Below are 72089 nucleotides of genomic sequence, written 5' to 3'. Positions count from 1 at the left end.
CTAACTTCTTGCAAATTTATGACATTGTTAAGACAAATGACGTCCCAGCTGAGGTTTATCGATTGTTGCTCTTTCTTTTTGCTGTAAGAGATCGGGCGCAGCAATGGCTGGATAATCAGCGCAAGGAGAGTATAGCCACATGGGAGGACTTGGTCACTAAGTTCCTAAATAATTTTTTTTTTGCCTCTGAGGTTGACTAAGCTCAAAATCGATATTCAGACTTTCAGATAGCATGAAGGATAGTCCCTTTATGAGACTTGGGAGAGGTACAAAGAGATGCTCAGAAAGTGCCCTCCGAACATGTTTGCTGACTAAGTCTATCTTCAGATATTTTATGACAGGATCACCCCCACCTCACGGGTTTCATTAGATAATTCGGCTGGAGGATCCTTGCATATGAAGAAGACCACTGATAAAGCATTGGAATTGATTGAAATGGTGGCCAACAATTAGTACCTCTAATCCTTTGAAAGATCAATGAAAAAATGAGTTATGAAATTAGATGTCTTGGACACGTTGTTGGCTCAGAATAAAATCATGTCACAATAAATTAATGCAATTACTCAACAATTAGGAGGCATGCAAGTTTCAGTGAGCACCCAAAGGAATTCCTATGACATGAGTAGTGGACTACATCAAAGTGAAGGTTTGGAGTATGGACATTCTTCTTTGGAGCAAGTATATTATATAGATAACCCTCCAAAACCACCTCACAATGATCCCTTCTCCTAAACCTATAATCTTGGATGAAAAAAAATCCAAATTTTAGGTGAAAAAATCAAGGTCAGAAGTCCCATAATTTTAATAACAACCATCCACAAAACCACTTCCAACCTCAACATAATTCCTTCAACTTCATCATCAACAACAACCACCCCTCACTTAACCATCTCAAAACTTTCAAAGACGTTCTTCTCTTGAATTGACCATGGAAAAACTCTCCCAGAGTACACTCATATTCATGCAAGAAATTAGGTAGCGTTTGTTTTCGGGGGCAGGACACGGAGACATGGACAACACTTGTTTAAAAAGTGTTTGGAAGCAGAGACATGAACAGTGGACATGTTGTCTCCGAGACAGTTTTTTATACTTTTGTGTCCACTCTTTCACGAAGGACAATGATGGACACGGGATTTGGAAGAGTGGACAAGGACAATTTTATAAATTTTGTTTTCCTTTTTTTCCACTACTACCCCTTCTTATTTTTCCTATTGCGTTGTTCAGAGATACTTTTTTCTTCCTGTTCTTCCTCTATCTCTTTCTTTTCCAGGTACTCTCTCCTTTCTGTAGAATTTTTTATTGGGGGTAGATAATTCTTTTTTTTTTTTTATCGTTTTACTTCAATACCATTTTAATCTTATATTATATTATTTGATTTGTAATAAAAATAATAACAAAAATAATTAATCTTAAAACTTTTGAAAGATAAATATTAGCAAAAGTAAAATTGATCTTTTAAAATGCTAAAAAATAATTTATAAATTGTAATTGATTTTATATAATTTAAAGAAAAATCAGTTTTTTATAAAGAAAAATCAGTTTTTAGATAAAAAAATTAGTTTTTTTTAAATAAAAATAAATTTTTATATGCATAAACTAATTATTTTTTCATGTAAAAATGGATTTTTTTTAAAATTAATTTTTTATTTAAAATTAATTTGGCTTATTAACTTAAACAAATTTTTTTATTAATCAAATTCAAATTTATTTTTTTGTTAATCTTAACCATATGTATTCCTACATATTAATAATAAATTTTAAAATAAAATAATTATATTTATAAATTTTATTTTAATATAAATACTAATATATTTTTTTATTAAAATTTTTTGCCTCTTCAAATATTTTTTTCAAGTTCCGTACTTCTACGTACTCTCATTTTTTATTAAATTAATTTGTATTGATGTAGAAAATTTGGAATCATATGGCTATTTTAGTCATTTCATATAATATTTTCGTCTTGTCCATGTGTATCCAAACATAATACTAGACATTACGTTAGTGTCTTGTCCATCGTATCCAAACACAATACATAAAAGATAATTTTTAGTGTCTCCGTCCTATTGTCTCCATTTCAGTGTCATGTTCTGTCCTATCTCTAAAAACAAACGCAGCCTTAGAGACTTTATTGAAGAAAGAAGGTCCAACTTCTAAAATAAAGGTGCTTCAATTAGAAAGTTGGAAGAACAAATAGACCAAATTATTCAATAAGTAGCAAAATTCACAAATGGTCTTTCCAATAGATTATTTTATAAAGTGATCCTATTAAATTTTAAAAAATTTAAAAAATAAGAATAAAAGATAGATAAATATTATTAAAAAATATTTTTATAAATTACATATATTCCAAGTACAATACCAAAAATTTTATTATAGCTGTATTTTAAGTATAGTGCACCTGACTTATGTACAAATATTTAAATTGCATGTATTCCGGGCACAGAGTATTCGAATTGTGTTTTTTCTGATTTTGATGGCTCTATATAAAAAATGTATAAGGTTTATGCAAATATATAAATACGCTATAGATTATATATTTCAATAAATATTATATTTAAATAATTTAAATAAAAAATTTATATTTTTGATGCAGGATTTAGCCGTTTTTTAATTTACAGGTGATAGTAACGTCAGCATAATAACAATAATTTGTTACCATTAATTAAATTTTTTTTAGTTACCATTAATTAATTTTTTTTAAATTTTAAAAATTCTCATCGTTTCAAAGATTTAAAATTTAAGATGTAAAATTTAATTATAAATTTATAATTTAGAATTTATAATTAAAATAAATAAAATAATTTTAAAAAATTAACTGATATTAATTAAAAATAATTGTGTTAAATTTTTTTTTTGGTCTGAAATGCTTAAGATTTTGAAATGATCATATAGTTTTTGTCATATTAGAAGAGATTTCAGTCACAAAAAAAAATATTAGAAGAGATTTGAACCCAAAATTTAAGAGCGACAAACAGTCCGAAATTCGCGAACTTACGCGAGGCGGGGCGAGCATGCTCGACAGACCCGCCATTTTTATTTTTTATTTTTTATTTTAAGCCTGAAAAAAAATTTCAGACGCATAGGCGCATAGCATAACTGGACCCGACTTAACCCTAAACCTTACCCATAACACAGAAGCTCACCAGCCTCCATCCACACTTACCAACTCAGTCTCACCCACCGACCCACATCCCCGACTCAACCAGCTCCCTCTCTCCCTCCCCTGCATCCATCGGCGGCGCCCGCGCCTCTCCTCTCCGTCGCAGGTTCGCTCGCCGCCGTCGAGCTGCTGCTCCTCCTGTGTCAGATCCACTGTGTTCTGTATTTCTTTCGATAGTTCAGGTAATATTTTGCAATGGATTCTATGATTTTAATTCCTGTACAATAAATCATAAATTAAGCACCATTAGGTTTCTGAATATTCATTAGGTAATATTTTGCAAGACAATGAATATCATTTTGTTTGTTTTTTTCTCCCCTTATTTTTTGGTGTGCAAATGGGATTTTCATTCTCTGAATTGATTGTGGTGGTTCATGGATTCCGACCTATTTCTTGTTTTGTGAAAAGGGGTTGTTTGCTTTTGGGTCGGTTAGGTGTTTGTGTGGTGTTTTGCTCTGTTTTATCTTTGTCTGAAGGTGAATCTTGGGTGCTGCTATTCTTTGATTGCTTCTATGTACACTTTTTCTTTTCATATTATTTGGTTTAATACTTTAATTGACTCTTTGGGTTGTTTTGTTGTTTCTAAAGTTTTAGTTTTTATTGGAATTTACATGCCAATCATAGTAATCTGTAACTGGGATGAGGATTGAAGCTGTTGGTTAAGGAATTTGTATCTCTTGCAACTCTGTGATGATGTGTATACATATGCATGAATAGCTTCTATGGAAGTCCTCTGAATGGTTTAAGTGCCCACAGCTGTAAAATTGATGTCTGTTATTGTGATTCTTTGTTTTTAGTTTTTTAATTTTTCCTTTTTTTTTTAAAAAATCCCTGGAGATCCGGATATCCGGTGGATATTGGTTCCGTTCCCTGGTACAGGGAGTGTTTCTAGGGACGAGGGGTGGGGCATGTCCCCGTCCCCATGGGGACCCCTTTTGACTTTTTCATTCATCCCTAGGACCCTAACTAACCCAGTGACCTCCCTGACCTAAACAAGTAAACCTGAAAGTCTGAAACTATAGTAGCCTCTCTCTCTCTCTCTCTCTCTCTCTGTCTCTCTCTGCACCTCCATTCCCTTCCCGCCGCATCAGGTGCTTCTCTTCTCATCTCTTTTACTGTTATCTTTCATTATTTTGCTGTTACTGTCATTTGTTTTCTTTTTTTTTAACTTCAAAGCACTAAGGTTTAGGTGCCAATTTCCCTCTTCCATTTTCTTATCATCTATAGGTTCAATTTCGTAACAAGCTTTCCCATTATTAGTGATGAAATTTTGAGTTTCACATAGGTTTCAGTAACTAGGCTTTCCCACCTTAAACCCTAATGGAAACTAATTTCAGTTCCGTGACCCAGGGGAAGAAGATGAGGAAGAAGAAGCAACAATCTGTTGCGGAGGCTGATGCAGTTCAAGATTTAGACTCTGTGATTCATGACCATACTCTTTTCTTTGACAAGTTGATTGAACTCATCCCTGCCAAGTTTTACCTTCCAACCGACGATAAGGATAAGCCGTGGTTTCAGGGTCTCAGCAAGGCTAAGAAAGCTGAGGCGAAGAGGGAAACTAAGGAGAATATTAAGAAGTCCCGAAGGGAACGGTTGGATCCTGAAAATCCCCCTGCCACTACTCTTGACTTGTTGAAGCAGAACTTGGGTAAGGAGAAAGCCAATGAGAGTAGCGATGAGGAGGACGGTGAGGCTAAGCCCATTGCCCTTGAAGGGGACAATCGGTCTGTGACTTATGAAGAGCTTCGGCAAAGGCTTCATCGTAAGCTTGAGGAGTTTCGTTCAAGTCGCGAGAATTCGGGAAGGGCAAAGAAGAGGGAGGATAGAAATGCGAAGAGAGGGTTTGAGGACAGGAAACGCAAGAGGGGTAGTGAAAATGAAGAAAATAAAGTTGCAAAGAAAGAGTCTACAGAGAAAGTGAAGAAGGATGCTGCCGAGACCTCGAAAGAGCTTATGTTTGGTCATATCAAACTTACAGATGGTGAGATGCAAGGTAAGAAGAGGAAACTTTCGAGGCATAAGGAACTTGAAAGGGCAAAGAAGTTGGAGGAAGCGAAGAATGATCCTGAGAAAGGTGAGGCTGTTGCAAAGAAGCAATCGTGGAAAGCAGCATTGGATAGAGCATCGGGGATTAAGGTTCATGATGATCCCAAGCTGTTAGAAAAAAGCATTCGTAAAGAGAAGAAGAAGCAACAGAAGAATGCAGAGAAATGGAAAGAGAGAATTCAAACAAGGGACCAGTTGAAGGCAGAGAAGCAGCAAAAGAGATCAGATAATATTTCTGAGAGGATTCATCAGAAGAAGATGCGTAAAATTGCAAAGAGAGAGAAAAAGCTTTTGCGGCCTGGCTTTGAAGGTCGCAAGGAAGGTTTTATCACTGAAGGTTCCAGTTAACTTAATTCAATGTTGGTTGGTTCTTTCCTTCATAGAATCGTAGTATTTTGAGTGTTAGAATATGACAAATAGAACACATCAATTTCTATGTCTGGTTTAGTATATCTCTTAAAATTGAACAATTTTTCTTTCTATGACGGGTATTCATACGACATTTTGGCAATTCAGCAGTCCATATGATCAGTTTCTGGTTATAGTGGATTACCGGCATTTTATTGAATTTCAACTATCACAGGCTGTTTGATTACATTATATCATCATAGACTGACATACATTGGTTGTTGTGTTTCTTTCCTGAGTTGCTTGCAAACTTGCCTGCAGTATCGAACTGTTGCTTCTTCACTAAATCTTCGGGTATGTTACAGTCCATGTCTTGATCGAAGTACAGTTGCAGAATTTCAGCCTGTGTCTAACATGAATCCTACAATTAAGTTAGTTAGATTCCAATTGTGTTTATTCTGAAATATAGTAAACTTTGATGCTATGCTATGTTAGTATATTGCATTTTATTATCCCTTTTCAGTGATCATCTACAATAAATTTTCCTGTATTTTATTGCATTTAGATTGTAGTATACCTATTTACTATCATAATTGGTTTCACAACAATTATATTGGTGGTTTGTAGAGTGTGGACCATTTACAGGCATGGATGTTTTTTTGGAGAATGTATAATCAACTGAATCTGTTCCAAATGTTTGGAAAGATCAATTTATAGTTTTGTGGTATTTCAGTGAATCTCTTGTCTGCTGCTAATGAATGTCACCAATGAAATGACAGTCAAAGCACTTTGCCTCCATATATAACCATCATTCTAGCAAACTTTGATATAGGTTGATGTTAGAGAATGGCGAATTCTTGGAGGGTAAACATCACCAATTGATTTCTATCTCTGGTTTGGTATAATTCTAATAGAGTAAGTTCGTTCTTTCTGTTGTCAATCATGTGATGTATTTTGCCAATTCAGCGATCCATAAGATCGGTTTAGATGCTTGGATACGGAGATATATCGGGTCATAATTCATAACTATCACGAGCTCTTTGCTTGATTCATGTCGTCATAGACTAATGCACTGTTCATTGAATCATTTTTGTGTGTAATATGCTGAGAATGTTTATCTTGCTGTTATTATTTTCTTGGGGCACTTAAACCTGCAATGTTTTCTTTTGTATCATCTTTGCATTACTTCATTCATAATGGTTACTTCATTGTTGAACTGTTACTTCATTCACTAAAATCTTGTAGTATGTTACATACTGAGTTTGTGATCTTGTATGAATACGTTTGGTCATACTTGTTGTGTGTTTGAATCACAGAAAATATTGATTCTATCCTGTGCTGTACTGTACTGTATTTTAGTTATGTACCATGGTAAAACATGGTAATTAGTTTTGCACTGATTATATTTAACCTGAACATAGACTCTCTAGATTGTAGACTGTTAGTTAACCATAGTTGTCTCAGATTTCATGTCAAATTGTTTTCTCCCTTTCCATATAGCTAGAAAGTGTTGCCTCAATCAAAGATCAGGTGTGGCAATTCAAGAAGTCCAGAGGTAGCTTTTAGTTCCTATAAGCCTTTGGAATCCCTCATGTTGCCATGCTCGCTATGGCTGGGTTTTGCACCTTGGATTTGGGATCTGAAAGGAGAGAGAGAGGGAGAGAGCCTAACTCACAAAACACATCTTTAGTCTAAAAAGAGTGAGCCTATCATCATTTCAATATTTAGCATTCTCCAAAGCATAAATAACGTCCAAGCCTCTCTATTCCTAAACAACGTTCAGTCTAGAATTAACTACCTCTACTAACACTCCCTCAAACTTAGGTGGGGACTCGGTCTCAAACACCCTAAGTTTGCTTCTAAACTTATGAAACAAAGCTGAAGACAAGGATTTATCTCTCGTTCGGTATCTTCTATTATTTGTGCCAATGGTACGAATTTTTGGATACTATTTTGGGAAATAAAAGAAAAGAAAAAATAAGGTAGCTGAGAACGCGCGGCATGTATGTTGTATGTATACTCGTTGAAGCCATAAATTGCGTGTCTTTTCTTAATCATGTAATTTATACATATATCACGATGCAAGTTGTAATAATACTTTCGTTTATGAAACTTTCAATATCATGATGTTAATTATTGGTTGCTATTGCACGGAAGACATAATCATCAATCAGACAGTGATTGACTGAAAATTATTAGATAAATTAATTTGTTAAAGTTTGAATAGTTATGTTTCACTTGATTTTTGGTAATTTTGATAGGATGTTGAATTAAGTTTGTATCAAGATTTCAGTTTGGGAAGCAAATACGACTCTTTCAAAAAAGAGTGAACTCGATTCGAAAATTACTTAGTGTAGGTATCGAAATTGTGTATGTCAAAATATTTGTGATAAATTACAAAATAAGAAAATAAATAAAGCAAAGTAAAACAAAATAATGGGAAGGAAAAGAATCAAAATAAACAAAAACGGTAATTGAAATAATAAATAAATTAAAGTTTAAAATAAATGAACAAAATAAATTAAAATATCTGAAAAAAAATGAAAAGTAATAAAATAAAATAAAAGAAAAAATTAAAATAATAAAAATAAAATGAATAAAAAAATTGACTTTAGACAAACACTCACATGCACTTATACTTTATAGATTTTTTTGGCGTCAGCATAGACTTTGGATTGGGTAGAGTTTTGTGATGTAGTGTTTAAATTGAACTCCTTTTTTACTTTTGTATTTCTTTTATTTATAAACCACGAGAACAAATTTACAGTGTTTTTTTATCTTTCCATGATCTAATTTTTTTTTATTTCTCAGGCCACGACACTATTTTGACCATGAAAAATCTTAACTCCCAAGTTTGACATTCCACGTCTTTTTTACCTTGATCTTCAAGCCCGACGTCCCATCAAGTGCTTCTGGATAAAGTCTTCGTATAATTATCTCATTTCGATTTTTAGAAGTTATCGACTCAACTCTTTCTATGGTAAGTCAAACCCTTTTGCTAACGCTCTTATAGAACAATTCATGTGTTGTGATACTTTGACCTACATTTCCATAGAACAACACACTTGCTATGACATTTTGACTTACATATTATCGACTTACCTTTAAGTCATAACGATCATGGTTGAGCTATCTGTAATGTCAAATTTTTGTGCTAACAAATTACAAAAAGAATTACTTTTAATTTATTGTCAAATACAGAATATATATCTATATATAATTGTTTTGTGATAAAAAATAATCATCTGTCATATCTATTGCGTAAATAATCATAGGAAAAAAATGTAATTAAACGATAATATAAAAAGTTATTAACACAATAAAATTAAACTATTAAAAGTATATATTTTAGTAATCTATCAACTATACAAGTTATAGATTAACTAGATCCCATAGACCATAATCCTTTTCTTGTGCATGTAAATATTTTTTTGTTTAAAAAATATTATTTACATATATTAAGCACTAGATATTATGTGGATCACACATTTTCAGTCATTATTAAATAAAAAATAAAAATATATTTTTTCTCTTTAAAATTCATTAAAAATATTTTTAAGTTTTATTTAGTTTTAATTTTGTTCCAGAAATTTTTAATTTGCATTAAATATATTATTAACGGTTAAACTTTTAAAAAATTTAGGATCAATTCAGTAACAATTTCATAAGAATAATTTTCAACACAAGTAAATCAGATGTGGTTATTATGCATTATTGTTGAATTGGTCCTAAATTTTTTAAAAATTTAGCTGTTAGGGATATATTTAACGTAAACCAAAAACTTTAGAGATAAAATTAAAGTAAAATAAAATTTAAAAATATTTTTAAAATTTGTGACAAATTTCAATAACAAAAAATATACTTTAATTCACTCTTAAATGAAATATAAAGGTAGGTCAGATTAAGTTTATAGTACTATGTCTAGTACAATAAAAAAGTCTCTTTTATAATGCCTAACATTACTTTAATTTAAAAATAAAGGCGTGAATCCAATCTTATTCCATCTTTATTTTTAGACAAATTAAGCAAAAAATTTGTAATCACCAAATAATCTCCTTAATAAAAAATGCAAATTATTTTTTATATTAGAGTGAAAATAGTATTTTTTAGGTTCATAAATTGTAAGAGTATTAATCTCAAATATGATACTATTTAATCGGTGAAATCCGTTGAAGATTAATTGATTTGCAGCGAACCACTGAAAACTGACCGGTTCGTAAAGAACCGCATCCAAAAAGGCAAAAACCAATGAATGAATTCGAACCTGGGTGTGCATAGTGAAATACCAGACTAATTTATTTGTTATCATTTAGCATGTTAATTAATTCATATAATGAACTTGTTTTATATAAATACAATTTAATTTTATTTTCGTACTATTTTTCTCAAATTAAAAAATATTTTTGTATACCGAAAGATTAATCTTATTTTTTAAATTATATATAATTCTTAAAATATATATTAACTTTTATTAAATATTTATAAATTAAAAAATATGACAAAAATACTCTTTATTAATTGCAAAATATGTTTTTTATGATCATATGATAATTTTTAATAAATATTTAAAGTCTATCATAAATACAAAAATAATTAATGAATTATCAAAATTAAAAATAATAGTTAATTTAATACAAAGATAAAATTTAAAAAAAAAATACTTACTATGAAAAGAATAAAGTAAACCTTTATATAATTATAATTGAATTAATCGATTCAATCAATAATCTAACATTTGAACCAATAATCTATTAATTTAATATTCTAACCGGATCGATTACCAATTTGCTTCTGGTAACTATATTAAAAAGTTTTATTATTCAAAAGTCAATATTATTTCAGAGTCCAAACGTAGGTGTGATTATTAATTAAGAGAAAGATAAAACGATTACTGATTAAAAGAAAAATAAAACAAAATTTTGGTGTACAACGTAGAATGAATTTAAAATACTAAAATAAAGCATTATTTGGTACAGGATGGCTATGTACTTATAATTAATTTATATATTTAGGTGTTTTCTGTTAATATATAGACTTAAAATTTAGTAGATCAGAGATATTGGCACATTGAAAATTTGAATTAATATATTACTGTTTGGAACAATAATATGACTATAATTCAATTTATCATCTACTAAATAGTTTATCGTTATTATCATATATATTATTTAAATAAAAAATAATACAATAAAGTTTTTTATTAGCATTAACAATTTATCACTATAATAAAAATCATAATATTTTGAAATATAGTTTTTTAATTTAATTTAGATTGTTGTTCTTGGTTGTAATATTATTAAGAAAGATATTAATTATACACACTCACACACACATATATATTAGAAATTAAAAATATAAATTTGATTTGAAAAATTAAAAGACTCTTTCATAATCAAGATTGTTTAATCATATTAAAAGTTAAAAAATTTGACTTTACTTTTTAAATGATTAGAATCCATGTCTTCTAGAACGTCCGTACCTTCCTAATAAAAGATTATTTACGGCGTCATACGTATACGTACGATGTACATGCATGTCATAAAGTGTAATTTCATCATAAATAATAATTAAAGAAGATTAGAAGATCAATAAAAATTATTATTTTTAATTAATAAAGTGTAGATCAAAATTATATTATTTGATTATAAAATTAAAAAATTAGACTAATAATTAAAAATGTTGGTTAAAAAAATAAATTTTGCTAATTTTTAATTTTTTCCGTAATAATCTTCTATCAAATGATATAAAAACGATATATATATATATATATATATAATTGATAACTGAATAGATGAGGACTCTATAAAAAATAACATAAGTGACTCAGCAGACTCAAAAGGATATTCGCTACCAACTCTGCATAAAACGATAAAAACAAGCCATATACGACATATACGGTTTCTAGTTATACAAGAAAATAAAAAATAAGAGCAAGAAAAAGAAAGGAAAAATATATAAACATTGAAGGAGGTCATCTACGGCTTCTGAATGGCGCAGGTGTTTGACTTTTGATTCTGCATGTGATCTGTTTGTTGATCGAAGTTCATGACAACAGATCTATGTGTTTTAGTAAAAAACAAGCTCCTATTTATTGTATTTTTCTTTCAACTTGATTAGAATAATACTTATACTCGCCGCCATATATGGTGCAATAATCATCATGAATTCATGACCCTGTTTTTAAAAGGAATTTTAGCCTATTGAACACACAGGATGTAATTAGGTTAAATGAAGAATCAAAGTATAGCAATGATTCGGCTAATATAAGGAATCAATTAAAAAGAAAAGAGAAATTTAAATTAGGTAAATAATAATTTTACTATAATTCCCTTTAAATATAATTGTTTTCATTATGTGTTTTCGTAGATTTATAGGATGATAAACTATTAAATTGGTATTTGAAAATTTATATCACTCACGAAAATAGTTCTAAAAAATAGAAACGACAAATAAATTCTTAAAAAATTTAAAAATGTGACCAAAATAATTAGATATTAAATATATATTCTAATAAAAGACTTTAAATATTATATTTTTTATTCAATTTTTTATAAACATTATTAAAAAAATATTTCTTAATTTTAAAATTTGATAATTTTATGTCAAGTGAAAATTTTTTATTATGAATGGCTATTTTTTTTAAATAAAAAATTATAGAGATCAAATTTTGTTTTGATTTTTGTGTGAACTTTTTAAATAATTATTCAAATATTACCTAAAAAATTTAAACCAAATAAATAAATTATTTATTTAATAAATATTTTTTTTTGCTATTTTTAAAATATAATATTTATTAATTTTTTTGTTATGATTTTAAATTATTTAAAAATTTAGTTATCGCTATTATTTTTAAGGGTTATTTTTGTTAACAGCATAAACTTTTGAGTACTATTTTAATAATTTATTCTTTATAAAAAAAGAGAAACATTATCAAAGTAAGAGTAATAATATTTATTGTCCCTTAAATTATACTAGGATATTTGAGATTAAAAGTAGAATTTAAGGGTATTACAATTAGTAAGAGAGATTCCATATGTGGTGGTTCCATTGAGGTATCACAACACCTATTTGGACAAATTTTCACTTGAAATCGTAGCGATGCGGCAATATTGGATTCAATCATATATGCAAGCGTTTTGTAAAACATCGCACCTTGACATAAATGAATCATACCTTGAGTGTGACAATTAGCTAACGAGATTGAAATATTCCTAAATTGTATGTTGAGGGAGAAGACAATGTGGAATTGTTTGATTAAAAATGAAATTTTAGTAGGACTCTCATATGTAATAATAAGAAGGATAATGTTAGGTAGACAAAAAAAAAGTCAGAACTTGCCGTATTTGATATTAATTAATTGTTGCAACAATTAATAAATGTTAAATAAGGTAAATTATGGCTGTTTTTGGTTAATTTTCTTTAGTTACCAAACATTTCTGTAATAAGAATATCATCCACATAACACAAAATCAAAAGCTTTTATGTAGAATACAATTTTATTAAAAGAGAGGGGTCAAATTTGGAGTTATTAAACCCAAATTGTTTAAAAAGTATTAACCTACTCTTTTACATTAGGCCATGATAATAATAAAGAAGTCTCACACTAACCCATAAATTCAACTCAATAGAATATATAAATTTCATCACAATTTTAATTTTTATTATTTTTATTTATTCTTATCTTATTTTTATTTGTTTTTGTCTTTTATAAATTTTATTTGTTCTTATCTTATCTTTATTGGTTCTTTTATATATATATATATATATAGTTTTATCTTTATAATTTTTTAATCAAGAAATAAAAAACACAACATTCTTCATCTTTGTTTTTTTTATTCTTTTAGAATTTTATTATGGTATCAGAGCTCTTTATGAGCTCTGCTGGTATCCATGACTAAAACTGTCAATTCTAATCGTCAAAGCTATGCCCGTATTGTGACCGCGACGGCCACATCATTGATGTGTGTTACGCCAAGCATGGCTACCTGCCGGGCCACCCCCACCGTCCAGGTAGGCCGAAATTCCATGACAAAGTTCATTCATCCATTAACGTTATGTTGTTGCTGTCCCCTTGCCTCCTAACACTTTTTTGTTGTACAAATCTGTCCTAGGTCAAGGAGAAATGGCACACCAACAACCTTATCAGGAGTCTCTTTGAGCCTCTCAACAGCCTATCACTCTTCTCTCATGGCACTTCAAAAAAAAGGTTCAAACCCATTCTCTAGATTGAAAAATAGAAACAACCGCTCTTCTAATAAAAAAATCAATCTTTCAAACCAACTTGGACTTTTGCCAAGTCCAAGTACTCATTGTTTTTTTCTTTGAGTAATTTTTATATTGTTAATAATGTTTTAAATCAAAATTTATTTTTGAATACTTGGATCATTAATTATGGTGTTACATATCACATTGAATCAAATTTGTCTTGGTTAATCTCTTATACACAAATTTCTCCTATTATTGTTCATTTACTAAATGGCTCTCAAATTACTGCATTTTATAAAGATATTGTTCAATTTTTACAATCCTTAATTCTTCATGCTGTTCTTTATTACCTTATTTTAATTTTAATATTATCTCCATCTCAAAAATCACTTCCATACTCAAATATACTCTCACCTTTTCATATTCTTTTTGCACTTTACAAGCCAACAATTTGAGAACGATTGGTTTGAGTAGAACGAAAGAGGGATTATATGTCCTTGAACGCAACTTCACTAATAATGCATCCACTATACATTTCATAAATTTCATCCAATCATCACCCATTACGCCTTTAAATATATGACATTTTCATTTAGGGCATCTTTCTTGACAAAGACTCAAACATTTGCATAAACATTTTCCTTTTATTTCTATGAATCATGATGAGACTCATGACATTTGTCATCTTTCTATGCAAAAGAAACTTTCATTTTCTCAAAGCTTTAATAAAGCTAATGCAAGTTTTGATTTATTACATTTTGATATTTGAGGTCCATTTTGACAAAATTCTATTCATAACCATAAATATTTTTTAACTATTATTGATTATTTTATTAAATCAAAAGGAGAAGGGCATGTAAAGAATTTTATTAATTTAGTTGAAACACAATTCAACGCTAAAGTCAAAACTGTCCATTCCGATAATGGACCAGAATTTATTTTACATGATTTTTATGCTTCAAAAGGCATTATTCATCAATGTAGTTGTGTTGAAATTCCTCAATAAAATAGAAGGATAGAACGCAAGCATCAACATATTTTGAATATAGCTCGTGCTCTTATGTTTCAATCTAATTTACCATAATCTATTTGGTCTTATGTCATTAATTATGCTATTTATTTGCTTAATAGAGTTTAATCATCTGCAGTTAATTTTAAAACACGATTTGAGGTTTTATTTAATCACCCATCAAATTATCATAAATTTAAAGTTTTAGATGCTTATGTTTTGTTTCTACCCTAATAACAAATATGTCAAAATTTGATCCAAGATTCAACAGGGTTGTGTTTATTGGTTTTCAACATGGTTTTAAACGATATATTGTTATGTTTTAGAAGATAAAATGATTGGGATTTTCAGAAATATGATTTTTTATGAAATGATCTTGTCTTTAGTCACAAAAATGTCCAATTTCATACACTCATCCCAACATTACCAAACAAACCTTCTCAAAAACAAGATTCAATTGGTCTTTCTATTGGGTTAGAACCTATTTCTATTGACCCACACCTCATTTTCATTAATTCACCCATTAACCCACCCATTCTTTCATCTTCACTTACACTATCAACGTCTCCCATTCTTCCTTTAGTCTCCACTGAAGCCTCACCAAACCAAAATACATCTCAATCCTCTACATCCAACACAATAGCATCATCTTCCTTCAGATCTTTTTCTCCATCAGGCACATCATCACTGTCTCCTTCACTAGAGGAGCTCCTTATTTCCCATCACAGCCACTGAGCTCGCCGACCACCAACCTACCTTTTTTATTATGTTTGTAATTTCTCTCTCACCTGCGCAAATTTCTCTTCCTCAATGTATCTTTATCCAATCTCTTCTGTTATGTATTTTTTTTTTCTATTTTTCCTACTTATAAAATCTATCTTCTGTCTCTACAATCCAAGGTTGAGCCAAAATCTTTTAAGGACGCCAACAACTATTCTATTTGGCGTAGTGCCTTGAAAGATGAACTGGATGCTCTTTAGTTGAACAAAATTTGGTGCCTTGTTGATTGTCCTGAAGGTGTCAAGCCGATTGACTGTAAGTGGGTTTACCGAATCAAACGTAAGCCAGATGGTTCCATTGATAGATATAAAGTGTGTCTTATGTCTAAGAGATTCACTCAGACTGAAGGTATTGATTTTTTGGAGATATTTTCTCCTGTTGTCAAGCCTATCACTATTAGATTAGTCCTGACTTTGGCATCTATGAAGCACTGGCCCATACACAAACTAGATGTCAATAATGCTTTCTTGCACGGTGACCTTTCGGAAGATGTTTATATGTCTCTACCCCTTGAAATTGTGCCAACTCACCCGAATCAATGTTGCAAATTGTTGAAATCTCTATACGGTTTATGTAACACCCTTACTATCAGAATGTCACGCTTTCGGTTGCACCACTTTGATAGCGAAGAATATTATGATGACTCTCATATATTAAATAATAAGATATGAGCCTTTAACTTGAAACCGTATCGCTATTTTCTTTGAAAAATCATAAATACTTTTTAATTTTAATCAAACATACATATATAACCAAAATCAATCACAATCGTCATATATATATATATATATATATATATATATATATATATATATATCAGACTTCGTATATAAGTAACTTACAAATATTATAAACATACACATCATTACAACTCCTATCCCTCTTACAAGGATATAATAATAAAGGCGAGAGAAAACTACAATATATATATAATAATATACAACAATCAGATGCGCAAAAGGAACTCCTTAAACTCTTCATCCGTCCTAAAAAGAAAAATCTATAGGGGCTGAGAACATCGTCTTCGTAGGTTCTCAGTAGAGGATTTAAGAATTGTCATAAGAAGATATTTAAAAGAAAACTATTCTCAAACGTCGTGATCATCGCTCGTCTTTTGAACCTTTTTGGAAACCAGTGGTTAATTATCCAAAAATCCAAATTCATATTTTAAACTTATAAAAGCCAACCAAACGTAATATTGAAAGGGTCTCACTACAGACAAAGGACCATACTAACCAAATCACCACCAATTCATCTAATTACGGCCTCCGGCCTAAAAATAACTAAATCACAGCCTCCGACCCAACACAAAATCAAAATCATAGTCTCCGACCCAAAGCATAATCAAATCATAGCCTCCAACCCAAAGCATAATCAAATCACGATCAAAACTCAGTCTCAAAATAGAATCAATTACTGGCATCAAACGGTACAAAGTAAATACAATCAGAGAACAATTATAACCAGTACCACATCAGAAACAACCCTCAGCGTTACCACCACCAGTATAAGGGATCTCTCAGTTGTTCAAGCACAGATAAAATAATACAAGGAATACACAAACAAAGAGGACCTATGAAGCATGGACACTTTGTTGAGCTACCGTGTCCACGTGTCGGACACATTTTGGACACGACACTCATCGACACTCGTCCGACCGCGTGTCTGCCGTGTCCAACCATGTCTTAATAAAAAATAAAAAATTCTTCTCCAGACACACTTGGACACACCTAAATACCATCACGTGTCAACGTGTCCAGTCTTATTCTTAACATGTATTCTTGAAATGAGTATAAAAATAATATATATGATTATTTATTAAAATAAAAAATATTTTAAATATTTTTATATAGTTAAAAGAAGACATTAAAAATAGTTAAAAAATTATTTTATATTTTAAAACCAGTAAAATATCAAAAATTCATTGTAATTTATCTAAAAAAATTATATTTTATATATATGCAGTGTCCCCGTGTCTTATAAGATTTTAAAATTTGTGTGTCCGCGTGTCTCGTGTCATGTCGTGTCCTGTTCCGTGTCCATGTCAGTGTCCGTGCATCATAGGAGAGGATAGTTAAAGCAATTAGTTCAATTAGCATTTAGGTACAATTATTCAAATAGGCAAGCCAAATACAAGATGTACGCCTAAATAATACACATAAATATAAATGATGCATGCCTGTCCTACTGGCCATGAGCTCACATATCGATTACTTTGCCAGATTCTGACACATCCGGTAGCTAACCCAGACATAGAACACCACCACACGGAGCAAGTGGGACTAAGCCACAACTCTTACATACTATAATTTTACCTTTATAATTTTCAATCAACAAATAAAAAGTACAACATTCTTCATCTTTACTTTTCTTATTCTTTTAGAGTTTTATTAAAAAGTACCATTAAGTAACAACCAAGTCTTCTTGTCACATAGGTAAATTGCCTTGTGAAATTTTCACGCCAAGATTTTGGGTTCTTGTTGAAACCCGAAAGGCTGAGACATATATAAAAATGCTCACAAATTGATAGATCTCCCTCTAAGGGAATTAAGAGATATTATATTAAAAAAGATAGAAATAGATAAACTAGCTTGTTTTTTTTCTTCATACAGTCTTCTCAAATGCCCTTCCCGTAATCACACATGACCGTTTCAGGAGGCCAGAGATAGCTCCGACTGACCAAAACACTTTCGATCAGGAGCAGGATCTCCTCTAACAAAGCATCAAGAAGGTCCTAAAAGGTAGTAAAGGCTTCTCGAGAACGTCTGCGTTAGTACCCCGTGTTGAAAACCGGATTCAAGAGGAAACATATAACATAAGCGCATCTTATGCCAACATGGTAAGAGGCTTCAACCTAGGTAACGAACACAACCCAAAGAAGTTGGATGATGACGAGATGAATAGTGATGGAGAAGCTATCCCGAAAACTAAAAATGAAGAAGACAACAGTAATTAGAAAAGCTCAGATAAAACAGATATACAAGTTGAAGATATGGGAGAGAGCCTTTTCAATATCATCATAACTTAAGCTACAAAGAAGGAACTCTGGAAACTTTGGTGGATTTCCCTCATAGTCAAGTTGATGGGCAGAAAGATAGGGTATGCAGTCATGAAGCGTAGACTTGAAATGATGTGGGAAAGATTTAGGGGCATTGATGTTATAGATCTAGGTAATGATTTTTACCTAGCAAAATTCTATGCCCAAGATGATCTTGACCACGCATTACTAGATGGGTCATGGAAAATTTACGATCACTACCTTGTTGTTAGGCTATGGGAACCTGACTTTAACCCCCCTACTCACCACCATAGATAAAATCACCACTTGGGTCAGGGTACCAAGCTTGCCTATTGAACTCTACAATTATAAGATTTTGAAGAAAACAAGAGACCTTATAGGAAGAACTTGTAAAGTAGACCACAACACCTCTCATCTCTGTAGAGGTAAATTTGTAAGATTGTGTGTAGAAGTGGATCCCACTGAACCCCTCCTGGGTAGATATATGGTGAACGACAAACTTTATCAAGTTGAGTACGAAAGAATACACTATATTTGTTTTTACTATGGAAGGATGGATCATGAACAGAAAGATTGCACTTGTGGAAGGAGAAAAATAAAGCGGCCAGCACAGGTAGAGAAAAAGGGATCCGCGAGGAAGAGAAGGGAGCCACAAATATAAACCCAATGAACCAGCAAGAGCTTATGGAAACGAACAGAGCTGGGGGTAGGAGGAACAATGACAAGGGGAAAGAAGTTATACAATATAACGGCAAAAACTTTAGACCTTGGATGGTTGTCCAAAAGATAAGAAAAGGAAGGAAAAAAAACCAAAGAAGAAGGAGGTGGTAATGGGGTAGGGCCAAGTAAAACTCACGACAAGAAAAAGAATAACAAATCAATATTTGGTGTGCTGGAAATAGAAGAAACGCATCCAAATATAGAAGAACTAAAAGACAGAGAAGAGGAAAACACAATCAGCACACACATAAGCCAAACGAAGGTTTAAAAACAGAAGGCTAAAGAGAAGACTGCAGCTCAGCAACACCAAACAAATACAAAAAGAAACCATACTTAGAACAACCAAAACAAAATAGCAAACACAATAAGAAAAGAACAACATACAATAGCAAAACACAAGACCATACCAGAGGAAAAAAGAAAAGAAACGCACATAGTTATAATAAAAGGACAACACAGAAAAGTGGACAGCCAAGGATGACTCAACACAGGAACAAAGCGAGGATGAAATCATAGAATTGGAAACTCTTAATCAGCTAAACCTAGAAGAAGGAAAGCCACCGAACCCAGATGAGTCAGAGGCAATCAAAAAAGATCCCATGGAAACGGATAATTAGAAGGAGTATGCATGTGAAATTAGTTGAGGGAGTGGATTTCAACACACCCTTGATAGATGTGGAGAAGAAAATAGGAGCTGCTGATATGCAGATTATCTGATTTTTCTACCTTTCCAATGATTATTGTGTCATGAAATGTTAGAGGGGTGGCTAGTAAGGCTTTTAGATGTACTTTCAAAGAGCTTTGTAGACAACATAAATCCGATATTGCTATTCTCATGGAAACCAGGATCAGCGGTACTAATGCGAGAAACTCTCTCAAAGGCTTGGGTTTTAACAACTATATAATAGAAGAAGCTCAAGGGTTTGATTGGGGTATATGGATCTGTCGGAATAACGATGACTATAAAATCACTCTCATTGAATTTCACCAACAATTTATCCACGTCAAGATGGAAGTTCCCACTAAAGAAGAATGGTTCTTAACTGTCATATATGCCAGCCCATAAGCCCAAAATCGTAGAAATCTTTGGCCTAAGCTCCTAATATAGCCAACAACATGAATAAAGCATGGTTTTGATCACTAGAGATTTTAAAGAAATAAAAGACAGATATGAGAAAAAAAAAGGGAGGAAAAATCGATTTGAGAGCTTGTCATCATTTTGCATCTTGGATTAATGAATGTGGCCTAATTGATCTAGGCTTTGTGGGTTTTAGATACACTTGGAAATGCCTCCTCTGGGAAGGGCACGATAAAGTCTTCAAAAGACTTGATAGTGCTCTTTCTAACTACAGCTAGAGGTTACTCTTTCAAGAAGCAACTGTCTATATTCTGCCTAGAATAAACTTATATCACCATCCCCTTCTCATCTCGGACAATAGCCACTTGCAAAGAAAGGGAGACAAATCTTTTAGGTTTGAGGTCATGTGGTCCTACCACCCCATTTTGGAAACTTCCTTCAACAACAATGGAAAAAGCAAGATACTGTCCTCAACATCTTAAAAGACCTTAAAGAAGAGCTCAACAAATGGAACAAAGATGTCTTCAAAAATATTTTCAAAACAAAGAAAAGAATTCTGAATAGGCTAGCAGGCAAGCATTCTTCCTATGGAAACAACCCTTTTTCGGACCAACTGAAGGCCACCCTACATAAGGGCCTTAATGACATCCTTGACAAGGAAGAGAACTTTTGGCTACAAAAGTCCAGGGAGCAATGGATAACAGAGGATGACAGAAACACCAAGTTCTATCACACAAAGACAATTATCAGAAGGAAAAAGAATAAACTTTTAAAGTTGCATAATCAAGATGGTTTATGGATTGAAGATGAGCTATTACTAGAAGATCACATAACTGAATTCTATCAAATTTTCTATAAAGCCGAGATAACTACCTGCCCCACAGATATGAATTTTATAACTCTCCCTAATTTGGATCCCTCTGTTTGCATGCTCTTGGAGGCTACACCAATAGATATGGATATAAAGTGAGCTCTCAACAATATAGGCTCATTCAAATCTCTAGGAGATTATGGTTTCCCTTCGATTTTCTTTAAAAACAATTGGAACCTGGTGGAGAGAAGAACCTGTGACTACACAAGACTTGCTGGAACAATCCGGAGCTTATTAGAGGCTCAAATGCCACGCTCCTATCCCTTATCCCCAAAGTGCAACACCCTGAGTTCATTTCTCAGTTTAGACCAATTGCCCTCTGTAATGTGAGATACAAAATTCTTACTAAGATCTTAGTTCAGAGACTCAAGTCCCTCCTAAATGACAGAATCTCTCCCCATCAATCTAGTTTCATCCTGGGGCATAAAATTTAGGATGGAAAACATCCTAATCGCGAACGTAACTCATGCACTCCATGAAAAAGATAAGAGGGAAAAAGAGCTACACGGCGATAAAAATTGACTTTAAAAAGGCTTATGACAGAATTAATTGGGAGTTCACAAGTCAAAAACTCAGAGAATTTAAGCTACTGGAGAAATTAACCAACATCATCAAGCAAGGTGTGAAAACTATGAGTTATAATGTTTTGTGGAATGGGAACTGTTCATACCTTGGGTCGAGCTATCCGACCTGGGATGATCGACGATAAAGCGACCGACCTCTTCGGGTCAAGCGGACCGACTTCTTCTTAAAGAACTCGGCCGAGTCAACATGAGAGCCCAATAAAGGGCCCAGGTAGAGGAACACGACTCAAATCCTAAGGCAGCCCAAGCCTATAGGGATAAAGGCGGTTCCGTTGAAGATACGCTGACCTCAACTCAAAAGATCAAGATAAGATAAGATAACTAACTTATCTTATCCAAAAGGTCACACCTCACCTTTATAAATATACTGGAGCACCCAGGTATAACTCATACTCTGATTCTACATAACACCTGTTTAATACCCATGCTAACTTAAGCATCGGAGTCTCTTGCAGGTACTCCCCACCCTCCGGTGACGAAGGATCAGCAGTGCAGCAAGTCCTACAAGTCGGATACAACAGCTCCGGCTGCCACCAGCCAGCCGGACACAACATCTCCGACCAGTACGAAAGATCTCGTCCGAGATCGACCTCCAGTTTCAGGTAACCCTCGGAACATTGGCGCCGTTGCCGGGGACCTGGAAGTCATCCCATCACCATGGCGGACAACCATGACAACGACCACGATTCGAATTTAGAAAATAGAACGCCACACAAAAATGCGAACACCCAACCAAAAGATACCCCAAAATCCAACGGAGACAAAAATTCAGCAAACCCGGGAGCAATAGAAGCACTTCAAGATCGCTTGAAGCAACTTGAAAAAGAAACCCAACAACAACGAGAGATCGAAAAGGATCTACAAAGAGAGGTACGGTGACGACGAGAATTGGAAGAAAAATTACTACAATTAGAAGCCGATCTCAAATCGAAAACCCCTCAAATCACTCCCGAGGAAAGCTCACGCAAAGAACAGGATCCATTCACCAGGGAGATCATGAAAACCAAGATCCCAAAGGACTTCAAACTACCGGATATGACTTTATATGATGGCACCACAGATCCTAACCATCATCTCAGCAATTTCAGAAGCAGAATGTACCTTACCGACGCCTCAGATGCCGTTCGCTGTAAAGCTTTTCCAACAACCCTCACGAAGACGGCAATCAGATGGTTCGACAACCTACCTCCAAAGTCCATCTCAAACTTCGATGATCTGGCCAAAAAGTTCCTAGCCAGATTTTCCATCCAGAAAGATAAGGCCAAGCACGCCCCCAGTCTACTGGGGATCAAGCAAGGAGATTGGGAGAGCCTCCGCAACTACATGGAAAGATTCAATAAAACATGCATGGACATACAAAGTTTACCCACAGAGGCCGCCATCATGGGACTCATCAACAGCCTACGAGAGGGACCTTTCAGCCAATCTATATAAAAAAAGTACCCGACCTCCTTGGATGAAGTACAGGAACGAGCAGAAAAATACATCAATATGGAAGAAAACGCTCGATTGGGAGAAACCTCGAAATCTGGAGCCTCCTACCAGGATAAAGACAAAGAATCCAGAAAGAAAGAAGATCGACAAGGGGAGAAAAAAAATACCATAATTACACGCCTCTCAGGGCATCCCTGGTCGACGTATACAAAGAAGTCTGCCCCCCAGCAAGACTGCTCAAAGGCAAAAGGGGAGGGGGAAATCGGAAGGAATATTGTGAATACCATCGAGTCCGAGGGCACTCCACCAATGAGTGCTTCGACTTAAAGAATATCATAGAAAAATTGGTGAGAGAAGGAAAATTAGATCGATTTCTAGCCACCCGAGATGATGACCAAAGAAAGAGGCAAAGGGACGAAGATGACGGACGAACTGAACGATCACCTCGGACACCAGAAAGACACGTCCACATGATACACGGTGGGTTCGCAGGAGGTGGGATCTCCAAATCATCTCGCAAAAGATATCTCAAAGAAGTATATCATGTTGAAGGAAAGGAGGAAACACTCGACATCCCGGCGATAACATTCACTAAAGAGGACGCATTCAGCATCATCTCAGGACACGATGATCCCATGGTCATCACTGTCATACTGGCAAACACCAATCTACATCGCACATTAGTGGACCAGGGGAGTTCTACCGACATCTTATTCAAAACAGCCTTCGAAAAACTCGGCTTAGACGAAAAGGAGCTTAGGGCATACCCGAACAGCCTATTCGGATTAGGAGATACCCCAGTACAACCACTGGGATACATATCGCTACACACAACCTTCGGAAAGGGGAACCAATCTCGGACCCTCAAAATAGACTACATTGTGGTCGACGTAAGTTCAGCCTACAATGCTCTAATAGGTCGGACAACACTCAATCAACTCGGCGCAATAGTCTCAACCCCACATCTATGCATGAAATTCCCAACCACAGAAGAGATAGCCACGATAAAAGCAGATCAAAAGATGGCACGCCGCTGTTATAACGAAAGTCTAAACCTTAGAGGAAGGGGAGAGGAGTTTCATACAATTGAACTAGGTGGAGTCCAGGAACGAGAAGAACTCCGTCCACAGCCAGAAGGCGAGATGGAGAAGATTCAAATCGGAGACACCTCGGACAAAATAACCAATATTGGCACGACCCTAAGAGGAGACTCAAAAGAATTATTGGTACAATTCTTACGAGATAATGTCGATCTCTTCGCATGGAAAGCCGCAGACATGCCAGGCATAGACCCTAAGCTAATGTGCCACAAGTTGGTGGTCTACCCAGGATCTCGGCCGGTTTAGCAGAGACGAAGAAAACTCGGGCCAGAACGATCCAAAACTGTGGAAGAACAAGTACAGGCCCTACTGGAGGCAGGATTTATAAGAGAAGTCAAGTACCCACTATGGCTAGCCAACGTTGTCTTGGTGAAAAAAGCAAATGGGAAGTGGCGAATGTGCACCGATTACACAGATCTCAACAAAGCCTGCCCAAAAGATCCATACCCATTCCCAAGCATCGACGCTCTGGTAGATGCTTCCTCCGGATACAGATACCTCTCACTTATGGACGCATACTCAGGATACAACCAAATCCCCATGTATCTACCAGATCAGGAAAAGACCTCGTTCTTAACACCAAAGGCAAACTACTGCTATATCGTGATGCCTTTCAGTCTCAAGAACGCAGGAGCTACTTATCAAAGGCTAATGAATAAAATCTTCTCAGGTCACATCGAAAAAATCATGGAAGTTTATGTGGACGACATGTTGATAAAGACACAAAGCGAAGATACATTATTATCCGACCTGGCTCAAGTGTTTGACACCATAAGGAAGCACAACATGCGACTCAATCCCGCAAAATGCACCTTCGCAGTAGAAGCAGGCAAATTTTTAGGTTTCATGCTCACACAAAGGGGAATTGAGGCAAATCCAGACAAATGTCAGGCCATACTCAAAATAAAGAGCCCAACCTGCGTCAAAGAAGTACAACAACTCAACGGGAGATTGGCCGCCTTATCCCGATTCTTAGCAAGAGTTGCGATAAGATCTCTCCCCTTCTATGCTACTTTAAGAAAGGGAAAACAGTTCAAATGGACGACAGAATGCGAGCAAGCCTTCCAAGACTTTAAGGAGTTCTTAGGACGGCCACCTATCCTATCTTGACCACGAGAAGGAGAGCCGCTCATACTATATCTCGCAGTAGGGAGCCGGGCAATAGCTTCAGCACTAGTCAGAGAAGACGAACATGGGCAACAACCCGTCTACTTCATTAGCAAGGCACTACAGGGATCCGAGCTGAACTACCAGAAAATAGAAAATTTTGCCTATACTCTTATCCTAACATCTCGACGACTCCGCCCGTACTTCAAGGCTCACACCATTAAGGTTCGAACTAACCAGCCCATAAAAGGAATATTGCAGAAAACAGATCTAGCAGGAAGAATTCTACAATGGACAGTCGAGCTATCAGAATTTGACCTCCAATACGAAGCTCGGACGGCCATCAAATCACAGTATCTGGCCGACTTTATCGCAGAATTCACAGATGCCTTAGAAACCCCCCACAGAATGGAATCTTTACGTGGACGGTTCTTCAAATAAAACTGGAAGCGGCGCAGGCGTGATAATAGAAAGCAACCAAGGAACCCAAGTTGAGCTCTCCCTCAAGTTCGGATTCCCGGCCTCAAACAACCAGACAGAATATGAAGCATTATTAGCCGGTTTGAAGCTGGCTAAAGAGGTCGGAGCTCAAAAACTCAACATTTACAGCGATTCACAAGTGGTCACATCACAAATAACAGGGAGCTACCAAGCCAAAGATCCCACCATGAAAAGGTATTTGGATAAAACCAAGGAACAACTCGGACAAATTGGGGAGTACAAGATCTGCCACATACCCCGCGAACAAAATGCCCGAGCTGATGTACTCTCAAAATTAGCCAGCACCAAACCAGGGGGCAACAATAGAAGCCTCATCCAGGAAATGTTGCAGAACCCGTCAATCTCGGAAGAGGAAAAAGTCCTGACTATAACAAGTCAGGACCAAGAATGGATAACTCCCATAATCAACTACCTCAAAACAGGAACGCTCCCCACAGAAGAAAAGGAGGCAAAGAGGTTAAAAAGGGAGGCACAGTACTACACCATCATAAACAACATCCTGTACAAAAGAGGAATCTCAATACCTTTACTAAAATGCGTACCGACCTCCAACACAAGAGAAGTGCTAGAAGAAATATACAGCGGCATTTGTGGCAATCATCTCGGAGCGCAAGCTCTCACCAAAAAGGTACTCCGGACGGGATTTTATTGGCCAACTCTACAGAAAGAAGCTACAGAATTTGTAAAGACATGTCCACCATGTCAGAAACATGCTAACTTCCACATCGCCCCGCCAGAAGAGCTCATCAGCGTGACCTCGCCTTGGCCATTTGCAAAATGGGGACTCGATCTTCTCGGCCCCTTCCCACAAGGATCAGGACAAGTTAAATTCCTCATAGTAGGGGTAGATTACTTTACAAAGTGGATCGAGGCAGAGCCCCTAGCCAACGCCACCGCTCAAAGAAGTCGGAAATTCTTATATAGAAACATTGTCACGAGGTTCGGGGTTCCATATTCAATAACCACAGACAATGGCACTCAATTCACAGATACAGGCTTTAGAAAACTAGTAGCCGACTTGAATATAAAGCACCAGTACACCCTCCGTTGAACACCCACAAGCCAATGGACAGGCCGAAGCTGCTAACAAAGTCATACTGGCCGGATTAAAACGGAGATTACAAGATGCAAAGGGAGCCTGGGCAAAAGAGCTTCCACAGGTCCTATGGGCGTATCGAACAATGCCACATTCTACCACGAAGGAATCTCCCTTCCGATTAGCATACGGAATAGAGGCGATGATCCTAGTAGAGATCGAGGAAGGGTCGCCTAGAGTAATTCACTACAATGAGGAAGCAAACTCCCAACTGCAGAGAGAAGAGCTCGACTTGTTACCCGAAATCCAGGAAAGAGCTCGGATCAAGGAAGAAGCTCTAAAGCGCCGAATAGCTTCCAGATATAATCAAAAGGTAGTACCGAGAAGTTTTGCAGAAAATGATCTCATCCTAATCCGAAATGATATCGGAACAACTCGACCAGGAGAAGGAAAGCTGGCAGCAAACTGGAAAGGACCTACCGAGTTGTAGAAGTACTTGAAAAGGGCTACTACAGACTGTCTGAACTCGATGGATGAGAGCTTCCCAGGTCATGGCATGCCTGCAACCTAAGAAGGTACTACAGTTAGAAAAGATAAAAGACCTCATCATTGGATGCACTCTTTTTCCTGAAAAGGTTTTTTAATGAGGCACCAAGTTGAGACTCAGACAATCCCATATGTATATATTTGCACTTTTCCTTTAAATAAAATATATTTTAGATATTCTACAAAGATTTCAAGACGCATTAATCTGAAGCATTCATCGTCCGATTATAAAGCAACAGATCGGCAGAAAGTGAAAAACAATTTCACTGCATGATCACGATAAAGACAACCGTCCGATAAAGGTGAAAATGCGATTCACCCAAAGGACGATCTAGAGATGACAACCACTTTCTACAAATCGGCAAAGATGAACACAGAATAATGTAAGAAGTTATCGAAAGTGATCTAAAAAAGAACCTGACGAGGTCTTACGGATCGCTAAAATAATAACTTAAATACTGGTCGAACATTAAGAAGTCAAACCAAGTTATAAGTAAACCCTGGAAAGAGGTCTGGCCAACCCTATTAAAGAGGATTACTTTAACTTAGAAGGGCCCGACATAACAAAGTCAGCCTAAAACTAAAAAGTTATAAAAGTAATCCCTGAAAGAGATCTGACAAAGATCCAAGAAAGAGGATTACAAATTTAACTTAAAGGAGACCGACATAACGAAGTCGGACTCCTACTACTAAAAAGTTATAAAAGTAATCACTGAAAGAGATCTGACAAAGATCCAAGAAAGAGGATTACAAAAATAACTTAAAGGAGACCGACATAACGAAGTCGGACTCCTACTACTAAAAAGTTATAAAAGTAATCCCTGAAAGAGATCTGACAAAGATCCAAGAAAGAGGATTACAAAAATAACTTAGAAAAGGACGACGTAAAGAAGTCGGCCTACTACAAAGCAATTTACAAAGGTAACCCCTGAGAAAGACGGGACAAAGGACTGCCAAAACAACTTGGAGGACCAACTTGAAGGAATCGGTTATAGATTGTCAGAAATACAAGCAAGAGCGAGAAAACCGAAAAACAAGTCGGACCCACATAACCATAACCTCAAAAGATCCAAGCTACAAACAAACAAAGCAATCTGAGGAGGTCGAGATGCAAGATTTCAAACATTAGTAGAAAAAATGCCAAGTCAAAAAGCTACTTTTTTTTACTCTACAAAAAAGTTATAAGGCCCGGAAGGCCACCAAAACCTACCATAAAGAGATAGCGAGCTACCTCTTAAATAAAAAGTTTTAAAAGCCCACAAGCCGGGCCAACTACATATCTAGAAAGAGATCAGCAAACATCAGGAGCCTTCTTGGCAGCATCAGGACAAGGAGAAGGAGGACGAGTCTGGATCGGTACAGCGTCCACAGCAGCAGCAGGAGGAACTAAAGAGGTCGACACTTTGGAAGAGGACGCAGGGGGAACAACCTCATCATCACCATCCTCATCATCAGGAACAATTTTGCCATCCCTGACAACGTTGTCCAGGCTAAAAGAGGTGAGATCGGCTTCGGGAGCAATGACCTGAACTTGCTCCCTCAAGTTCTCATAAGCAGCAGTCACGCTGCCAACGAGATGACTTTGGAGCTCAGAATAATCTTCCCGGACACTGTCGAGCTCCCCCCTCAGGCGCAGCACCTCCCGATAAGATGCAACGTAACTCTCCTTATGCATCATGGCTGCGTCCTCAGCCAACCTCAAAGAAGCCGCCAGTGATTGAGAACTTGCCTCCTCGTTCTTCAAGTCCTTCTCCAGCTTGGCTACCTTTATCTCAAGCTCCTCCTTCAACTCCTTCATCCGATCAAACTCTTGTTTCGCCTCCTCCATAAACGCTTTAGTGGCGTGGAGAGGGAGATTCTGAGCAGTCCGATATATGGCAACCGCCATATACGCCATCTTCACGTGATTTCGGGCCATAAACTCCAAGTGACGAAGGATGGACACATCGTCCATGGAGAGAGCGTCGTAGGGACCGATTTGCTGATCCACAAATTTAATGGGATTAAAATCAGGAGCATCGAGGTCAAAGGGCTCAATAGTCTTTTGTTTTTTATTAGGAGGAGCAATTGAGGGAGCAGCAGAAGTAGGGTGAGGATCCACCAAACGGACTCGGGGTTTAGGGATCACCTTCTTCACCCCGGGAGAACTCGGCACTGATGGCTTCTCGCGCACTTGGGAGGACCCCTCCCCAGCCGCTTTGGCCGTAACATTTCTGGCAGCAGTCGCCCTCTGCGCCCTCTTAAAAGCTTTCATGGATTCACTATTCTTCATTGCCTCTGCAAATAAAACAAGAAAATTCAGCTACAAGTCGGACAAGTCGGAGAGACAGCTACAAGCAACATAAACAAGATAATAAAAGAAACACAAAATACCCAGTTCAGTTTGAAGAAGAGAAGGATTGGTTAGAAATTTCTTTGTGTCAAGATGGGGAGATTGACCCCAGCGTTCTTCCAAAATAGTCACAAAGGCTCACTCAGCCTCATCCAACATTTCCCACGAATACCTGGAGACCCTCACGTCCTTTTGCCATTCCAAGGGAAAAGCAGGTTCGTCATTCTCATCCAGAAAAAAGGGGCGAGCTCCTTCAACAGCTCGGACCTTGAAAAAGTAGTTTTTAAAATCACGAAACGACTCGTCAAACATGGAAAAAACCTTTTTTCCCTGGGTAGAACGAAAGGAGACCCAAGCTGACTTCTTTTTTACCACACCGGGCTTAGTCAAGACAAACATATAGAAAAAGAGAGATTGGGAAGCAGGAATACCAAAACCATTGCACAACAATTGGAAGATTTTAATAAAACCCCAGGAATTAGGGTGAAGTTGAGAAGGGGCAACATTACAAGACCATAACAGGTCGGTTTTAAATTGGGTAAAAGGAAGGGTGATACCCAGCTGACCAAAGAAAAAATCATAAGCATAAAAGAAGGGGCGACCATCAACAACCCGAGTTGAAAAGCAGACTCTCTCGTCAGAAGAAGGAGGGACAAGTTCATAGTTCTTCTCATCACCAGAATTACTACAGACACTATGAAACTGCCTAAGCTGAGCACAAAATTCAGAATCAACCAGCGAGACACACATGAGAACCATGGAGTCCACCCAATCGGCCATACCCGCGGGAACCTGGGAAGGCATCTCTACAACGTTATTTCGGGAAGACATGAGGTCAACTAAATCTTAAAAAAAGAAAAGAAGAATGGATTACTTAAAAACATCTCGGACAGGGGGCAAGACATCTCGACGGATGGATAAATAAAAAAGGGAAAACCCCAAGACTCAAGACAAAAAGTCTTGGGGCATCCCTTGGAGGCAGTAAACAAGCAAGGTCTTTAAGTTATTTCTACAGCCTACATCCCGGCACTCATCAAAATAAAATCCAGAAAGAAAACAAAGGAAGCGAAAATGCAAAATGTCCACCCTTCTACAGTTTATCAGCAGAAAGCACTATTTCCATAATTTATCAGAAATTCCAAAAGGGCCAAGCGGAAAAACAGCAAAGACACAACCTTTTTTCAGAATCAAACAAAGTCATCATTTCAAAGCTTCAAATACAAAAGCATTCACAAACATGCAAAGTTCTAAAAGTATCAAGCAACAGATGGAGAAACTACAAGACACACAGTGATCAGCAAAAAAAGACAGAAAGATCCAAACTTTCTCAAAACAGACACAAAAATGGTATAGAGGAAGGAAGTAAGAAGAGTCAAACCTGCGAAATGAGAGAAACTGCGAAGAAAAGCAGGGAAGTGGAAGGCAAAAAGCTAGAATCACCCTTCTCCCACGAAAAAGCAAAGTGACAAAGCAACGTCGCTAGGCTAAAACGCACAACTGCAAACTCCAGGAAGAAGCTTCAGAAAAATCAAAAAAGGTGAAAGCGAGAAAATGAAAGAAGAAATATGAAGAAGTTACGAAAAGGGTGAAGGAGAGAAACCGTTTCTGGAGTACAAAATTCAAAAATAGGGAAGTTAGGGAAACGGGACAATTAAATGTCAATTAAATGCGTATATTAAAACCGCTTGCATTCCCAAAAAAGCGCTAATACAAAAGCGCGCGTTTGTAGAGGAAAACGTTCTACATTCAAAAGCTGCTATAAAAAGAAGTCGATAAGATGCTTGAGTTCGGCTTCACTACAAAAAGGACCAAGGAATTCGACCTCGACAGAGAAGACCGAGCTCAAGCAGGGGCACTGTTCATACCTAGGGTCGAGCTATCCGACCTGGGATGATCGACGATAAAGCGACCGACCTCTTCAGGTCAAGCGGACCGACTTCTTCTTAAAGAACTCGGCCGAGTCAACAAGAGAGCCCAATAAAGGGCCCAGGTAGAGGAACACGACTCAAATCCTAAGGCAGCCCAAGCCTATAGGGATAAAGGCGGTTCCATTGAAGATACGCTGACCTCAACTCAAAAGATCAAGATAAGATAAGATAACTAACTTATCTTATCCAAAAGGTCACACCTCACCTTTATAAATACACTGGAGCACCCAGGTATAACTCATACTCTGATTCTACATAACACCTGTTTAATACCCATGCTAACTTAAGCATTGGAGTCTCTTGCAGGTACCCCCCATCCTCCGGTGACGAAGGATCAGCAGTGCAGCAAGTCCTACAAGTCGGATACAACAGCTCCGGCTGCCACCAGCCAGCCGGACATGACATCTCCGACTAGTACGGAAGATCTCGTCCGAGATCGACCTCCAGTTTCAGATAACCCTCGGAACAGGAACAAAACGAAAGATTTTAACCCTATGAGTGGAATTAGACAAGGGGACCCCATTTTCTCTAATTTGTTAATTATATGTATGGACAAGCTTTCCCAACACATAGAGCAAGAGGTACCCATGGCCGATGGCGGTCGATCAAAGTGGGCAGGAATTGACCAGAAATATCACATTTCTTTTTCGAAGATGACCTTCTCATCTTCGCTGAAGCCTCAGCAGATCAAATAAAAAAATACAAAAAATTTATGGAGGATTTCTATCTTACAGCAGGGATTAAAGTAAATGAACAAAGTCACCAATAGCGTTCTCATAAAATACCCCCAGTAGGACCAAAGATAGCATAAAGGAAATGACCAAGTTCAAAGAAAGCAATGTGCTAGGAAGATACCTTGGAGCAGTGATTAATAATAACAGGAAGGGAAAGAGAACTTTAAAACTATGTTAGAGAGAGTTCAATGGAAACTAAAGGTTTGGAAAAGCAAATGCTTGTCACTTGCCGACCAGATAACTCTAGCACAATCATTGATTAATCCTAGCGTCAACTTTGAAATGCAACATGGTAGGGTCCCTAAAGAAATTTGCAAGGAGATTGAAAAGCTTCAAAGGGGTTTCATCTAGTGTGACACTAACAACAAAAAGAAGCTACACCTAATAAGTTGGAAAACGCTATGTCTTCCAAAGCATGAAGGAGGACTAGCCATAAGGAAGTCGGAAACTATGAATGATGCTTTCCTGCTCAAAATCATCTGGCAGCTTAACAACAACCCAAGAACCCTGTGGAAGGAAGTATTCCTACACAAATACTGCAATAGATTTGTTGAGACTGAGTTCATGATTACCAGAGATTAATCTGACGATAACTTTGGTGCCATTTCATGTGTTTAGGCGCCAAGTTACCATCGGATTTATCCACTAGTAAATCCTACGGTAGTTTTTTTATTTTGTTAGCACAGTTAAGTCATAATTAACAGTCAAATTAAAACTCTTGTTAACAAAACTGTTAGCAGAAATCTAAAATTATCATAAATGAACAAATTATTTTATTAAAAATAAATGTTCTAAATATAATAAAATATTACAAAAGTAGAATATAATGAAGTAGACAAACAAAAAAATAAATCCTTAAACCCTACAGATCTCGATAATCATCGTCGTCATCGTCGTCCCCCTGCTGAGGCGGCAGAATAGGTGCTGACGTCGGTGCCTTACTAGCAGCGTTGTCACGGGAACCAGCAGCGCTGCTGCCTCCAGAGCACATCTGCTTGCAAACGATCTAGCTGCTCCAGCTTCTCCGTCAGGTCTGAGCTGATGCCAACGGCTCCTCCCACGCGTGTAAGAAGGACGTTGTACCCCTGCTCAGACTGCTCCGCTTGTTGGTGAAACTCCTGTGTTAGCTTCTGCACCTCCTCCCTCAAGTCGATAACTTCCTGGGGATAGGTAGGACTGATGGTAGAGGAAGCCGCCAACGCGGATGAGTAGAGGCCACTGTCAAAGAACGACCCCAACCCGAAGCGGTGATTCTTGTGGGGTTCAGAGGCGGTCTCACGCCAAACCCTATCAGGATCTACCACTGAGGTCTCAGAGTTGGCTTTGTCATTCCCACTAAGCCTTTTAACCTCTACGTGTAATCCTCCTGTGTCACACACATTGTGATTAGGATAATAGTTAATTGACTTTAAACAAAATAAATTTGAAACTTAGGATTAATTTAAACTCACATAATGAGCCACGGATCGCTCGTCAGCAAATCTCTCCTTGTTGGCCTTCAAATTATGGGTATACATGAAGGCCTCCGCTAGTGTCGCCTCACAATCCATCGACTTGGACTACAAATTATATCAACCAATAAAATAAATCAACAAATTAAACAACTAATTCAAGTAACTACTAAAAAATTAAACAATACCAGACTACTTACCAATCTGCTCTTCATCTTCATGAAGGTCGCCAATCCACCTGTATACTTTGACGACCTGGGCGAAGCCCTATTAGCGACGTTCGTCAGACAACGACACTTGAACCCCTTATCATCTCTAAAATGGGCCTCCAGTTCCTTCTTGATGGCTGGACGGATCCAGGTCGTTAGGTGGCCGCTCCCCTGATGAACGTCGCATATCATCTGCTAAATCCATTTAGCTGCCCAGGGGTTGTAGATCTTCCTGATCATGAGATTATATTTCACATCCCATATGAATTTTAACTGCACAATGTGATTCAATAATATTAGTTAGTCGAGATAAAATACAGTTCAAATACAGTTAATTAATTCAACGATATTGGGTTCTTACCGCCCACTTCTAAAATCATCGCTCTCTGGTCTCAGCCGAGGTCTGCGTGTACCTCGGTCACGGGTGGTCGTACATTGACTTAATGACCTTGGAGATCTCCTGTGTGCAAGCATTGTTGTTTGGTGCAAACCTATCTGAGAAAAAACCCAACATTAACAAACACATATAAACACATAAACTTAAGATTAATAAACTTAAGATTAAAAAACTGTACTCACGCCTACATGCCATCGGGCCAAATTCTCAGCCGGATGATGGATGGTTGTGGTGGGGCATCTTGCTGGGGGCCACTGGAGGAATCACCCACTAGGGTATCTGTCGCTGGATCTATAGTGGGCATACCAAAAGGAGGCATGTAGTTCGAATTTAGGACAATGATGAACTACTAGTCTGCTGGACCCACTTGTGACGTCACAGGAGTTGACAGGGTAGTCGGGGTAGAGGATGAGGACTGAATAGTCCCTGGAAATTTGGTGGAAACCCTCCCTCTACCACAACCACGAGACCCACTCGATCTACCTCTATTACCTGTTGTCATGTCTGCAAAGAGAATATATTATTAACACTAATCAACATATATTAACTATACGAATCATTCAACAAAACTCCCCAGAAAAATTGGACATAACCTCCCCTAAAATTTGACATATATCCACCTTTACGATTTCCAAAAATCTAACCAATCTCAATCCACAACATCAGTCAATACTCAATTAATGTCATAAGAATTAAACTCAACTAAACAAAGAGCCTTCATGATTCGAATCCAAAGCAATAAGATGTGACATACATAAATCCAATGCAAAGCAATATGCAAAACTTTAAGTATGAAATAAATTGGACTATTTATTCTTAATTAGAGTCAAGTTAACATAATCAAGTACAATAAGATATGACATGTAAGACCCCAAAACTCATCTACCTATTCTTATTTTCTAGATAGCAACACAACAGATTTCACCTTAAACAATGGAGACATCCAACATAAAATCATAAAATATATTGAATCTGTTTCCATAATCTAATCTCTTACCAAATTATCTTTATTGATATGAAAGTAACTCTGTTTCCAAAATCCAATCTCTTAATATAATTAGATGGTAAGCAAGCATGTTAATTACACTATGATACCAACATATGATTTCGCACATAAAAAGCTAACATGGAAAAATACATGCCAAAATAACAAGCCATATTTACCTTACATAATTTTCTACAATAAAGTTTTAGACTTTTATGTACACTATAATATTTGCTTTAATATAAGTTATTCCTTTATGATCATTTTGCAAGAGATTAATTGCAGTTTTCAGGACGCGTTCTTGGCCATAAAACCACCTTAACAATCGAATGTGCTTTTCTTTTTTAAATGAACAATCCAATTTGTTAGTTATCTCTCAAGCAAAACTAAGAAAAACAATAGACATAAAAGCCATAGGTAGCTTGAAATGTTGGTTTTTAATAATGGAATTAAGAACAGGACATGATCTCTTTTAGTAAGAAAATTAATTCAGTCTAATTGATATCATTGTAATCAACAGTCAACAGCATAACTAAATCAATAATTAGCAAGCTTTCTATTCAACAAATTTAAGTCTCCAATTTAACAAATTGAAAATTTCAAGTCTCATCATAAATCGATAACCAAGCAATTAGTCAATTACATCACATACATAGCCTCATAAGAGATCAGAGCTAACAAACACACACAAATGAACTAATTATTTTTAGCTAAATCATTTTGAACACATGAAAAACTAAGTTAACCAAATTACATTTATTTTCATGAAAAACTGGTTAAAAACAGAACAAAAATTAAGCAAGAAAAATTAACCAACCTGGACATGGAGGACGACAACGAAGCTGGACCGGGCAGCGGATGATGAAGTTGGTGATGCGAAGAACGATGAGACATCGATGGCGGCAAGAAGAACGGCGACTGCAATGGAGACGTCACTGAGATTAGTGCAATGAGAAGAGGGAGACGACGTTGTGGCTGACGGCGTGGCGGGGAGAGGAGGCAACTAGAGAGAGAAAGGGGGAAGAGAGATTAGAGAGAAAGAGTGTGGATTTCGACTTGAAGGGGGTGAGGGTTCGTGCTTTGAAATTTAGTGCTCATTACCATCAGATTTACCTGACGGTAACCCATTGCAGGTCACCAAAATGCAGCATTTCATTAAAATTGTCTACCGTCGAATTTTTTCGACGGCAAATCTGCTACTAAAGTTTGCGCTTATTTTCCTCGTTTTCCTTCCAATTATTAGCGATGAATTTACCGTTGAAAATGGAAGTCTGCCGGTAATTATTTGACATGACAAACCCCACACGAAAACCGTCATTGAATCAGCTAGTAAAGCCAATGCTAATGTGCGATGCCAAATCTGACGGTAAATCTGACAATACTCAGCGTTTTTCTTGTAGTGAATCTGCTAAGCAAAGCGACACAAACCATAGCAGATTGTGAGAGCACTATATGGGAATGGATAGATAATGGAGGGGAATGGGATAAAGACAAACTCAATGCTTGCTTGTCGGAGAAAATAGTTCTCAAAATTATGGCCATGCCCACACCTTCAACAGAGAGCGGAGAAGACACCCTTGGTTGGAGGCACACGGAAGATGGGGAATTTGCTATCGGAGCTACATACAAAGCATTGGAACAATGGTCAAAACCCAGTCAAAACCTATGGACCAAAGTTTGAAAATGGGAAGGAGCTTAAAAGGCAAGAATTTTTACCTGGAAATTGATGCATAAGAGAATCTTCACAAATAGTAGACGAGCTCGCCTCTTTGGAAGGAGTGCGAACAACCAGCTGTGCAATGGAGTGGAAGAAGACAGCTTTCACGCCCTCAAAAACTGCCCCATTGTTACTAGAACTTGGATGAGCTTAGTGAAGCCAGGAACATTGCAGATCTTCTTTGGAACCAATCTCACCAATTGGATCAACATGAACCTAAGCATCCAATTCGGGAGTAATCCAAATCAAGATTGGTTGGATACCTACATAATAACCTACTGAAAAACATGAACTTGAAAGAATAGAGAGTTCTATAAGAAGGGATACCACATATCCCCCCGCAAAGCACACACGGAGATTATGAAGAAAGTGGAAGAAGTGAGAGAATCTTTGTGGAAGAGTCAAAAGGGAGGTTCAGATCAAATGGTTACCCCCTCCCCCAAATTGGATAGTTCAAAACAGTGATGGGTCTCTAAATGGATCAACCAAAAGGGTCGGGTGTGGTGGGCTCCTAAGGGATTCGAATGGAAAATGGATAGGAGGCTTCTCCTATTTCATTGGTTAATGCTTTGCCTACAAGGCTGAATTATGGGGCATCCTAAAAGCTATGCTCGTATTGTGACTGCGTCGGTCACACCGTTGATGTGTGTTATGCCAAGCATGGCTACTCACTAGGCCACCCATGCCACTCAGGTAGGTCAAAATTCTATGACAAAGGTCATTCATCCATTAACATCGTCGCTGCCCCTTTGTCTCCCAACACTTTTTTATTGCACAACTTTATCCTAGATTAAGGAAAAATGACACACCAGCAATTTTATTAGAAATCTCTTTTGATCCTCTCACCAGCCTATCACTCTTCTCTCATGACACTTCAAAGAAAGGCTGAAACCCATCCTCTAAATTGCAAAAACAGAAACAACCGCTCTTCTAATAAAAAAAAACAGTCCTTCAAATCAACTTGGACTTTTGACAAGTCCAAGTAGTCATTGTTTTCGTTCTTTGAGTACTTTTTATATTGTTAATAATTTTTCAAATCGAAATTTATTTTTGAATACTTGAATCATTGATTTTGGTACCACATATCACGTTGAATCAAATTTGTCTTGATTAATTTCTTACACACAAATTTCTCCTGTTATTGTTTATTTACTAATTAAATGGCTCTCAATTACTACTTTTTATAAAGGTATTGTTCAATTTTTTCCATCCTTGATTCTTTATGATGTTCCATATTTACCTTATTTTAATTTTAATATTTTCTTCATCTCAAAAATTACTTTCGTACTCTATATACACTCACTTTTTCATATTCTTAGTCAACAATTTGAGGATAATTGGTTTGGGTAGAACGAGAGAGACATTATACGTCTTTGAATACAACTTTACTAATAATCCATCCACTACACATTCCATAAATTTCATATATTTCACATATTTTGAATATTGCTCGTACTGTTATCTTTCAATCTAATTTACCATAATCTTTTTAGTTTTATGCCGTTAATCATGTTGTTTATTTATTTAATAGAGTTTCATCATTTACAGTTAATTTTAAAACACTATTTGAGATTTTATTTAATCATCCACTAAATTATCATAACCTTAAAATTTTGAATGCTTATGTTTTATTTCTACTCTAATGGCAAATAGATCAAAATTTGATCCAAGAGCCAAAAAGGCTGTGTTTATTGGTTTTCAATATAGTTTTAAAGGATATATTGTTTATGTTTTAGAAGATAAAACTAGTATTTTTACCCGTAATGTAATTACGGGAATATAAAATTTTTAAAACTATGTTGGTTTTGTTCTAACATTATAGATTATAGCACAAAAGATTTATATAATCAAACTACTTTTATAAAAAGATTGTAGGGGACAAAAGTCCCCGTCGGCTAAGAAGACTAGGATTTTCGTAGATAAAAAATCAAATAATAAGATTTTTAGTTATTATTTTCATGTAAAAGAGTTTGATTTATTACTAATAATTAATTTTAATATTCTTTATCTAAAATTTAAAATAATTTAACTTGTATACTTTTGATTAGGTATTAAGTCTATTGCACAAATAGAAATAATTAATTTTTATGTTTGTTATTAAAAAAATATTTTTTCTCTCTCTATATATATAAAAATATAATTAGATATTAGCATGAAAAAAAATTATATTGATAGTTATAAAATTAACTCAAAATTATTTTTTTTTAAACAATTGAATCTTGATTTTAACTTTTAATCGTAACATTAGTATTCTCTCTAAATTATTTTTAATAAATATTTAAAAGAAGAAAAATTAAAATATAGATTAGAAAGATAAACAGTAAAAATTTAAAACTAAATAAAAAAACTAAAAAAATATGTATATAATAATAATATTTTTTATTTGAATTATATTATTTTGTTAATTTTATTTTTTGTAGAACAAAAAGATAAAAAAAATAGAGAATGAGAGAAAAGAGAGAGAAAGATAAAGATGAAGACTGAGAGAGGGAGTTTGTCAATTTTGAAAGAAAAAATTTTATTTTAATTATAATAAAAAATATCTAATGACATATTTTGATTTGTCAAATTACTAATATAAAATATAAATTACAAATTATATATAGAGTGGAAAGAGTAAAGAGAAATAAAAAAGGGAGAGAGGTAGATGAGAGAATTTAGGAAGGGAGTTTATTAATTTTAGAGGAAAATATTTTCTCTCAAATTTAATAAGAGTGTCATGTGACACCTTTTGTTATTAAATTAGATAATAATAATATATAAATATATCAGAATTATATATAGAGTGAGAAGGGTAGAGAGAAATAGAAAAAAAAGGAGAGAGATAGATGAGAGAATTTAGAAAAGAAGTTTATTAATTTTGGAAGAAAAATATTTTCTCACAAACTTAATAAGAGTGTCATGTGACACATTTTGTTATTAAATTAGATAATAATATAATATAATATATAGCTATATTTTAATTTCAATTTTAATATTTCAACTTTAACTTTAATATAATTAAAGAATGTCATGTTGCACATTTTGATTGTCAAATTTATAATTATTCATTGATAATGATACATAAAAGAGATAGAGTGGTTGAAGGAACGAGAGAGATAGATAAAGAGAGAGGGAGGAGGAGAGAACTCTTTAATTTTGGAGGAAAATATTTGATTTCAATTGCAGTGAGGGAATGACATGTGACACATTTTTGTTGTAAAATTAGTAGGGATGAGGGAAGAATTCTTTAATTTTGGAGGGAAAGATTTTATTTTAATTGTAATGAGGGAGTGACATGTGGCATATTTTGGTTGTAAAATTAGTAGGAAGGAGGATAGAACTCTTTAATTTTGCAGAGAAAGATTTTATTTCAATTGCAATGAGAAAGTGACATGTGACACATTTTGGCTGTAAAATTAGATATATATATATATATATATATATATATATATATATATAATAGATAATAGATTCATTGATAATGATACATAAAAGAGATAGAGTGGTTGAAGGAATGAAAGAGATAGATAAAGAGAGAGGGAGGAGGAGAGAACTCTTTAATTTTGGAAGGAAAGATTTGATTTCAATTGCAATGAGGGAATGATATGTGGCACATTTTGGTTGTAAAATTAGTAGGGATAAGTGAAGAACTCTTTAATTTTGGAGGAAAAGATTTGATTTTTATTGTAATAAGGGAGTGACATGTGGCACATTTTGGTTGTAAAATTAGTAAGAAGGAGGATAGAACTCTTTAATTTTGAAGGAAAATATTTGATTTCAATTGCAATAGATATATATAATAGATAATAGATGATTGAGATTTTTAGAAATGTGCTTTTTTATGAAATGATCTTGCCCTCAATCACAAAAAAAGTCTAATTTAATACACTTAGCCCAACATTACTAAATACAGCTTCTCAAAAATAAGATTCAATTAATCTTTCTATTGAGCCAGAAACTATTTCTATTGACTCACACATCATTTTCATTAATCCACCCTCTAACCCACCCTTTCATCTTCACCTACACCATCAACATCTCCCATTCTTCCTTTAGTCTCCACCGAAGCCTCACCAAACCAACACACATCTCAATCCTTTACATCCAACACAACAACATCATCTTCTTCTAGATCCTTTTCTCCATTAGGCACATCATCACCGTCTCCTTCACTAGAGGATCCCCTTATTTCCCATTATAGCCACTGAGCTTGCTGACCACCAACCTACTTTTTTTTATTATATTTGTAATTTCTCTCTCACCTGCATAAATTTTTCTTTCTTAAAGTGCCTTTATCCAATCTCTTCTGTTATGTCTTTTTCTTCTATTTCTCCTACTTATAAAATCTATCTTCTGGCTCTATAATCTGATGTTGAGACAAAGTCTTTCAAGGATGCTAACAATCATTTTAGTTGGCGTAGTTCCTTAAAAGATGAGCTGGATGCTCTTTAGTTGAACAAAATTTGGTGTCTTGTTGATTGTACTGAAGGTGTCAAGTCAATTGGCTATAAGTGGGTTTACCGAATCAAACGTAAGCTAGATGGTTCTATTGATAGATATAAAGCGCGTCTTGTGACTAAGAGATTCACTCAGACTGAAGGTGTTGATTTTTTGGAGAGATTTTCTCCTGTTGTCAAGCCTGCCACTATTAGATTAGTCCTGACTTTGGCATCCATGAAGCACTAACCCATACACCAACTAGATATCAATAATGCTTTTTTACACAGTGACCTCTTGGAAGATGTTTATGTCTCTGCCCCCTGGAATTGTGCCAACTCGTCCGAATCAATGTTGTAAATTGTTGAAATCTCTATACGGTTTAAGAAAATCTAGTTGCATGTGGTATGAGAAACTCTCCAATCTTTTACAATCTTATGGATACCAGAAGACTATTTTTTATTATAGTTTGTTTGTTACATTCATTGGTGCTGAAATCTCTATTCTTCTAGTTTACGTTGATGATATTGTTATACCTGAGAATTCTATTTCTGAACTTGCTGCTGTTAAAACAATTTTGAACTAGCATTTTAAAATTAAAGATTTGGGTCCTTTAAAATATTTTTTGGGTATTGAAGTTGTCCAATCAGAAAAGAGAATTTTTCTCTCTCAAAGAAAATATTATCTTGATCTTTTAGAAGACTCTGGTTTGTTAGGCGCCAAACCAGCTTCTGTTCCCATGAATAGTGCTACAAAACTTCATCAAGACGACAACCCTCTTCTCTCAGATCCTTTTGTCTATTGATGTTTGGTTGGTTGCCTCATATATCTTACCATCACGAGGCCAGACATCATGTATGCATTTCCTTCTCAGTCTCATCTTCAAGCCACAAAGCGAGTGTTGAAGTACTTAAAGAGTAGTCCCGGAAAAGGAATTTTCTTCCTCAGAAGTTTAGAAATTCAGATTCTCGGCTTTAATGACTCTGATTGGGCCAGATCCCTGACACTTGGAGATCTTTAATAGGTTATTGTTTCTTCTTGGGCAGCTCTTTAATCTCTTGGAAGAGCAAGAAACAAGCCACCATTGCCTGCTCATCATCTACTGAAGCATAATCTCGTGCACTTGCCAACACAACTTATGAACTTCAATGGATACTCAATGTGTTACAATGTTTACGCATCTCTCCTATCCGACCACCAATTTTATATTGTGATAATCAAAGTGCCCTTCATATTGTTGCTAATCCGATTTTTCATGAACGGACCAAACATTTGGAGGTTGATTGTCACTTGGTCCGACAGAAAGTTCAAGCTAGAGTGATGAAACTTCTCCCCATTTCTTCTTCTGAGTAGCTAGCTGATCTTTACCAAGCCTTTTTCTCCTCAACCCTTCCATCTTAATCTCAAGAAACTTGGTGTTCTTGACATTTTTCATCCTCCAGCTTGTGAAGGCATATTAAACCACTCTTCCATATTAGCCCATGATAACAACAAAGAAGTCTCACACCATCCCGTAAATTCAGCCTAACAGAATACATAAATTTTACCATAATTTTAGCTTTTACTATTTTTATTTGTTCTTATCTTATTTTTATTTTTTCTAATTTTTCATCGGTTTTTATTTATTTTTATCTTATCTTTGTTGGTTCTTATTTTTCATAGACAATGTTGTATATATATTTAGTTTTACCTTTATAATTTTTCAATCAAGAAATAAAAAGCATAACATTCTTCATTTTTGCTTTTCTTATTCTTTCAGAGTTTTATTAAAAAGTACCATTGAGTTCTAAGAACCAAGCCTTCTTGGTGCTTGTGACAGGTAAATTGCCTTGTGAAATTTGCATACCAAGGTTTTGGGTTCTTGTTGAAACCTGGAAGGCTGAGACATATATAGAAATGCTCACAAATTGATAGATCTCCCTCCAAAGGAATTAAGAGATATTATATTAAAAAAGATAGCAATAGATAAACTAGCCGGCTTTTTCTCTCCGTACAATCTTCTCAAATGCCCCTCCCGCAATCACACATGACCGTTTTGGGAGGTCGGAGATAGCTCCGGCCGACCAAAACACTTCCAATCAGGAGCAAGATCTCATCCAACGAAGCATCAAGAAGGTTCGAAAAGGTAGTGAAGCTTCTCGGGAACGTTTGCGTTAGTACCCCATGTTGAAGACTGGATGCAAGAGGAAACAGATAACATAGGCGCGTCTTATGCCAACATGGTAAGAGGCTTTAACCTAGGTAATGAACACAACCCAAAGGAGTTGGATGATGAGGACATAACTAGTGATGGAGAAGCTGTCTCGGAAACTGAAAATAAAGAAGACAACAGTAATCAGAAAAATTCAGATAAAACAGATACACAAGTTGAAGATATGGGAGGAGGCCTTTTCAATATCATCATAACTGAAGCTACAAAGAAGGAACTCTAGAAACCTTGGTGGAGTTCCCTCTTAGTCAAGTTGATGAGAAGAAAGATAGGGTATACAGTCGTGAAGCGTAAACTTGAAATGATGCAGGAAAGATTTGGGGGCATTGATGTTATAGATCTAGGCAATGACTTTTACCTAGCGAAATTCTATGCCCAAGATAATCTTGACTACGCATTACTAGATGAGCCGTGGAAAATTTACAATCACTACCTTGTTGTTACGCTATGAGAACCTGACTTTAACCTCTTACTCACTAACATAAATAAAATCAACTAAGAAGAAATGGTTTAACCTACTCATTACCGTTAGTAATGAAACTTAGCAGTTATTTGTGAAAAAGAATAAAAATCTGCACAAAATTCATCAGACACTCAAACCACTACCACCTAAATTAGCAGCTTTCAAATGATAAAAAACCAAACTTTTCCTTTCTATTGATGATAAAGTAATAGAGTATATGTATCAAGATTAGAATTAAGAATAGTTTAACTTTTCTTTTCTTTTTCAATGGTAGCCTGAAGTCGTTTTTCCTTCTTCCTTTTGTTCTTCTTTACCGATTTTGTCTTTGGTTTTGAATGATCTAATATAGGATCATAACCCGGAGGTCTACTATGTGATGCCATCTCTTTCTTTAACTGCATCATCAACATTATCTAAAAACCAAAAAATTAAACAATGTCATCGTTAACAGAACAAAAATGTGCTTCTAGTGAAACATACTGGTAAATAAAGATCTAATCTTTTATCAAGTCAAATTGCCTCGGATTATAAAGGCGATAAAAAATGTTTTAAATAGGTCAAATTATCATAGAAACGGAATAATGGGGTTTAGTAAAAGGGGAAAAAGAATCGAGCTTTAGAACGAGAGAACGATTAGGGTACCAGAGCAACTTTGGGTTGATAAATGGCAACTTTTTCTTGAAGGGTATAGCCAGCTCTGATGTGAATGGATTTGCCGAGCTTTGCAATAGTGAGGTAACGAACGGAGGGACAACGAACACACGAGCACTTACTGGGAGACCGCTGGCGACGAGCATGTGAGGGACGCCTAGTGGAGGAGACGCGACAAGATGGGACCATGCGATGTATCTGGTGAGAGCTCAACGAAGAACTTAAGGTTAGGACTATGTGTGGGACAAAATGACAAGATTTTTTTTTTTAGAATTTTTGAAATATAGAAGTGTTCTTAATTAGCTCTTTTATTCTAATGGTGAAAATATTCATTATTTTAATAGAATATTCTGCTATTTTAAATATTTTTGATACAGTAGAGACTAAATTAAAAAAAAATATATGATATAAGAATTTAACTAAAAAAAATTTATAAAAAGATTAGTTAAAAATCCAATAAAATTATAAAAGACATACAGAATAATTAAACTAATATTATATGATAATTGCTAGTGATATGATCAATGCCAATATATTGGGGCTATTAAGTCGAACACGTTCGATGTTTTGGTGGGTTGATCCGATGAACACATCAAGTTGTTGGTGGACGGCTGTGAGTCAACAAAAGTAGGCATATATGTATCGCTTTTTGTACGGTATCCCTGCACGGTTTTGAGGATATATGAAACAAAATCTTTGAGGTTGTTATAAGAATAAATCAAATTGTTTGTTCTGTATATTTTATCGTTTTATATGTAACATGTGAATTTATTATTTTTATATTAAATTAATTTTTTTTTAAAACTAACTCGAAATAATAATTTCATGTCAGACATGTCAAACAATTAGTGATATAAAACAGATGACATGATTTATTCTTAGAATGCATTAGAATTTCTCATGTTGAACTATGAAGGAGTAGTTCTAGGATTAATTGTATCTCGTTTCTGTTTGTTTCTGTTTGTTAGAATCTTCACATGCTTTTGCTTTTGCTAATAAATATTTTTTAAGGAGGCATGATGATTTACATAAGTGATCAACTAAAGAGTCAATATTTAATAGCCAACAACAGTCAGCTAATTTTTATGAGATTTTATTTTTACTTTATATTTTCATCCCACTTCTCTTTTTCATCGCTAGAGCTGACTGAAAAATATATATTAAAAATATAATTTTATTAGATAACTAATAAAAAATACAGTCAATTAATAATTTTTTTTTAATTTTTTGGGAGAAAACGTGAAAAATTTCAGATTCTCATAAAAAATATTCAAAATCTAAAAAAATAAAATCTAAAACTATTTTAAAATTTTCAAGATTCATTATCATTTGAAAAATTTTAAAATTATTTCTAAAATTATTTTTAAAAATCATTATAAAAATTTCTAATAAAAAAATTGAAAACAACACAAAAAAAAACATCTAAAATAAAAAAAAAATATCCAAAATTATTTTAAAAATTTTGAAACTTAACAAAACGAAACATCTAAAAAATATTAAAAAAAAAACATCCCAAAATTAAGGAAGAAACATCTAAACTATTAAAAAATAATCTAAAACCCAAAAAAAAATATCCAAAACATATAAGAAAAAGAAACATCAGAAATTTAGGAAAAAAAACATCTAAAAGTAAGAAAAAGAATCATCCAAAACCAAGAAGGAGCAGAGGGACGCAGCGTGGGAATGATTATGTGTGTTCAAAGTGGGTTGGTTATTTACGACAAGGCGGAACTACCGAACTATACAATGAGCGAAGCAGTTGCGCCGAGAATGAGATAGGAAGCATCGGACGATCTTCCAAACAGAGAGTAGAAGCAGTGCCAAATCTGCTATTGGGAGTTGCAGTTTCTTCAGCAATCAGATGGGCATCTCTGCGAGAACATTCGGCGAGGATAGAGGACAGCAGCAGACAACAGAGGACAACAATGGGGGTAACAACAACAATGGGGGTAACAACAACAACAACATGAAACACACAGAGGAATGAAATCCATGAAGCGTTTATTGTCAAAGCACATTCGATCGGAGGGAGTCAAGGTCGCCATGGATGTGCCACCAATGGTCTGCTCTGTTGTGAAGATCCGTTGAGAGGGAGTCGGAGATCAAAATGTGTTAGACATTCGGATTTGACTAAATTTGTTAGAAATTTATCTGAAATGAAGTATCTTTTTGTTTGAAATTTGTCTAAAATAAAGTATTTTTCATTTGAAATTTGTCTGAAATATATTGTCTTGATATTGACTAATCTGTCTTAAATTCGTCTAAAATATATCATAATAGTTAAAAATCTAACTGATAAATATCTATTTGAAATCTATCACAAAATTATCCGAAAAAAATTTCAGACAAAATATAAATTAGTAACAAGGATTTTTGAGACAAAAAGTTTCAACTTACTTCCAGGAAGTGAGTCATACGTTTGTATTGTTGCGTACATGGAAGGTGTATGTTGTGTAAGCGGGACTTCTTTGTATGCATTGGAGGCTACTATTGCACGTACGAGAACGATGCGTATGCCTTGAGAGTTGTGCATCCGATGCCGTTGTATACACACAGAAGATTTTTTTCAAAGATAGTAGGTTATATTTCATTAATTATTGAAAAATGAAATATAAAGATGTCCAAAGGCAGGACAGTATAATGAAAGGTGGGGATTTCCCAAAAACACTACACTGAATGTATTCATCCAACGGTGCGTGGTCGAAAAACGAAGAAAATCTTAAAGAAGAAAGAATGATAAATCAAATTGGATGTAATTAAGAGCTTGCCTCATGGAGATGACGGTCTAAACTGGGAGTTCTTTGGATTTCACGGAGCAACTTGACAGAGCTTGCTAGAATGGCAGACGGCATTGAAGTAGAACCTTCAAAAATCAACTGGTTGCGAGCTTTCCAGCAGTTCCAGCAAATGATGGCAAGCAATTGAGGATGCATTCTTCAACGGATTAAGCATATATGTTGATGCAATCCACCATGTCCAAAAGACTCTGAGGAAGAAGACAGTCACGAAGATAATTCTGAGACCATACATCTTTAATTCTAGAGCAATCGATCAAACAATGAGTGACTGTTTTGGTTGTTTCATGACAGCAGGGGCATATTGGTGATATAGATGGGATGCGGTGATGAATCTGAGCAAGCACCGGAAACCGGCCATGGAAAGCTTTCCAGATAAATAGCTTAATTTTGTGAGGCAAGTTCAACTTCCATAGATCAATCCACGACTTTTTCTGTTGTATATAATTAGAGCAAAGCTCTAGAGGCGGATGGTAAAATAAATAGCCAATTCTGTAACTTATCAATGCACAGAAGGTTGTGTATACAGTTTTAATTTTTGTTTTTCATAAATTTTCTACTTTATCCATGTTTTTTTCATTATTTTAGACCACTAATATCACAAGTATACGATAAAATCATATCACTTTCAAATTACAATTATACAAAATCAAAATTGAGAAGTGTGTCTAAAAAAAATGATCAATTGAGATTGTCAAATAAAACATCATTCTATCCAAAAAGATATTGATCTTTCATATCAAGTGTTCGATTATATATTTTTGTTTCAAGCTTACATACCAAAATTATATTACAAGTTTGCAACAATCATAATTAAAATCTTAATTATTGTGATAATAATAAAAAAAAAAAAAGAAATCCCACAATTTACATAAAAGTCAAAGGAAAAAAATATTTTTTAAATAATAACAAAAGTGAGATTCACATTATTATAATAATATTATATTATTAATAATTATAATAAAATAAAAATATATGTAAAACTCGCATCAAATGTGTGTGTGTGTGAATATTAGAAGGTTTCTCTTACAGAAAAAAATATCTTCACTTTTATTAAACTCTAAATAGTGCTAAAATTATATCGATTAGAATATATGTGATACCTTAAAATGACCGTTTATCTTTAGAATTAATCTATGAGTAAATATTATGTCTGTAATTTTTTTTTTTTTATCATTATTAGTATTTTGCCAAACTATTATTTTTTGTATGTTACTATATTGTATTTTACTATTCATGCATAAATACTGTAATTTACTTTTCATAGATACTGTATTTTACTATTTATAAATACCGTATGTTATTATGTACCTATTCGTACTCGTTTTTATTTATTCATACTATTCACTATTTAAAAATATGTCGCCTTTTACTCTTTTATACGTTTTAAAATACAATACAAATATCATTCGAAGTTAACATTTGTTTATTTGTTATTAGATTTGGTATTTGTAAATATAGAATAATTCCATATGTTTGAAGAATTTTGAGAGATTCTAATTAGAAAACTATAGCTAACGACCATGACGCTAGCCGTAGATGCATCCCATTCAAACCTCAATTAGAAAGGGTGATATTAGTCTAATGTGCAGGTGCATGTTATATCTGTTAATCCGTTTTGACACACTAAAAAAAATGGCTATCTATGAAGGTAGAGACATCCGGTATGTAATATTGAATTCAAAATTATAAATTCTCTTTTTATATGGATATTGAATTCATGATTTATTTTAAAATACTTTGTATTTTTCATATAGTTTACAAATATATTGTTTATTCATTAACTTGTAAAACTTATTTCGTAGCCTTTTTATATTTTTTAAATACAGATATAGATCAAAGTCCTAATCCTTTTATCTCTTAGTAGAGATCGACGTTTTGATAAGTCTTCATCTTCCAAGGACAATGTAATTTGTACTATACTTTTGAATTTCTTAATTAATATTCCATATAATACAGATAGAATATTTCATGTTTAATAGTATTATATGTTTGTATATACTCATATTTGTGCTATATAATAGATGCAACTTTACATTATGTATTTGGAAAAGAATTAATAATTAAAAACTATATAGTAAATAGACTTGTTAGAGAATTTTTGCTTAGCGCGGATCATTACCTAAATCGGGTTATGACAATTATACAAAAAAAAAAAAAAGTAATAGAAAAGGGTTGAAGAAAACTCCCTATAAATTATGGAAAGGAACCCCTCCAAATCTTAAGTATTTTTATGTTTTTAGATGCAAATGCTTTGTACTTAATAATAAAGAAAATCTTGGCAAATTTGATCTAAAATCCTATGAAGGGATGTTTGTTGGATACTCCACCACTAGCAAGGCCTATAGGATTTATCTCAAAGAATATAGGACCATAGAAGAATCCATACATGTTACTTTTTGTGATTCTAATTCAATTTCCAGTACTGTGATAGATAATGATTCAGATTGTGAAAAAGCTGGAACAATTAAAGAAAATTCCAAGTCTACTCAAAATGAAGAATCTGTCAGACCAGTTTTGTCTCGTCAGATTGGAGGAGATATTTCCATCTTGTCTCCTGAGCCAGCAAGAGAAACTGAAACAGTGAGATCCACAGAAGCTCATCAAAGCTCAACACCAATCCGGAAGCCTAGAGAATGGAAGTCCATGAGGGGTTATCCTCATGACTTTATCATTGGTGATCCCTCTCAAGGTGTATCAACAAGATCCTCAACCAAAAGACAATCCGAACCAAGCAATTTTGCCTTCTTGTCACAAATGGAGCCCAATAATGTAAAACAAGCTCTTGAAGATCCTTCATGGGTCAAAGGAATGCTAGAAGAGCTTGCTCAATTCGACAAGAATGAGGTTTTGACACTAGTACCTCATCCGAATGGTAAGAAAGTGACGGGTACTAAGTGGGTCTTTAAAAATAAACTTGGTGAGGATAGACAAGTTGTTCGTAACAAGGCTAGATTAGTGGCCCAAGGTTACGATCAAGAAGAGGGTATAGATTTTGATGAGTCTTTTGCACCGGTAGCTAGAATGGAAGCAATTAGGTTGCTTCTTGCCTATGCTACCCATAAGGGTTTCAAAATATTTCAAATGGATGTTAAATGTGTTTTTCTTAATGGCTTTATTGATAGAGAAGTGTATGTGGCTCAACCCCCCGGTTTTGAACATAAAAATTTTTCAAATCATGTTTTTAAACTCTCAAAGGCCCTTTATGGCCTTAGGCAAGCTCCAAGAGCTTGGTATGAAAGGCTTAGTGCCTTCCTATTAGAAAATCACTTTCAAAGGGGAACCACCGACACAACTTTATTCATTAAAGCATCTAATGATGATATTCTCCTAGTTCAAGTTTATGTGGATGATATTGTATTTGGTTCGGCCAATGAGTCCTTGTGTGAAGAGTTTAGAAAACTCATGACTAGTGAGTTTGAGATGAGTTTAATGGGAGAGCTAACTTTCTTTCTTGGCCTCCAAATTAAACAAACTCCTAGTGGTACCTTTATTCACCAAGGAAAGTATGCAAAAGAACTTATCAAAAAGTTTGGCCTAGAAAGTTCCAAACCAATGGGTACACTAATGCATCCAAACACAAAACTTGAAAAGGATGATTATGGTAAAGATGTGGATGAAACAAGGTATAGAGAAATGATAGGTTCACTCATGTACCTTACCTCTTCTAGACTGGATATTGTTCAAAGTGTGGGTGTATGTTCAAGGTTTCAATCTCACCCAAAAGAATCCCATCTTTCAGCCGTTAAGCGCATCATTAGATACATCAAGGGAACTAGTGATTATGGCTTGTGGTATCCTAAATCTGATGATTTTTGTGCAGTAGGATTTTGTGATGCAGATTATGTGGGAGATAGAGTGGATAGACGGAGTACATCCAGCATGTGTTGCTTCCTTGGAAGCTCACTCAACATGTGGTCAAGCAAAAAGCAAGCCTTAGTGGCTCTATCCACAGCTGAAGCTGAATATATTTCTGCATCTGCATATTGTTCACAATTAATTTGGTTAAAAACGCAGTTGAAAGATTACAAATTAAAGATCAATAGTATACCCTTATTTTGTGATAATATGAGTGCTATTAACATCTCAAAAAATCCTATTTTGCACTCAAGAACCAAGCACATTGAAATTAAATATCATTTCATTAGAGAACATGTACAAAAGGATACTATTGATATTCAATTTGTAAAATCTGAAGACCAACTTGCTGACATTTTTACAAAACCCCTCTGTGAAGACAGATTCTGCACTTTGAGAAAAAGTTTGGGAATGATTGATTTAAGTTCTATTGATAACTTGTGAAATTTTGATTCTGCTCAGTTTTGTCTCGTAGGAAAGGAGGAGATAAAAATCAGAGTGTGTTGGAAGGACTGTGATCAAGGGGGAGACTGCACCGAAATTAATTCTTATGGACCCCACCAAATTTTCTTGACCCCACTCTGACCGTTTTGTTAGTTTCTCTCTATGAAAATCAAAATCTTTTTTTGTTGCCTCATCAAATCTTGTTGGAAGAGGATGTTGTCAAATCAAATCTTTCTCTTTATCTAATCCCTTGATTCTAGGAAACCACTTTTCAGTTTATTTCAAATAAAAGAGAAACTCCTTTGGGTAATAACCGCTCCTTAATGGTCTTAAACTCCCTCCAATTCTCTCTCCACCCCACATTTAATGCGTCCCTAACCTCCCTCCTCCCTCACTCAATTCGGTTTCTATTCAACCCCCCATCTTCCACTTCTCCATTTTCATTACCATGAAAAAGAAAATCGCCCCTAGAAAAAGTGAAAGGATTCTATTCTCTCAAAAACCGTCCACACCACAAACTCACACTCACATCCATATCTATTCTACATCCTCATCTTCTCCTTCACCACCCTCGAAACAAACTGACACCATGAGAAGGAAAATCATAGCCACGAAAACCTTTTTAAGAAAGAAGAAAGAGAAGGTTCCTGTAGAGGAAGAGGAAGAATCACACACCTCACCCATTCCATCACCACCACCATCTCCATCGAAGAAATCCACACCCGAAAGGAGTACCCAGAAAACAAAAGGGTTCGCGCTACACAATACCAAGGAACCAGCCAACCTGGAGTCCTTGGATTTCAAGAACAAATTCAGCAAACCACACTCTCACTATGATCCTGCTAGGTTCAACTCATGTGCTTCATATGGAGAGAAATGGTGCAGAAAAATTAAAATTAACAAAACAGGGATGAAATCCTTTTGAGGATTCATGATTACCCTTGTTTCAATGTCTTGTTGAGATGATACATTTGATGTTGATAATGCATGTTGATAATGCATTTGTTCTATCTTGATTGCTGCTGCTGCCTGATGTTTATCTTGGTAAAATGCTTGTTTGATTGTAATTGTGATGCATTTGTCTTACCTTGATAAAATGATTGTTGTTTTATTTATTTTTGGTAGTTCCTTTAAGTTGTGATATATGAAGTTTGATAGTTGCTATGGTTTGAGATGATCATACTTGATTAGACAAATTTTCCTTGCTATGATTAAGTTGCTCTGATTTATTCTTTGGAAAATACTTTCAAAATAACTTGAAAAGCAACTTCAGGAAACATCAATGTTTGTCTGCATCAATTGTTTTGTAAGTGATTGAGCAGAAAATCAAATTATTGATAACAAATGAGTTTTGATTATCATTCAATTCTACTCATAAATCAAGCCATTCAACATTACATAATGAATATGTTGAATAACATTGTTGCCTTAGGCTTGATCAAAATTGTTACAGGTATAAAGCTTCCCTTGGTAAAATAGCATACATTAAGGGGGAGTCATGTGACAATTAGAAAAGGGGAGAAATTCAAATATTCAAAGGGAGTATTCTATACTTTAATCTTTAATTTCTTTCCATTTCAATTTTAATAATGTTTGTCATCAAGGGGGAGATTGATGAGTTTGGAAAACTCTAAGCTAATATTTGTGATGACTAAACATTATTAATTTAATTAATTATAAAAATATTAATTCATATATGTTGATTAATTAATTTTTGCTATGCAGGTATGTTTGGGCCGAAAATAAAAGAAAAAATGGTGCAAGCCCAATTATATTGAAAACACATTCAGCATTGATACAAAAAATTTAAATTGATTCTATGGCTGAATATTTGTTGTGGTATTTGGGTCAGAATTTGTGATACAGGCCCATTTTAAATACTTGTTACTAGACCATTGAAGTTGGTCCGAAATCAAAAGGAAATTGGGCCAGATTGAATTGTGTTACTACAAGCCCAATTATAATCCTTGCTAAGTGATCCTATGCTTGGACCGAATCTAGTTGAGAAAGAAAGAAAATTATTTTGCTTCCAACGGATCCCACCTTTCACTAAGTAATGGATCTCAAATTCAATTAATTTGAATTTAACTTACATTGGGAACTATGAGAGAGAAAGTGTGATTGACATGATTGATTGCATCAAGCTACACGCTACTCAACAAAGGGAGTGGAAAATTAATTCACTTTTATTCTCTTTCTTTGTTTCATTAATTGTTCATAATTTCTCTTTGCTCTCTCTCATTTCTTTCTTCTCTATTCGGTCATTACACAGCAAACCATAGAAGCTAAAGCTAGCCACCAAAGAGAAGGTGATCCACGCTACAAGACCATCACAATGATGGCAAGAAAAAGCAAACTAAAAGTATGTTGTGGCTAAGATTCTCATTCACTTGTGGTAAGATTTTGTGAAGAGATCTTGACTTCTCCATACCAAAAAATGGTTGAAGAAGATTTCGGTCAGAGAAGAAGATCCTTGGAGGGATGGCTTATCTTTGATTCTGCTCAACCACCACAGGAGGTAGCTACAGTGGCTACGTGATGGAAGAGGCAGAGATTGGAGCAGATGAAGCTATCATCATCATGAAGCATCAAGGGCCAGGAGTTCATCTTGGAAAGCAAGGCAAGGATGAGGGGCTCGGATTAATGAAGATTAGTGACCAAGGAAGGACTAGAGGTAATTGTATGTTGGTTTTTGCATGGGTTATCTCTTCTCTCTCTCTCTGGCCGAACCGGTTCTGACTTGAAGAAGAAGAAGATTGGCTTGGTTTGTTTGGTTTTAACCTTGGAGGCTTCTCCATATAAGTAAGGGTGAACAGTCACGGTTTGATTCAAGGAAAAGAGTGAGCATAGAGTTCCTATAGCTCCCCAAGCTAACAGAAGTTCTTCTCCTTCAATGTTTTCTATTTTGTAATTTTTCTATTTAATTTTGTCTGTTTTTAGTCTCATGGAAAAAGACAAACAGTGAGGTTTGTAAAAAAAAGTCATAGAGCGGAAAAAGGCAGAGAGTGCAAAATTAAAAGAAAAAGCCATAGATGTCCTTAGAGGTCCTTTGTACATCTGTGTTGTGTTTCATGATTTTGTGGGAATTCCCTTTCAAGTTGGGTTAGCACTTAGCAGTTGAAAGTTTGGCTGTGACCAAGTCAAGTTCAGGATTGGGGATTAGATTCTGGACTTGTACCGGATAGGAAGGGTTGTTCCCAGGGAGAATTGGTGTTTGCAATCAAGAATGATTATAGTGAAATTCCATCATTGTTGTGATGGAGACTGGATGTAGGCTGCCTTGCACTTAGCAGCTGAACCAGGATATATCTTGGTGTAATTCTCTCTCTCTTCTACTCCATTTCTGTTTCTGCTGCCCAGGAGAAAAAACTGAAAATATCTCGTGCTGATCGACGAGACAAAAAGAAAAGTCTCGTGGTTGAGTACGAGACAAAAAAAAAATCTTGTGACTAGATACGAGACAAAAAGGCGAAAGGTCTCCAAAAGTTATTTCAAAGACCAGCAAATATTATTGAGTGAAAAAGGGGCTAAGATTCAACCCCTTCTCTTAGCCACTAAAAACATCACCTTGCTTCTTCTTCTACTTATCTTTGGAAATTTTTTTGTTTTTCATCATTCATCTTTTACTACCTCATCTTCATAATATTTTTTTAGTGTTTTTTTCTCATCTTTCGCTTAAAGCAAAATTTCATGATGGGCACCTTAAATTATGTTGTTAAACGCTCTTTTCCAATAAAAAAAAATCATTTTTGTTTAGGTTTATTTTTTTATTTTTTATGGATTCATGATATTAAGTATATATTGTTGTTTATGTAATAATAATTATTATGGTTAGATGTCTATAATTTTTTATTATTATTGTGGTAGTGTGTAGACAAATGAAGTACATTTACTAAAACACAAATTTGCGAGCATATGAGGTTGCTTATAGACATAGTTTATTAATTTAGTATTCTTCCTACTAGCTAATCGGTGTATGGTCAACTAGGTTTAGGTGACGACTTTCCCATATTGTATTATGACCAACGAAGCATTCTTCTCTATAAAAACAGCATCAACCTTCTGATATTGAGGTTAATCCTCCTCCTCCTCTTACATTAAGGTATAAGCATCATCATATATGCATATATCATAAATGTACAAACACTACACAAACAAGGAATTGTTCTCTTTTCTTGTCTCAAGGGATAAAGAGATTAGAAGAGAAGAAGATCTTCTTCGAAGCAATAAGAACTCATCATCAACATGGCGGCGGGGGAACAAGAAGAGCAAAGAAGCCTTGAAGAAACACCAACATGGGCTGTCTCAATCTGCTGTTTCTTCTTTATTTTGTTATCTTTGTCCATTGAAATTGGTTTACACAAATTGAGTGCGGTAATTAATAATAACAATAACACAGCCTAATAATTAATCTAGACTCTTCTTTTTAATTTGGAGGAAATTAATATTATGCTATACATGTCTATCTATCAAGTTATATATGTTAGGTACTATTAACTTATATACCAAAAAATTTATACATATTATACTCTCTCCGTTTTTCTCTTTTGAAAATCAAGTGTTATTTAACTATATCAATAAATAAATAAATAAATTCAGAATCTAATCCTAACCAGATTTTTGTATTCATCGTCAACCATGCTTCAGATTTTGAAGAAAAATAATCGAAGGTCTCTAGGGAAGGCTTTGGCTAAGATAAAAACAGGTTGGTCTATAATAATAATAATATATGTAGTTGCACCTTGCTTTTATTGTTATTTTTTTTTCGAAGATAAAGAATTTCTTAATTACATATTGCGCTGCACATATTATTATTATTATTATTGTTATTATTATTATTATTATTATTATTATTATTATTAAATTATTAACTCGTAATGATATAGAGATGATAAAATATGGATTCATATCGTTTCTTCTGACAATATCGCAACAAATACCGTTATCCAAAATCTGTGTGAGAGAGGCTGTGGCAAATTCTTTCCTACCATGTAGCGATCCACCATTGATGAGGAGCTTAACAGAAGAGGTAGCTTCTTGGGACTTTGGAGAAGAAAAAGGACGTTCATTAAATGCAACAGCAAACGAGGTCAACTATTGTGAATCAAAGGTGAGAGACTCAGTAAAGGAGTTTAATTACATCCAAATTCAAATATTATATTAATTATATTGCATGAAAATTTTAGTTTAAATGATATTTTAATAACTTTTATGATTTCATCCTCAGTATTTACATAGAAATTACATGACATGAATTTACTACTTTTAATTTTACTCTTATTTAAAATAAGAGTTTAGCGGAAAGCATGTGATAAATTTATTATTAGTAAAAAATTTTAAATATTTTTATTTAACGAAAAAAATAAATATATTAAAAATTTAAATTTTTTATATTTTTAATAATTTTTTTATTTATAAATTTAAGGATACTCTTAAATTAATCTCAATATATATATATATGCACACACCTACACACACAAACTGCATTTACTTTTTACTTTTTCTTGCTTACAACATGCATTGATTACTTCTTTAACTAATTAATCTCCTTTATACTATATATACGTCACATTTTTTAACAACAACAACAACAATAATAATATATAATTTTTTACTATTCGTCAATAATAGTAGAACAGAGTTTATATAGAATAATAGTGGCTTTTCTTTTTATTTTTCTTGTCCACGCATACACTTAAATAGTCTTTCTTCCTTCATTAAATTAAACAACAATGGCATTGACTTAGCTTTCGTTTACAATAAATGGCGTTGACAATTAACATTATTCATTCATATATGAATAATTGAATATGATATATGTATCATTATATATCATCATCATTATTAATTTTTTTTAATTATTATTGTTATTATATGACCCTATGATCGGTTGAGGGTTTCAGGGCATGGTTAGTCTGATCTCGAACGATGGAATCCAACAATTAAATATCTTCATCGTATTTCTGGCGGTTTTTCATATATCGTCCTGCACTCTAACAATGTGCCTTGGAATGGCGAAGGTCCGTATCATTTACCTCAAATAAAATTACATCCAATCTTTTAAAAATTACTAGTAGAATGAACAAATATTCTTGCATAACTAAATTGGAGTAGTAATTAAAGAAAAATAACTTTTTGTTCGGATATTTAACTGAAAGAATTTATAAAATTTAAGGAATTTTAACAAAAAATTCAATTAGTTAATATAAGGAATTTCAAAAATTTCACTATAATGAGAAAACTTTGATTTCTCCTTTTCTCTATCTCATTAAAAATGAATAAAAAGGAAAGTCAACTATATTTAATGAGAGAAAAAACAAACTGATGGAAATAATTTAATTACCTTACCTATGTAAAGAATTTTATAAATATATTTTCTAAGAGTGTATGTTAAGATTATTATTATAGTAAACATGTTTTAATTTTTTTAATAAATACAAAATACATTAGAAACTTAAATTTTGTACATTGAAGCACATGTTGGCTAAACCTTTTTATAAATGCAACTAATATTTTTATTTCAATCAAATGAGTTGATCTAGAAAAAAGATATTTATTTTTAAATTTAATTGATTTTTAAAAAATTAAACTCTTACAATATAATGAAATTATAAATTATTTTTAGTTGTTTAAGTAACTTATAAAATAAAGTATATTTATAATGTTTATCCTTTAATGATATTTTTAAGTCTGATATTTAAAATTCATTTTAAAAGTTGATCAACTACACATATTTTGTCAGGTTAATCGTCAAATTACCTTTAAAAGCTTCAAATTCGTCCTTAAAAATTTTATCAATTACATAAATTCTTTAAAGAATATAAATTAATCGTTTTTGTCCTTTTCGTCACTCAATTAATAATTTCCGTCAATAATTGATGATATAAAACATTAACTAACAACATACATGATATCTAGCATACCCAATTAGGCACAAATATGTTTATAAAAATTTATTAATTTAATTATTTTTTTAATTATATAAACCCTAATCCTAATATAACTTAATGACACTAAATTGATAAATTTTTATAAATATATTTATTCAAAATCTAATTGAATATATTAGGTGTCATGTATGATGTAAGTTAACGTTTTGCATTATCAATCGTTGAAGGACAAAAATAATTAATTTATAATTTTTAAAAGATTAATTTAATTGATAAAAATATTTTAAAGACAAATTTAAAGAACAAATCATCTTTAAAAGACTAATTTAACTATTAACTTATTTTATTAGTTTTGGAAATAAAATTAAATTTAACAACTCAGTCTCATTTTCTAAAATATGATCATTTGAATGAAAAAAGAAATTAAAAATAAAATATTTTCACAAACTAATCTTTTCTAAGTTATTCTCTATATTATTACATGATAGACCTAATTAATTATAGACACATTTAACTTATAAAATTAATTTTTGTTTTTAAAATAATAATAATAATAATAATAATAATAATAATAATAATAATAATAATAATAATACTTTAATTTTAACATTTTGTTTAATTATTTGTAAAAGATGAGAAGATGGAAAAGATGGGAGAATGAGACTCAAACACTTGAATACCAAATAGCTCATGGTAATCTAATTTTATTTATTGCTTTATTATACTTCTTATTCCCCTTCTCTTTTTTCCCTTTTTTTTTGGTTGTGGAAACTAATTTTTTTAAGTTTGCTATATATATAATGTCTGACTACTCTAAATTAAAGTTATATAATTATTTTAAATATATATATATATCATTAATTATTTTTAAATTATAATAATAAAACTCATAAATAATAAATATTACAAATTTTAAGATATATTATTTTATTATTTTATTAATATTGTCACTTTAAAAGATTTTTTGTTTCATCAGTATATATATTATAATGTTCCTTAGGTTTTTTAGCTAGTCAATAAATAAATTAAAATTCGTGTGTGCAGATTCCAGTAGGTTCCAATATACACGTCAAACATCGGTTGGCAAGCGTCATTTGAACTTTTGGAGTAATTATTCTCCCTTACTTTGGATGGTATGTAAATTTGAAAGGCGGCTTGTTAATTTATCAATAAAAATATAAAATTTAAAAACCGTAGTCTTTATATTTCATAAATTAAATTAAAAATATTTTTTAATAAATATAACTAATAATTATATTAATAAAATAAATTTTAAAATTTAAAGTAACTGTAATAGATGTAAATTGATGAAAAATTTAGTTATAAATAAAATTTGATATCAATAATTTAATTAAGAATAAATCTAAATAGTATGAGTACATAGGACTCCTTTAGATTTTTTTAATTTTAATAAACACAAATTAATTTTAAAATATATATTTTTAAATATTTTAAAAAAACGTCCTTAACTTTTCATTAAAGCTACCGTATAAGGATACAATTTTTATTATTTACTAAACACAATCCAAAAGACTAGCGATATTTTGGTTAAAATTTAAATTAACTATACTAAGAACAGAGAAGAGAAAGTGATTGATTACATAAAACTTGAAAACTGCAGAATTGTGAATTTTGTGAATTGAATTACATTACTCAATGTGATACACCTAGCTTAAGCTTATATACAAGGAGTTAGTTATAACTGGCAATAACTGATTCTGTTAATTCAGTTTACATGGCAAAACAGAATTGGTTGCTTGTGTGCTAAGTAACAGCTTCACTAGTTGATCTAAATCTGTGATTAACTTCATTACATTTAAATAATCTATTTTGATTGATTCATATTACTCCTGTGACTTACTTATTTTATATTAATTTATGGTGATGCTTTATCATGAATCATAAAAATACTACTTCATGATATCAACTTTCAAGCATCTACTATTTCTATTGAATAGTGATTATTGGGAAAGTCACTTTTAGGTCCAATTATTATTCACTATACTAATTAAAACCAAACCGTGCTTAATAGGTTTGTTTTTTGAGGCAATTTTATGGGTCAGTCTCAAAAGATGATTACTTCACTCTCCGAAATGGATTTATTACAGTAAGTGAATCATCTAAACCAACTTCTAATTTACTATGAATGCATGTCGTGACTCTTCAAAATTTATACCAATTTTAATGTAAATTTTATTATGAATTTGCAGGCTAATATTTCTGTAGGGGGTAATTTCAACTTCATGAAGTTTCTTTCCCGTACTTATGATCAGGATTTTGAGAAGATTGTTCGAATCAGGTAACAAACTAAGATCACACGCTATAAAAGCAGCACTGTCATTCATCTATATATTGTTACTCAGCAATATACATTTTAATTTCAGCTAGATCAGTTTTTATAATTAAGTATATTATTATTGTTAGTAGTGTATGTCAATTAATCAACTCATCATCAAGCTTTTATTTTGATGCTCTTTCAGGTCTTGGATATGGATTTTCTCCATACTTTTCATATTCTTCTCTGCTCATGGTACGATAACACAGTAATTATGTCTCCATAGTTACTTAGAAATGTGACAGACACAAAATTAGAAAATATATTCATCTTTTATTTTTTTAATCTTTTCTTTATTTCTAATATCTATGTATTTTTTTTAAAAGAAAAAACTTAATGAAACGTATTATTGTAACTAAGATAAAATACAAATACATGAATAGATGAACAGGAAATTTGTGTCTCCCATGTTCTAGATTTATAGAAGAGAAAAAAAGAATTAAATTTATATCTTGTGATAAACTATCATTGCCTCAAAGTTCAAATATATTTATGTATCTCTCTATTTTTATTAAATGTGCAGAGTTCTATAATCATTACTGGCTTCCATTTATTCCCCTTGTGGTATGGTTCGTTGTATTGAGTTACATTTTTTCCTTTTATTTCTTGTGTCATGTTTGGTTTGGTTACAGTGCGAGTTGATTATTATTTATGAAGGTTGCTATAATTGGCGGGACAAAACTGCAAGTAGTTATAACGAACATGTGCGTGGATAGTGTGAAGGAAAAGGCAGTTATCAAAGGAACTATTCTTGTGAAACCCAACGATGACTATTTCTGGTTTGGTAGACCTGAATGGCTTCTCTATTTAATTCAGTTTATCCTTCTTCAGGTACTCACAACTCTCAAACATATAAATATTCACACACATTCCTATAGTCCATGATTGCTCAGTGGACACAAGTTAAATGTATAATAGATATTTCTCTAATATTTAAACGAAGAATTAGCTAATATTGATTCAAATATAAAGCAAATATAAAAAAATATTAATCACTTAATATTTTCATAATCCTTAAATGAAACCGAAATAAAACACGTGGTGAACATGACATTTAACTACATTCATTGCAAAACAAAACTGAGAGGATCCAATCCATTTTTGTAGGCTAAGAATAGAAAACAAAAAGATTTTGGAGTTAAATAAATAAATATGCTGATGCTTATATATGAATGTGATTGATGGCAGACCTCCTTTCAACTAGCATTCTTTGCCTGGACTTGGGTAAGTATTTAATTAACTAAGATTATTGATTTACTCATCATGAAAGAGATGTTGAAATTTCTAAATGCTGATGATTTTGTTAACAAATAACAGTATGAATTCGGTCCAAGATCATGCTTTAATCGAGAAGTAGAAAGCATTGCCATACATGTTATCATGGGCGTAACTGTGCAGATCCTCTGTGGTTATGTCACTCTACCCCTTTATGCTCTTGTTACTCAGGTAACTAGACACATACAATTTCCTTAATTGCTCCAAAAATTAATCTAATTAATTGCACCAAGATTAACTCTCATAACTATATACAAATTAAATTCATATAATAAATTATGAATTCTTTTTTAAACGATAGATGGGTTCTGGCATGAGGAGTGCTGTATTCACAGAGCGCGTAACTGAAGGCCTTAAAAGTTGGCACAAAAGGGCCAAACAATCAGTTTCCAACAACAATTCAACTTCAAGCAAATACGTAGCTTCTTTACATACCAGAAAAAGTGAATCTTCAATAAAAGAGAATCTAAGCAACCGAGGTGACTCAAGAGAATCTAATGAAATCACAATGCACCCTCTTCCACTACCTTTGGCGAGTGGAAGCGGTGAAGAAGAGGAAGAGAGTACTACAGGTGAAACACAAGAGGAAGAAATATCAACTCATTCCATTTCAGAAATCAAAACTGTTGAGGAAGAAGAGAATGAGAATAATAACAACAACAACAATCAGATTATTGTAAGAGGAGGAACATTTATTGGAGAAGCCTCTTTTGGAAGTAGCTGGAAAAATATGGACAGTCCAAGAACCATTATTTCAAAAATTGGTTCCGTAACCGAAGAAGATGACAACATTAGTGACATATACCTCACTTGATTTTCTAATTAGTATTATTTATCTGGCGGAAATATTTCTGTGTAAGATAAGTTATATAGAATTATTTGATTAATGTTGTAGCTACATCACGACACAAGATTTATTTGAGTTGAGAACTTGAGGAGAAACTTGTAGAGCAAAGATAAAGATGTAAAATCTTGAACTTTGGCAGTGCTAGGAATTAGTTAAGCTAGAGTTGTTGTGGTTGGTTAGAAGAGGTCTTTACTTGTTAACACTGACTATAAATACTATCTTGTACATTCAACTGAGATCAGATTAGTTCAATTCAGATCATTTTCAATTCGTTATTCTTCTTTTTTATTGTGTTATTCTTTTTGCTCTACAAGTCAATGAGCAAGAATTCTTTTATGGCATCTAGAGTTAAGTTCCTCAAAGTTCCATGGCTTCACCAACTGATAATTCTGCTAGTTCAACAAACATGGTTGTAAACAATGTCAATTCAACCCTCAATTAGGGGAAAACAATCATAAAACATGGGAGCAACAAGCTCTTGCTGCAGTTCAAGAACAAGCATTAGAGGATCATTTGCCGAAAGATAACATTCCTACACATTTTGAAAGCTCAGAAAATCAACTTGCTGGTATTGAATCTTCTCAATACAAACAGTGGATCCAAGATGATCAAATATGATCTCGTGGCTCTTGGACTCTATGGATTTAGTCTTTAAGCCAAAAACGGTAGGCTATGCTTATAACTATCAGATATGGGACGGAGTCATATTTTGTTGAATCTACCAAATTCAAAATCAAGCAATTGAAGACCCAAATTAAACTCATCAAGAAATAAGGTCTTGTTGCATCTAAGTATATTTCAAAGATTAAAGGCATTGCAGACTCTCTAGCAGCCTTAGGAAAGCTTCTGAAGCCAGAAAAACAAGTTCATGCTATTCTTGAAGGTCTTAATCGAAGATTATCAAATGCTCATCATCACCATTAACTCAAAGCCAGAGATGTTCTCCTCTCTGTGAAGTTGAAACTATGTTGTCGACTCATGATGAAATGTTAGGAAAGTATCGAAAATCAAAGAACATGATCATGCAAGCAAACTTGAATCAAGGTTTTTTCCTTCAATCTCAAATATGCATATGGTTATTTTCATTGTTGAGTGGATGTTTGGTTGTTATGTTGGATGTCCTTTTATTCATATAATTGATTAATACAATAAGAACTCTGTTGGTTAAAATATTGCATATAATGCTCTATTTACCATTCCAAGAGTTTTGTTGGAGTCCTATGGGCACCATAAGTTTCATGAACAAATAATCCATTACCATATAAATTATTGATTTTTCTTTTTCGCATCAATGATTGAGATGCATAATGTACTATATTTTAAGCCATTTAAACTAAAGCAGATTTTCATTTTATTATGATTTCGGATGGTTCTTTCCATTTTAAAATAGATGGTTATTTTGGGTATACCATTTGTCTTTTACGTGATTTTCTGGATTCTGCTTGCACAACCTTCTCAACTTTTACGACGTGAAGGGGTGAGCAATTTAACAAAGTAAGCAATGAAGGTTCATGCATTGATCACGGATGTTTATTTTCGTACAAATGAGATGGTTATTCTTGGTGCAAGCAGAGTATCTTTTTTATTTCAACCATTTAATTAGGAGGAAGATAATAATTCTCAATTCATCCAAATTTATTATGGTAGTAAATTGATTCTATATATACATGTATAAAGATTTTAGATGTGTTTGTTAAAACCAATTGTCTCATATATATTTTACTTCGATTAAAATTAATTATATTTTTTATTTATAATGGTGAATTTTATTTTCATAATTATACTTATTTATCTCATTCACGTTTAATGAAAAATTCAATTGTTTAGTCCTATTACTTGTCTGTAATTAAATGTGTTGGCTTTTGCAAATTGATAATCATAATAATTACTATAAAAGGATAAAAAAGATAATTATTTTTTTTTAACTAAGACCCGGTATTCTTTTTTTAATTAGAAAAAAATATCTTGATTTTATTGAAACGTGTAGTAGTTTTATTAGGCAAACAAAAAATTAAGAGAAACTAAAATAGGTCGAATGTTCATTTTACCATGTAGGCTGATAGTTATTTCCATTCTAATTTAGATGTTTATTTGATTTGAATTGAATTTAACATAACTTTACCTGATTAGAAGACTTTGTTAAAAAATATTGTGAACATAGCGCCTATTATAAATTGAAATTTAACTAACACGCTTGATCTTATTTAAATTAGTCATTTTCGTAAAATATAAATTAATAACTTATAAAATACATATCACTAGAAATATGATTATTACACAATTTATCACTAACAGCAGGACCAAACATTTAGTAACTTTTTAGATCAACAATTATTCTTATTGTGTACAACCATGTCATTTGCTTATTTGGCATGTTCCATCATTGTTTGATATTCTTTCATCCTAGTAAGAATATCGCAGCCTCCTTTAGCAGATTTCATATTGGCCTCCTTTCCAGATTTCTCCTGAAGCTCCACTTCTCTCATTAATTTCATAAGAGATTTCATTGACGAAAACAAAGTTCTTTGTATCATTATCAATATCAAATAAAATATTAACATAAAGTAAGAAGTTTTTAATAGATTTCATCTAGCAAATTGTTATTACATTATTCTAAAGTCTTAATATTCATACATTACCATGTAATTAAACCTTTCATTTAACAATTGTAATTGCTAGCACAACTGAAATAAGTCTCAACCTATAATTCAATTAACTCACATCCTACATAATAAATCAAGCAAAAAACCTAGTACATAATAAAATCAAACATCCATTTATTAAAAGAATCCAATCATCCAGATACTTAGTAAACTAAACATCTGTATATTTCTAGCAAGTAAAGTAATATAGCATCTGTTATATCAAATGGTTTAAAAGGTGAATGGGCAAAAGTGGTTTAATAACATCTCAATCGAACATCCTTGCACACTATTTGAATTATCAATTTAACAAATGACAAGCTGAGTTGTTTCTTTTCCTTTTTTTTTTAATAAAAAAAACCCAAGTCAAATTGCGAAAGATATAGAATTAGGTTGATTTTTACGCAACTACAATAAGTTTCAATCAATCATTTAAGCAAAAAAAAACATAAAGAGAAAATCTACTCACGCAGTAGGTCCCCTGAATTCTAATGCAAGACTGTATTCAGTTTATTATTTATAATAACATGAGCAAAAAACCTTGTAATCATTCCAGCTGATAAAACTCAAAAAATTATAAGACCGAAGATGAGAAAGGATGTACACAGCAATAATTTAGCTGGTTTGAGAGTCCGACTCGGCCAACTATAAACATAACAATCCAGCAGATAAATCAGATTCACACAAAGCCAAAATATAGTACATCTAAACAGCAAAGTAATAAGTGCAATTTAACCATCCAGGTATTTATTGAATTAACCATATGTTCCATCAAACATCAACCGATTCAAAGAAGCTTTCAACATGATAACATCAAACTAGCATTCAGGATCATGAAAGTCAACCCTCCAAATGTCCCTATAGTATCTATCTTTACTTGATATAAAAACCTTATTCAAGCAAGTATAAAATCAACGATGAAAACGAACCATTCGATTACATACAGAAGTAACCAACGAATTAAATAAGTAAAGGATCTATCAAACAGACCAACCATCCACCTATTAAAGTAACCATCCAATAAGGTTAAACAAAAAATTAATATACTAAGAAGACGAGCACAGCCATTAACATTCTTGTTTGCACTGAAAAAGAAAGGGTTTTGCATCCTACGATAATACCCAAAATGCAAAAGGATTCCCTCTGCAGCCAATTAACATCATTAATAGCATAATCTTACATTTCAATTGATGTAACTTGACTTATTAGAGTTAGATGGCCTCAGAAGATAATCCTGATGTAGATAAGCTAAAAAGAAATTATTGGCATTAAAGATTTTAGTTAAATTCTACTTTCTGATATGCTTCAAAAGATTTATCACAGCTAAGACCACTTTTAAAGTGATTCTTCACTAAGCTATTGATTTAGAAGACAAAACAAGTAAAGTAATGGATTGTGACTCGAGAGAAAATAAAATTTTGATTTATCCAATATTTCCTCTAAAAGTAGTAGTTAACTTCAGGAAACTAGAATATAGAGGAATAGGAGGATGCTTTTACCTACTAAATTTCATACATCCACTTTCAAACTGTGGATGATAAGTTCACTGGAAGCTCTATAACTAATGCCTCCAAGTGACACCCAAAGCACTTCAAGAATTCACTGGATACGAAAAAAAATAAAGCATAAGGATGTAATCACCAACCGTACATGTAAATCCATCTTCTGTTTGCCATGCAAGTGATAATTTTTAGCAGGAATTTAATTGGTCGCGCAGACCTGGTCAATTAATTACAACCACAACAACCATCAAGGTAAATTATTTTCATACAATGCAACAACATGGCAGTCCCATAACGTAGTTTTTATCGCCAGAAACAGCCATCCGAATAGATAATAAATTAGTCATCCATTTCAGTAAAAATCGGTACTTACTATCTCAGATCATAACCCAGTTTGAGCATCATACATGCATTTGTTTACCTAACATAAGCAAACCAAGAAAAAGAAAAAAAAAACCATGCAACCATCAACCGATTCAAAGAAGCCTTCAACATAGTAACATCAAACTAGCATTCACGATTATCAAAATCAATCATCAAAATGTCCCTATAGTAACCATATTTACTTAAGAGGAAAACCTTGTTCAAGCAAGCATAAAATCGACTGTGAAAACCAACCATCCGATTACATACTGAAGTAACCATCCAATTAAATAAGCAAATGATCTATCATACAGACCAACCATCCAATACCCTACTAAAGTAACCATCCAATAAGGGTCAACCAAACATCGACAATGGTCAACTAGTTTACGTCACATTGTAAAGGTCCACACGGGCAGGAAAAAAATTTTCTGCTATCTAAAATAGATTACCAAACTTTTTTTACCATTCCCGCGCTAAAGTTAAATCAATTGCAACAATCTCAACCAATTTCTCATCCCACATGCTCCAAGATACTAAAACTGCACCTATTGCATTTTCACCATGTAGAATCAACCATCCCAGCAACATAATCTGTCTCTAGAACAAGATGCAACGGCAATGATGAATCATGAAACGAAGAAACTAACCCACTTGCCGTGGATGGTCGGCGACGGTCTAGTTATGTTGTTCGTGCTGGTCCCGGTGAATGGTCCACGTCAGGCGGCGACACAAGGTGCGGATCCTCAGCTGCGAACAGTGCCACAGGGATGCTTCCAATGATGGCGTTCAAGCGCGGAGTCTGGGCGATTCTGGGCGGGTCGGCGGTGACGAATGTGCAAGGTCGGGCAACAAGGCATCGGTCTGGTGGTTCAGCACCAACATTGCGATGCGGATGCTGCCAGCGATGGTGTATGGTCGTGAACAAGGGTCGCCGACGCAGTTCTATCGGAGCTGATGCGGGTCGCGAGAAAGGCGGGTGCGCGGCGGAGGGGGTGGTGACCAGCGACAGTGACGCGGCGAGGGGTTGGTAAGCAGCGACAGTGACGTTTTTTAGGGTTAGGGTAAAGGACGATCAACAATGGTAAATTGGGGGTAATTTGTTTTAGGGGTAGGAATTAGGGTAAATGGGATTCATTGTCATTTTCAATTTAATTTGGGCCATATAAACAGTCCATTGTACATATTGTATGAAAACCTCATTGTCGCTCTAGCGGGACTCAAACTACATAGATGTCAACGGAAAGGATGCCGTGTTTCTTGACGAAAACTATATGACTATATGTAGATAAGATTTTATCGTATTAGTTTTATATTTATTCTTTTGAATTTTGAATAAGGTTGTACTTTTAGTAATTATTTAGTTTTCAATAAATTTAATACAATTTTATTATGCGTACGTCTTTATGTAGCGTTTGTTTTCAAAGACTAGACTGAGATTGAAGAATTAGGACTTAGTATTGTATTTGATAGTAAAAAATTGAAATTAAAATTTTAGTCTTAGAATTTAAAATTTTAATCCCTTCAATATCTTCAGATAGTGAAAACACAAGAGACTGAAACTTTTAAGAACGAACAACTAAAATTTTAATAATATTTTTTTAAATATATTCTCATTTAATTTTTTAAATCTTAAATTTACTTTTCAATTTTTATATTTATCTTAAATTAAACATAATATTAAAACACAGCTAAAAATGCAACAAACTAAAAATCAATCCTATTTTCTTGCTCGTAGTTTGCAATTTCCCTCCCGCACTCCGATCCCTTATTTTTGTTATTTTTTATATAATAAAATAATTAATTAATAATATCTATATTTTTACACATATACTAATGATTTTTTGTATATAAATAATATTTTTTAATTTAATATTATTTTGTTGAATAATTTATTTAAATATTTTATTTTATAATTGGACAATTTATTTTATAATTAATAAATACAATAGATACTAAAAATATTTATCTATATATAATATTAACCAATATAATATAATCAATAACAAACGAATTATAACTCAAATGACATAATCTTCTTATTTTTATTTAAAAGTTTCGAATTCAAGTCTCACTCTTAATTTTACAATATATATATATGTGTGTGTGTGTGTGTGTGTTCGGTAGGTCGGGTACCGGACAGTTCGTGGAGGTCTTGTGTGTGTGTGTGTGTACCGGACAGTTCGTGGAGGTCTTGAGTTTGAGTGCGGGATCCCGCTTGGTAGTGAGGTGTAGGAGCGAGGGTAGGAGCTGCCGACTTCCCGAGGACTTCAAGCGGAGTGGGGGGTCACCTGCAAAGACACTCTGACGCCCAAGTTAGGGGAGTGTATAGGTGATGTGTAAGCAGAGTAATGGTGACGTACCTTGGGGGAGGGGTAAGACCCTCCCCATATATACTCTGTCAGGAGTGGGCCCCGCGAGGACAGACCCACCTTTCTCGAAGCTTCCCAATACAGTTGTAGCAGTGAGCTGTAAAGGACGCGTGTCCGGGTCGGTTGTTGAGCGTCTCGTGTCCGTCCATTCGGGTCGGGTGGCCTATGGGCCGGGTTAGCCAGCATGACGTTTGGGCTGGGCCGTAACAGTGCCCCCAACGCGCCAGCAATGGCCGTGAGTGCCGTTGGTGACGCGTTATGTTCTCTCTTGTGCGTTGTCGTTTGGTCGGCCGCTCGTGAAGAGGACGTGCCTCTCGCGCGCGTGTCTGTTCATTGCTGGGAATAATCTTTCGTCGCCTCGTTCTTCGCGTCTGGCATTTAATGCTCATAATGAGCTATTTCAAAACCCTGCGTGCAAAGACTGTTTTACCCTTGCCTTTCGCGCTTCTTGAATCAGTTTCCTAATCCTTTAGTCAGTTTTATTTTTTGCATTTCGTTCCCATTTCATTTCCTTGTTCATTCCGCTTTCACCTTCTTCCTCTTCGAATTCCCTACTGTAATCCTTGCATTCCTGCGCATTCGTTCCCTCTTGCTTCCTTTCCAACCATCACCATTAACTTGGTAAGTTTTCATCCTTCACTTTTTACTTCATGCGGTTTAACTTTATGGTTTATGCCTTGGTGTGTATGTCGTTCCCCTTATTGTCTTGCATGAATGACACTAGTGTTAGGTAGACGTTATAGGGGATTACCATTTCAATACACTATTTTTTAGCCTTGTTTTAAGATTTTCTAGGATTTGCATTGGTCATGTTTGGTTGTAGTTATTGGATGAGCGAACTGTAGTCTCTGGGTTAGTTCCGACCTCCCGGTCTCTTAGACTAACTGAGTGGTGCCCCCACTGTAGGTATGGCCCCTTGTCACGTTGCACGGGCTTCCGCCTCAAACGCGGCTTACGATCGGTATGCCTGGGTGACTTCCAACGTAAAGGATTCCCCTAACCAAATGGGCGTGGAGGAGCTAACCGAGTTCCGTCAAGCCGAGTACTTGTGCGGCGGGATTGACGAGGAATCTAACTATGACATATTCGTCCCCGCCCCTCATGAACGGATATACGAACTCAACCCGGACTCCCCCCGAATTGCCGACTGGATCTGGTTCTATAAGGCAATGTTTACTCAATTGGGGGTTCGCCTTCCTTTCTCTTCTTTCCAAATGGCGCTACTTAACCGGTGTTCCGTGGCGCCGTCGCAGTTGCATCCGAACAGCTGGGCTTCCATCCACTGCTTCGAGATGGTGTGTGAATACCTAGAGCTGCCGGTGTCCGTTGATGTGTTTCTTTATCTTTTTACCCTTACGAATCCTTCCAAAGAGGGGAAGGCGAGGAAAGGGTTTATGTCCTTCCGGTCTGCCCAGGGTCAGAGGATTTTTGGCTTGTTCGAGGACTCTTACCATGGGTTCAAGGACAAGTACTTCAAGGTACGCCCAGCCAGAGGTCGCCATCCCTTCTGGTTGTCGCTAGAAGGGCAGTGCCTCATCCCGACATATTGGATTTTCGGGGCAGGGTCGAATGCCTTTATTAAGGTGACATACAAAGGGATGTCCTCCGTGGATAAAAGAATTGCCGACATGTTGTTGGCTATTTTTGGAAAAAACCACGTGAACCCTCATCTACTCATCGGTGACTGGGAAGTTACTAGAAATTATATTCGTGAGTAGCTTTAACTT

The 72089-nt window shown here is 34.3% G+C and overlaps 2 protein-coding genes across 3 annotated transcripts; both read left to right on the top strand.

The window, feature by feature from the left end:
• The first annotated feature begins 2947 nt into the window (after positions 1-2947).
• Positions 2948-5780, top strand: LOC107629812 (uncharacterized). 2 transcript variants are annotated; one of them, XM_016332704.3, is made up of 2 exons: positions 2948-3342; positions 4511-5780. In XM_016332704.3, exon 2 carries the CDS (start codon positions 4520-4522, stop codon positions 5552-5554), a length of 1035 nt encoding a protein of 344 aa, XP_016188190.1. In that variant the 5' UTR covers positions 2948-3342; positions 4511-4519; the 3' UTR covers positions 5555-5780. The 2 variants fall into 2 exon arrangements, with proteins under 2 accessions (XP_016188190.1, XP_016188191.1); XM_016332705.3 differs by having other exon boundaries at positions 4498-5780.
• A 50422-nt stretch (positions 5781-56202) lies between these two features.
• On the top strand, positions 56203-63751 carry LOC107629813 (MLO-like protein 9). The gene is made up of 14 exons (XM_088509409.1): positions 56203-56510; positions 56784-56841; positions 57023-57246; positions 58040-58156; positions 59659-59719; positions 60071-60159; positions 61059-61133; positions 61237-61325; positions 61507-61556; positions 61885-61925; positions 62019-62192; positions 62550-62585; positions 62679-62807; positions 62938-63751. The coding sequence occupies exons 1-14, from the start codon at positions 56382-56384 to the stop codon at positions 63448-63450; spliced, it is 1785 nt and encodes a 594-aa protein (XP_088365535.1). The 5' UTR covers positions 56203-56381; the 3' UTR covers positions 63451-63751.
• Positions 63752-72089: the final 8338 nt, after the last annotated feature.

The sequence above is a fragment of the Arachis ipaensis genome, chromosome B3 (genome assembly GCF_059453495.1).
Source record: "Arachis ipaensis isolate K30076 ecotype BB chromosome B3, ASM5945349v1, whole genome shotgun sequence".
In the NCBI taxonomy this organism is placed as follows: Eukaryota; Viridiplantae; Streptophyta; class Magnoliopsida; order Fabales; family Fabaceae; genus Arachis; species Arachis ipaensis.
Note: the sequence above shows the minus strand (reverse complement) of the source record. Positions and strands in the feature narration are given on the sequence as shown.

What these genes read in the sequence shown, in the direction of transcription:
- LOC107629813 (XM_088509409.1), top strand. Translation starts at nt 56,382, where the DNA reads ATGGCGGCGGGGGAACAAGAAGAGCAAAGAAGCCTTGAAGAAACACCA. An exon ending in TCCGAAATGGATTTATTACA is followed by an intron (nt 61,134 to 61,236) that starts GTAAGTGAATCA and finishes ATGAATTTGCAG; the next exon opens with GCTAATATTTCTGTAGGGGG. An exon ending in TTCCATTTATTCCCCTTGTG is followed by an intron (nt 61,926 to 62,018) that starts GTATGGTTCGTT and finishes TTATTTATGAAG; the next exon opens with GTTGCTATAATTGGCGGGAC.
- LOC107629812 (XM_016332704.3), top strand. Translation starts at nt 4,520, where the DNA reads ATGAGGAAGAAGAAGCAACAATCTGTTGCGGAGGCTGATGCAGTTCAA.